Raw genomic sequence first — 72,089 nt, forward strand, 5'->3', positions numbered from 1 at the left:
CGCTGGTTTCCATGCCCACCGACCCCACTCATTTTGGCTTCATATTTTATTGACTTTGATAAGCTATCTCCAGTAGCTTTCTCTTTGTTCTGGAAGATTTTACCATTAAAAAAATTATTTTACTGGCATTTTAGTCAAGTTTTATGTGGGGGGGGGGCAGAAATGGAAATGGATGCACATGTTAATTCTGTCATGTTGAACCAGAAGTAGGACTGATATCCTTTAAAAAAAAAAAAAAAAACTAAAAACAAAACCAAAAAAAACCCCAAGGGGCACCTGGGTGGCTCAGTCAGTTAAGTGGCCTGTGGGGAGCCATGCAGCAGAAACAAGGAGTCACGTACTAAGCGAGGCCTGAGGAGTGAGGGATGTAACCGATTGACCCTAGGAATGCAAGGAGTCCGGTACCAAGCGGAGCCTAGGAGTAAAGACTATAGATTAACTTAAGGAATGTGAGTGCTTTCACGGGTGACGTTTGATGGATACCAGGAGTCCTGGGAGAGGCACATGATCTGGGGAGCCATGGAAACCTATGGAGTCACATAGGTGCTCACGAGCGCGCCGCATGCACACAGATAATGTCATAGGTAGCCCTTCTGATTGGTAGTTATGTTAGCCGTGGTGTACTCTTATTGGATATAGTTTGTATTCGGTGGGTATATACTGGGGGTCTTAGACTGACCCAGGGTCCCGGCGGTGATTATCAATAAAGAAGCTTGCCACTCACCTCGTCTGCGGGTCGTTCTTGCGGGTCGAGAGCGACAGTGGCCGACTCTTGGTTTTGGCTCAGGTTGTGGTCTCAGGGTCCTGGGATAAAGCTGTATGTGGGACTCCACGCTTGGTGCTGAGTCTGCTTGAGATTCTCTCTCTATCCCTCCCGCTTGCTGCTCGCACGTACTCTCTAAGTGAATAAATAAAATCCTTAAAAAAATACATTATAAATTTTTTTGTTTTTATTTGGGTTTTTTTGGGGGGGATTTGTTTACTTTACAAATACTTTTTTCAATTTCTTTCTCTGACATTCTGTGTCCTTGTCACTAGAAGTACACTGCTGACCACCACAGACACTGTTTTTTTTTTTCCTCACAGTGCTTACAGTCTAGTGGGAGAGATAGACAGCCAAGCAGGAAGTTTATAAGTGAGTGGAGTGCTGTGAAAGGATGACTATATTCAAGGTTTTGTGGCAGCAGTAATATCTAATCTGCCACGGTTTAGATGCATACGAGATAGCCAGGTAAAGAGGTGGAGAAGATGTTACAGCTAGAAGAACAGTAAGCATTATGGTTTTGCATAAGAGAAAAGAGACACATGTGAAGAATAAAAATAAAATCAAAAAGGTTTCAGAAAATGTTGAAGAGAGTGAGATATGAAGTATTGGAGCCAGAGAGGTAAGAGGGACAGCATTCACAAGTCCTGATATGGGACTTTATCCTTAAGACAGCAGGAAGCCATTGAATGCTGTTAAGGACAAATGTGACTACACCATTTATACTTATTTTGGTTGGTGGGGGGAGAGGGGGTTGCCTTGTTTCTCTTTCAGTTTTATCATTGTTACTTTATATATATAGAATCTATATTGCGAGATTCATATATCCCAATGATGGTTATGTTGTTTGTGCTTTCTTGTTCTTGTTATTCTTTTTTTGCCTTCAATTCCTTTGTCAGATATTAAAATTGATACTCTGACCTTCTTTGATTCAACTTTTTTCATCCTTTAACTTTGTATTTTCTTTTAATTTCTTTCATAGATCATATATTGTTGATACATAAGAGAAAACCATTTTTAGCTAATCTAAGAGTCTCTGTCTCTCTTATACTTTTATTTATTTATCCCTTTAGCTATCTGAGATCTACCTGCATTCCATCTATCATCTTTCTATTATTTATCATTTATCATCCATCTATAACCTCCTCCTGAACAAGTTGGACCTGTTAGCATGTTCTCATTTCTCTTTGCTCCATCCCTTTCTGCCAACCCCTTACTGATATTATCTAAAGCTTTTGTGGGGCACCCGGGTGGCTCAGTGGTTTAAGCCTCTGCCCTCGGCTCAGGTCATGATCTCAGGGTCCTGGGATTGAGCCCCACATCGGGCTCTCTGCTCAGCAGGGAGACTGCTTCCCCCTCCCGGCCCTGCCACCTGCCTCTCTGCCTACTTGTGATCTCTCTCTCTCTCTGTCAGATAAATAAATAAAATCTTTTTTAAAGAATAAAGCTTTTGTTCAGGGTTATTATGGATAAGCTTATTTTTTTCTTTGTTTCTTAAATTTTAGTTAACAGTTAATTCTACTACATTATTTGAATTCTTTTATTTCCCATACTTCTTCTACCAGTCTTGGATTTGCTTTTTACTTGAATTTTCTAAATAGTTCTTTGTGTGGCAAACCTGCTAAAGCCTTGTATGCTCAAGAATATATCCATTGAGTATCCAGATTTAAGTCATAGTTTTGCTGACTATAGCATTCTATATTAAATTTTTTCTTCCTTTAAGGGTAACATTTACCATGTCTGGTAATCTCCATTGATGGAGGGTTTCAAACTCAACTTCTGGAAGAGGGACAGAGGTGAACTCTGAGTTCAAGATTCCACAGAATAGTAACCAACCTCCCCAATTTTTATCTCTCCATCAGGCCACAACTTTGGTCAGAAACTTCCGTTAGATACTCTGAAAAAGTAACCTGGGAAGGAAATTATCTCTATGGTGGCAACTTCTTAATGGTTCATGAACTCAATGTAGTGAGTCAATCAGTATGGGGGTGAGGGAGGAAAAGGGGGAGAGAAAGAAAAGGAAGGAAGAAGAGGAGAAAGAGGGGAAGGGAGGGAGAAGAAACAAATGGATTGGAATGGAACAGAATAGAGACGGGGTGGAACGGAATGGAATAGGTTGAAAAATATAGAGGACATCTCAGCAATAGGCATGTCGTTTTGTGAAACCTTTCATTTGTGCAGGGCTGTATGCATACTGAGTCACCACGTTAAATGTGTTTTCTCATTGTGAGTGGAAGTCAAAATCAGTTTGAAGAACACAGCTTTTGATGTGATCTACCAATTCTGAGGGGAGGGGACATTGAGGAGGTAGAGGACTGAGTGCTCGAGGCCAGCTGGCCGGACCACATATTTTCATGAGTTCTTCACTCTGCAGGTTGTTTGCACTGCCCTTGTTTGACCTGCCTCCCACCTGGCTGATGCTGCTGGCTTCTCTTCCACCCCAGAGCAGGTGCTCATCCTCCAAAGATAATGTGGTCAAGAGGGAAATTTGGGAGCTTTTCCTCAACCCATTCTTCATCATTTCACCGGTACCCTCTGCCCCAAGTTAGTCCTCACTTACATACTCAGTCACCAAGGGTTTTTATGTTAGTTTCCTTAGTTATGTTAGTTTCCACAGTTTTTATGTTAGTTTCACAAATCTAGTTTTGCTTCTTATTTCTGTGGTTCTTCCTAGAAGAGAAGTGGTTGTGTGAGAAGGAACCAGGTTTTTTTTCATTGTGTTGGGAAGCTGAAACCTTATTGACAGTTTAACTGAGAGCTGGGATAGTCCTGGGCCCTGCTCTTCAGCAGCTCTGCCTCTGGCAGCCTTCACCCTCTTTCCACGCCACCCCAGGCCCTCCCATTTCAGTAAATCCTCGTGCTGGGTTCTCTCCCTTCCCCCATGCACTATCTATTTTGACTTTTGCCTTTGCCTGTGATTATTGGAAACCTCAGGCCCTAGCCAGCAGGGAAATTTATAGCTCAACAATTACAATGTTGAAACCCTGACAATTCCACCCTGGTTAATGGCTCTGAAAATATGGGAGAGGTGTGAACAACTAAATCTATGATTCCATATTGTGGGTCTGCAATGATAGACTTGTAGGACCTATTACTTTAACGGGAATTTTTCGTTTTCTTTTCCTCTTATGTTACTGTTCCAAATGCTAGTCTCACTCAATATGGATTCACTACCTGGAGAATGGAGGATGGCTCAGATGTTTGGATAAGCGTCTTCTCAATAGTTTCTTTTTTCCTTTTCTGATTATGATTTTTGGAAATTGGCCAACAACAATGCAACAGGCAAGCAACAGCCTGAGAAAAAAAGCAAAGAGTGCTGGGTTGCATTAGAAAATGATCATATATTACATGCAGGTGGGATTCCTCAACTTCCCAGCCTGGCAGAAAGCTTTTAATAAAACAGCATGAGAAGGGAAGAACTGCTTTTGAAAAATGAGATGTCATGGAATTTGGGGAGGCAAGGAAAAGGTAGGATGGCTCAATGGTGAAAAATAAAACTGTGCTTCTGGAAGGGCAGGTATCTAGTGAGTGATAGTGGGCGAGCCATCATGGACAATCTGCCTCACCAGGGCAGGTCAAATTATACGCTTACCTTCCAGTTCCTTGGAGCAGTGTTATACCTGCACATCTTTACATGGCCTCATGATGGGTGCAGGGTACTTTTCCACCCCTTGTCTAGAGGGTTGACCAAGTGACTTGCTTTGGCCAATGGGAGGTTTGTGGATGTTATGCGAGCATAGGCTTGAAATACACTCACGAGACTGGGCTTGCCCTCTTGTACTCCTACTCTTTCACTGTAGAAGGAACATCTCTCAGATAAATGCTGGTCCAGGGAAGGTGAGAGACAAGCAGAGGAGCTCTAAACCCAAGCCACAGGTTGGAACCAAGCCCAGTTGAGCTCAGACCACATCAGTAGCCAAAGCTCTCTCAACTCATTGATGTGTGACAACAAACAGACAAAAACACACACACAAATAAGACACCCAGCTGTTTGTTGATTTCCACTGAAATTTTGTGTTTTGGTTGGTTGTTATATAACAAACCTGACTGAAAACATTCACTTAATAGGGTTGCCCTTGGATAAACGGAGAAGACACACCCAGCTTTTTTTTTTTTCTTTTTGAGTTGATATCTGAGTTTATGAAGTGGAAGTGGCTTTAGAGTCCAGGAAAACTCTAAGCCATTGCTTTCTGTGGCAAGATGCCCAATGCAAATGGCAGTGCCATCCTCTCCAAAAGTATGGGACCGTCTGGAGGAGAGAGAAGAGATGAAACAGTCTCCAGTGTTTTCTGAGGAACAGCAAAAATTGAGGGATCAGTTCTAGCAAAAAGCAGGGAAACAGCATTTCCAAATATTGCTTACAGTGGGAGGTTGAAGCGAAAGGCCTTTGGGTGATCTGTATGTAACTAGGCTAAAATAAAGAAAAAAAGTGTCCTGAGAACTTTTATTATCATGGCTTAGTTAGACCTGGAGTGATGTGGCTTCTCATTCAGTGCTGGAAGTTTCAGTGATTCCGTTGGACTGATACCAGGTCCCAATCTTCAATATTTGGCACAGTACTAAACAAATAGGAGATGCTCAGTAAATTGACTAGCAAAGGATAGATTATCAGAAAACTTAAACCTAATCACAGCACTGTCATTAATTAATTGCAGGACTTCAGACTAAAAGCTTACCTTCTTAGTTCTCTCATGTGGACACGAGAATGAAACTATTTGATATCTGTAATTGTGTGTGGGGGGGTGGGGGATAAAAGGAGATGAAGAGGGAGAAAATCTACAGTATTCCTGAAGTGATGGATATTATTTCCCCATAGGTACTACTCTGTTGGGTGCTTGGTACTTGTAGAACAAAAAGAATGCTGAAACCAGATGCAGCCCTGAAAGAGTAATAGGGAGATGTTTCCCCTATTATCTCTATATGAAAGCAGACAAAGGGAGTAACAGCAATATTGCTCTGTCCTTTTACCACTGTAATTTGTGAGGCCAAGTCAGGCCTGTGGACTAAGAAATCAAGCTTTTTATTGCCCCTTAAATTACATACTGGGAGTCCTGATTTGACCCAAAATTGTTTTGTAAAAGTATGTCCTCAGTCGGATGCATTGCAGGATTAAACCAGGAAACCTCTGATCATCTGGCCTCTTTTTTAAGATCCCCAGGGTCATGGTATTATGGCTTGAACTATGCCACTCCAGATTCATATGCTGAAGTCCTAACCTGCAATATCTCACAGTATTATCTTATTTGGAGATAGGGTCTTTACAGAGATAATCAAGTTAAAATGAGGTCATTAGTGTGGGCCTTAATCCAATATGACTGGAGTCCTTGTAAAAAGGGAAAACATGGAGATAGACACATTCTCATGGGGAGACTTCTATGTGAAGATGAAGGCAGAGATCAGTGTGAAGATTCTATAAGCCAAAGGACACCAAAGATTTCTAGCAAACCAGATGCTAGGAGAGGCATGGAGCAGGTCTTCCTCAGAGCCCTCAGAAGGAATCACCCCTGCTAGCACCTTGATTTATGACTTCTAGCCTCCAGAACTGTGAGACAATGAATATCTCTTGTTCAAGCCAGCCAGTTTGTGGTATTTTGCTATAATTGCCTTAGCCAACCAATACACATTGTATCTCTGTTCATGAAAAAAGCTGGCTCTTTGTGTTAATAGCAAAGACGTACATAGTGCTTATGATTTGCCAGGTATAGTGTTAGGCACTTTACTTATAATGCATGTCTTCCTCCTGAGATTCCTATGCCATAAGACTCTTATACTCCTGTTTCCAGATGAGGAAACTGAGGCACAGAGGGTTTCATCAACCCGCTGAAGGTTGCAGTCAGTATGAGGCAGATATAAATCCAGGCATTTAAACCCAGGCACACTGGCTCTAGGGTGTCTCCTCCTGCTTCCCTTGCATGTGATACAGGGCAGTTAATTTTGTCCCCTTGTTCTTACAGATGACTCTGGTCTACTGCCTTTGTTCTCTGGATAACAGAGATTGACTCTATTTCTAACTCCATAGCATGGCCTCTCTCTTATATTTACAACATAGTTACCCGAGCCTTCACTGTCTCAGGCACCCGCCTCTAAACGTGCCTTACTTTGTCAGCATCACCATTAACTTCCCACAGTTATCCAGAATCCCCGACTTGGTCTGATCCAATTAGAAAATCATGAAGTTATCACTTTCCATGATCTAAATATTATATTGATTTTTAAAGAAGTTACATTACACTAATGATCACATATTAAACTTGTGGTCAACTCACAGACCCGGTCAAAACTCATAGCTATTAAGCAGGTAACCCTCTGTTGCTGCCGTTGATTCTTTCAGTGGAAATAATGGACTTTGCATTCACCCCTAATCTTTGCTGGGTCTTTTTTCCTCAGCATTTTAGACTATCAAGATTGCTTGAATCTTGTTCTATAATACACAGCCATTTATCATTGTGAAGGGGACTTCTTCACTGGAGTATGTTGTGGATAGTAATCTCCTGGGAATTTCTATCATTTCCACCTAATTCAAGATGATTTCAGCCTGGCAGGTACTTTGGTCTTAATGATAAGAAACTTTCAGGCACGCACGCGCGCCTGTGTGTGTGTGTGTGTGTATGGTGTTTATGTTGGTACATAGTATATTCCAGTCTTAAGAATTTGGTTTGCCTATGGTTTTCTTTGATTTTTTTAAGCTCCTTAATTGCTTCCTATCTCCTTTTCTCTAGCTCCAAAATAGAATACTGAAGCACGTGCAGGTGAAAAGGCCATGACTTGTTGATCTACCCAAGGTCAGGCTTGGTCTACCTAAGAGGAACGCTACTAGGTCTCCTTCTTTTTTAACTTCCTATGGTGGTGCAGCAAGTTAGGAAATCTAATCTGTTCACCTTCTGGGAGTTCTCAGAAGATCTTCCTTTATGGGAAACATTGTTCCCCACCTGAGCAAGAAAGCAGGGCTCAACAAGTGTTCTGAGCTGTTATCTTCACATCTTTGGCTAGGGACTCTATCTAATAGAAATACTGACTCCCAAAGCCACCCCAGTATCCTTCTTTCCTCTAGCAGGGGTGACTTTGTCTTCTTGAAAACATTTGAGCTTTTTTGCTATGATTTTGCTACATTCTCCATTTGACCTCTTGGTGTTCTGAATCAGTAGCTACTGCATCTGCTTTGGCAGGTACGAGTAATGTCTTTGTTTCTATAGATTTTACAGCTCTTATAATAAGCTCTGATAAAGTTCCCTTAGGCTACTTAAACTTACTTGCAACCCTCTCTCTTAAGGAAATTAGAATCTGTTTTCCTGGCACCAGGTGGAAGCATACCCAGTTATAAATAGAAACATCCTTTCCTACTAATGGTGGACCACCATCCCACATAAATTCGAGATACACCATAAGTGGCAAAATTCTTCTTACCACTTTTCCTAGTAAGCGCTTTGGGTTCTAAGATGGACATTTTTAATCACTTTCTAGGATTCATTTTCCCTTCCTTCTTAAAAAATACCTGATTTTCTTCAGTTGTTCAATCTCCACATATAATGAGGCCCAATAAATCAAGGGAGGTTCATTCAGTCCTTGGTTTCAGGGATGAGTCTCAGTCCACGCCAGAGATAACAACCCCATCTCCTTTGCTGGTCAGTACTTTGGAACCAGGGCTTATGAAAACTCACATTTGATGGTCCCCTGGCAACTCTTGATCCAGTGTTGGCCATGGGACTTAAGGTGGCCAAATAAGACTGGAGGGAATTATTTTTATTTCACAGTTAAGAGAGAGCTTTTGTCTCTTGCTTGGTGATCATGAATGAGGGAAATATAGCCTTAATGCTGTAGACAGCCAAGCTGCAATCATGAAGAAAACCAGCTTGAAGACCAAGCCAACACAGGCAGAGGGCCAAATGAGAGAATATCAGAGCAACAGAACCTGGGTCAGGATGGGCCTAGCCTTTCCATTTTCTCCATTGTTTATATCTCTGATGGTCAAACATTCTAACTGATACAGACCCTTAAGAAAATAGGAATCTGTGTTCTTGTCGGTGCAGTGGAGTTCCCGAGGTGAGCTTGCACGGGGGACAATTGGGGTTTTAAGTGGTGAATTGTCAGCTATGTTTGCATAATACAACTGAAATATTGGCTTTTTACTGATTAGTTTTTTTAAGTGGAAGACAGAGTTGCTCACTGGGCCTCAAATGACTTCTCCACTGATCTACTATTTTATCCCGATAGTTCCATCCATCTTAATTACAGAATAGTGGTAATCATGGTGAGCTGGTCACATCTTAACAGTGATACATAACTATAAGAATCTTTAAAAAAAATCCCTCAAAAATCTGATGTTGTTGGATCACTGCCTAAATTATGTTGGAAAAAAGGGGACATTTAGTTCATATATGACTGAAAAAAAAGGAAAAAATATATTACGGCCTTTCTTTTCTAGACTGCTGCTCGTAGGAAAGTTATTTGGTGTCTTCCTCACAGAAGTGTAAATATTCCTCACAGTATGTCATATCTCTGGAAGCTTGGACAACTTGGAGGATGAAGGGTTTAATGTTGTAAAATGATAATTTCCAGCTTTTCTAATCAAACAGCTTATAAGAAAGTGAATTATATGTGGTCCAAACTAGTTCGATGCAAAATAAATTCACACCCATCTTCATGCTTAGTACGATGCCTTTGTAAGCTCTAGACATTCAGGCTTTTTGCTTCTATGACAGCCTTGGCTGTAATGCCAAAGGACTGGTAAACCTCTGGTGGTCTGAATCCCAAGTTCTCTTTAGCCAATGTAAACTTTCTTTTGTGTTTCTGACCTGGACGTGGGGTAATTTGCTTTTTTTTAGGGCAAAGAGGTGTAAATTCTTGAAAAGAATAAGCTTTCAAAGTTTCATTTCAAATAACCATTGTATAACTCTAGTTTTTCTTCTAGTTGAGCTTACAAGTCTGTGTGGGGTATGTGTGTGGGGTGTGTGTGTGTGTGTGTGTGTGTGTGTGTGAGTGTGCTGATGTACACACATGCATGGGCTTTTTATAAGCCAGTAGCAAACAGCTTAAGAGATGTGGTCACATAGAATGGACTATGCATCCTTTTCTTGAGTGAGAGATAATAAATCATTCTTCTCAGGCGGAATCTTTTATTTATGCTCTGGGATTCCATTTTATCAAGAAAGCTTTGGTTTTCCTTTCTGGCTTTGTCTAAGCTGTGCTTTAGCAAGTAATTCAAATCAAGCTGACATTTATTAGTGAGGACATGGTCCACTCCAATCTCATACTCAACAGCCAGCTGTTGCCATACCGACTTTGCTATGGGCTTTCCCATTTGTAAGTAGGCATGTGTGGTGGCCACGTTGTGTGGTTGCAGATTTACTCTTTGTAAGTCAGTGGAATAAAGTCACTATCCACATCCATGCCATGGGCATTGGTTATTAAGAGTTTTTATTTTGCTGTTAAAAGAGTGGTAGCCATTAGATAGGGTTACCATAATCAGAAATGAAAGATTTTAGTAATTGTTTCTATGCCGAAGATATTCCGGTCTTCTTTTTAGAAACAGGTTTTACTTATTATTTATTTATTTTATTATTTATTTATTTGAGAGAGAGAGAGAAAATCTTAAGCAGACTCTGCACTGAGCCTGAAAAGAGACTCGATCTCATGACCCTGAGATCATGACCTGAGCTGAAATCAAGAGTCGGTCCCTCCACTGACTGAGCCACCCAGGCACCCCAAAATATTTGTATTTTCTAAGACATTTTCACGTTCTTATCATTTTATCCTCACAATAATCCTAGTGGTTGGGGGGGGTACATGTCATTATTCCTGTTTTATAGCTGAAGAAAGGCAACTGAAGGAAGTAAAGTGATTTTTCCCAAGGTCATTCCCAGTTACAAAGCAAGTTACAAAGCCACCAGTTCAGGTGCTTATACTTGGACCTTCCAAGTTCTGCAGTAGGAAGAAACAAAGTTTGAAACAGTATTCTAAGGTAATCCCAAAATATTGTCTGTGTTGTTATTGACATTGATGTTTTAATGGTATTTTGTGGAGTTATTAAATAAATCTCTTTGTTAAAATGGAACTTTATTTGGGTGCTATGACTGGCATGCCTGTTAAATTGATTCTATGGTGTCAAGTATTTCTTAGGGTGAGTGTGGGAGCAGTTCTAGAAAGACACAGCTTCACATTCCTTTCTTTATTTGAGATCCAGAAATTCATATTCTGTAAACAAGGAGGCTTCAGGTGTTGGAAGGATCTTTGGTGCTCTTAACTCCTCCACGGAAGAGTTAAAACGTTTCAATGCTATTTCTGCATCTAAGAGATTATTTTGTCCTGATAACCCTATCTCTTGGAATTCTCTCTGTGATTTTGAAAACTCTTTTGGTTAACAAAATTTTGAGCATCTGTAAATGCTAGCAGTGCTCAGCCCCTCCCTTTAGTGATCTCCCCATTTTGTGTGTGTGTACAAAGACTGTATTCGAGAGCAGTAGATTTTGCTGACGTTATTGATAGACTAAAGAGACCCAAACATTGTTTTTCTCCTTGAGTGAATCTGTTTGTACAGGATATTCCACTGAGTGAATTTTGGACATAGATAGTTCCTTTTAACCCTGAATCAATTTATTCCAGAAGTTGTGCTATTAATGTTTGAAATCTGTAAAGTAAGATACTTAAAGTAAGGGCTGTTGATTTAAATTAGGAAAAGAGTATCTTGTAGTCCAGGGTGCCATTTTTATTTGACTCTGAGGAGCATGGGAGGTGGTCTACCAGCCACCCAGCCTGGACTGGGAGTGGCCCCATGGAGTTGGAGGGTGGTGACGGGCAGGGGGAGGCAGGAGGTGGCTTCCGTGTTTTCTTATTCTCTTTATCTACACTTCCGCCCTAAGTAATCTAGTCCCATTCCTACGTCTCGCTGCATTTTTCAGAGCTTGGTCAGGGAGATAGTGGCAATTCTAGGTATTATAAGCAGTAATTGTGTTAATACAGAGAACTAGAGGATTATAAAACTCTTGGAAGGTCAGGGAAACTACCCGTGCAGATCTGGGCTCCCTGCAGTCATGAGGTGGGTAATTCTTAAACGCTTGTACTGAAGTCACTATTTCAAGTCCAGAAATTCCACTGGCTTACAGCTCTGGAGCAGGTGATATTCTAGAGCTTTCCCAGAAACCCCCACATCTCCTGACTGACCAGGCGTCTGCCTGGAACTCACGAGGGAGTGCTCTGGCTTCCAGACTTTAGGCAATGCCTCTGAGGGGCAGATTCTAACGTCCAGACATACAGGGGAAGGTTTCTGAGAAATGTGTGTCCAGGCTTCTCCGCTGTGATGCAGAGGACAATGTAGCAGAAGTGGCGCTGATGCTGAGTTATCAGCTGACCACCAGGGACATTGTCTGTATCCATGTAAGACACTTTTTTGGTCTTCACTATGTGTGAAACACGGTGCAAGAATGAGTGAGACCAAGGCTCCATGATGATCTCAAATGTGAGTGGGAGCACTGCTTGCAACTCGGTGGTGTTTATCTTCTTTAAAAATGACTCTCTTAGGAAAAAGGAGGGAAATAAGAAATGAAGAGAGGAGGAAGCCAATGATGATTCCACTTTAACCTACCTTTTGTTCCCCTAAGCAAGAACTTCCCTCACCAGTGAAGGTAATTAAAAAAAAAAAAATTCATACTGTTTTTCCAGTTACTGACTGAGCCTTTACCAAGTGTAAATGAATTTCAAACATTGGCTAGGAGTTGTATATCCCAACATAAGGAGAGAGACTCCTAATCCAACATAAGGAGAGAGACTCCTAATTCAACAGTTCTCAAAATGTCTGATGCAGCGAAGCACTTCTCAGATATTAATTCAATGAAGAAAAATATCTTTCCTTTTAAAAGTAAGAGGGATGATCAGGAAAATAGAAAAACTAATTCTCATGAGGTAGAGAATTGTCTCCTGGTTCTTCCCTCTGGCGATTACTTTTTTTAATCCCCATTTCATCATTTACCTGCTCTCTAAACCCTCTTTTTTCTCCTCCAGCAGTAGTGTCATTTGTCCTTCTCCTTTGTTTTTCTAAGGAGATTTGGCCACAGTGAGTGCTGGTCACCCTTCCCCCCTCCCCCAGCCCGGGGAATACTGACTGTATTCGAATAAATCATCTGCGGGTAACATATGACTGGCCGACTGCTGGGGCCAGTAGGTCTTGGAATGCGTCCTCCACCCAAAAGCCCTCCTCTCTCCCACATACATCTTTATCACTGGATTTCAAAGACCGATCATGCACAGGAAGAAGGGAAAGCTTTCTTTCTTTCTTTCTTTCTTTCTTTCTTTCTTTCTTTCTTTCTTTCTTTCTTTCTTTCTTTCTTTTTTTTTCCCCTAGCATCCCCTCCTCCTACTGAAACTCACCATGGTACCCAGTGGGAAAGAAATGAGATAATTAGGATTTTTTTTCCTTAGAAAATTTGCAAGATGAAACCCAAGAGACAGAGCATGCCAGATGTTGTGGAGAGCATGACTGCCCAGTCCCTTCGGCCACACATGCTGAAGTCATGAAGTTGGGAAATCTGACTCAGGAGTCACTGTCCAGTGTGGGAGCTGACGAAGCGCCAAATGTTCTGGGACAACTGGTAACCCAGCCAGTCCCTGGAGCGCGGGCCTGGTTTGAGGGTTTTTTTGAGCAGAGATCAGTCGGAGGAAGACTGGAGGGCTGGGATTACTTCTGGAATGTCATGTTCTGGGAAGGCCTGAAAGGTCGGATCACTTCTGGGGTCAGGATCAGCTCTGGGCTTGGTATCCCTGTCGTTTGCAAGGGAAGTCCTGAGCACCTGGGGTCTCTCTCTTGGGTGAATGGTACAGCACGTTGGATGTGTACGCCTAAGCCAAACGAGATAGGACATTCAATAGTTCAAATGGGAGAAAGTGAGAAAGCACCTATTTCCGTGCTTTTTCTAATACAGCTTCATCTTTATTAGAATTACAGTGTGATTCAGTCATCACTGGGTATGCAAATGAACAAACACAGAGTAAACAGGGTTTTCACTACAGGCTCGAAGTTCAACTTGTCACTCGCCTAGTCTGTTTACAATTAGTTCTCTTCTGTCTCATGCTGTTTTTCCAGGTTGAGGTGACATACTTGCAACGGTCTTGTATGGAATCAGGAGCCTTGAACTCTGTGCTCAGTCTTGACACAACCCCACCAGGATCTTCTTCTGCAGCCTTGCTGTCAGCTCTGGAAGCCGCCTTGGCTGACTCTGCTTCCTTGGAGACAAGGGCACCTTTCTGGGCTCCCATGAAACACATTTCACAGACATGGAGTCCTCTCATCAGCCGTGCCTCCGTACCCTGGTTCTCAAAGAAGTTTGTATAACGGTCCCCTGGGACACTCGTGATAAATGCAGATCACTGGCTGTCCTCCACAGAGGTCTGAGTGGGCCCCTGCAGACCGCTGCATCCTTAGTCCGTTCCCAGGTGAGTCTGACAGAGTGGCTGAGAGCTGCTGGCATGCCCGGGACAGCTGCCTCAGGGACTTGTCTTTCTGAGGAGGCCTCAGCATGCCTCCTTCTGTCCCCGCCGACCTGGCAGGTGCAGACATTTGCTAACAGAAGTTCTTTGCTGTATTGCTGTCTGTCAGAGCATTTTACAACTAGCTTTCTGCAGAACAGTAAAAAACAAAAGAGTTCAGCTTAAACATAGCCAAACAACTTTTAACAGAGCAGTAAAGTGATTTCCTCACCGGGCTCTGCTCTGTAGATCTGCGAAGCTCTGCTCACTCTGGACCTTCTCACACATTTACCCTGGGCCCACCTCCGATGCACCCTCACGCAGACCTGGACCGCCGAGTGGAAGGTAGTCTCCAGGCACCATCACACTGGCTTATTTCAGACCTGTGTCCCCCGGGGGGAAGCTGGGAGCTGGCCGAGGCCTCAGGGCAGCTGGGCAGCGGAGCCTCATGCCCAGTGCTGCCTGGTGGCCTTCTGAGCTCCGCCACCTGGGTGGTCTGCGTGCTGGCAGAGCACAAGGCTGCGGGAGTTCACAGCCCCCTCTGGGGGACATGACGAATGGCCTTGCTGACAAACCGTGGTCTGCTTTCCATCTCTGAGCCATGAACGGTTTCATTTTCAAAGCCAGAAAACAAACCACGGGAACCAGACACAACACACGCAGGCCACAAATGATGCAGCCATATTCTCGTCTCAAGGAAGGGACCTGCAAAGGTAAAAGAAAAACAGTTTTGTTAGAACTCTTCGATGAAAAGCTAATACAGCAAACTCAACCAGAGCTTGTAATGGGACACTCTGCACCCTCCCTGACTGGGCCTTCTGACCTGGTTGACAGTCAGTCCTCTCTGGTGGGCAAACCTATCCGATGCTGGTCTTCTCCAGGGGTTTTCCAACTGCGCTCCATCCCGGGGGGCTTCCCAGGCCACCGTGGTGGGGGATTTGGACAGGCCAGGAGAGGCTCTGGGGCTCTGCCCTCACCAGCTGTGTTTCTATCTGACTTATTCATAGGGTGCTGCCAAAATCCCGTTTGAGGAAAACATTCTGTAGGTAAACAACAGTGGAACTATTCCAGTCTACTCTGGGCTCTCATCCTTTCCAGTGGGTGGTTCCAGTAAAGAAAGGAGGAAGACAGGATAGCAATTTTATAATTTCTTGGTGCCTCCTGTCTGATGTTGCCCACCAGTTCCCCGTGTCCCCCCGTCCCTTCCTTTGGGCACATGCATAATGATTTAAGGTTGCATTACCAAAAGCCAGAAAGAATGAGCAAAGGATCACGTCTCTGTAGATTGTGGCTGACAAGGAAAGCATGTTAGCTAACCAATATGAAAAGTGAGTCCTCACGTCAGCCTCTCCTACTTGGCAGACAGGTCCCTGGTATGCCTGGGTCCCGTGTGGCACACGAGCTCATGGACATAGGCCTGTCCTCTCCATGGTCCTACAGCAACATAGGAAGTATCACAGATAACTTGGGCCTGGTGAAGAATGGGTCACACTTTTATGCCTACCTCCCACACATGAGTGCTCCCTACTGGCCATGTGTATGGTTAGTTGATTTTGCTCCCCTAGCCACGGCTGACTGAGCCAGGCTTCCTCATGTCGTGGTGAAGAGCAGGATAAACGCTAACGCGGGAGGCGGCATGTGATGCAGGGTGATGAGTGTTGCTGGGAGAAAGCACACTGTAGGCAAAGGCAGGGAGGCATGAATGAATAAAGTATGCACAGCAGGCTGGAGGGAGCACCTGGAAAGGAAGCTAGGGCTCCCGTCGTATTGGGTTAACATCTTTGGAGTATTCTCATAAACAGCTGGCAGACTTTAAGAAGTACCTTAAGCAAGGGTAATGATCAAGTCTAAATATTTCGAAGTTAACTCTAGTGGCTCAGTGGAACATGGGTAGGGAGTGGAGAGGTGGTCAAGAGAAGCTTTCTAAAATGGTCATTTGTTCGGTCTTTCTAGAAACCTTCACAGAGTGTGTGTCAGAGGAGAGAGGATTAGGGCTTAAATGATGGTGATCATTGGAGAAAGGAGGAACACATCTATAGCACATGGCCAAGACGACCTGATGGCTGATTCGCTGTGGGTCTGAGGGAGGGGCGTGAGTCAGGGGTTCCTGAGACCCCAGAGGGACCAATAGATAGGACCATTGTTTCAAAGGGAGGAGGAGAAGTCTGGGGTGTGGGTCTGGGATCAGTGGGAATGTGTACAGGAATGAGCTTTCTCTCTCAGCAAGGAGACTATCCTAACATTCAGAGGACTTGCAGGAGATTTAGCATCAATCCACACCTTCTGGAAAATGAATGTTAAAGCAAAGAAGTATATTATCGGATGATGTGAAACAATCAGAAAGTGCTAACAGGGAGGTCATCAGGGGAACAATTTATTAGAAAGGAGTGTGACCCCAGTACTAATGTGAAAGTCCTTTCAAGAGCATTTGTGTCTCCTAATGATTCATAGCAAGGCCAGGATGCAGCCGTCTTCAGCAAGGGTGGGCTTCTTTGGAGAATGTAGTGAAACATTTGGGCTAATGGGAAAATGCTACTTGAACTTCTTCTGGGGAAGCAAGCTCAAGGGAACGAGGTGAGCTCGGATCTTACTTTCTGCCAGTTTTCTCCTCTCCCTCATTCACATCCATTCAGAACAGTCCTCGGAGGTGGTTTCCGAAGCCTCTGAAATCCACACTTGGTTCTTTCTCTCTTGTGCGTGCACGCGCGCGCACACACACACACACACACACACACACACAGAGAGAGAGAGAGAGAGACATGCACGCAGTGAGATATGGAGAACTCTGAGTTAGGGATATTTTTCCATGTCACCTACTTCCCCACAGAAGTGTGAGAAAGATGAAAGGGACAGAGAATAGCAGAAAGAGCAGGGCTTTGGTGCCAGGGAAAGCCCCATGTCGAATTCTGCCCGCCATGACCCAATGTGAGACACTGACTGGACCTCGGGTCCTTTAAAACTTCTTAGGGCTATCTCAGTACTGGAAGCAAAATATCTTTTTTTTTTTTTTTTTCCAAAATATCTTAGAAGGCATTTGGTAACTCTTAGGATGAAATAAGGACTTTGTGACTCTGTGCTGTAAAGTTTTCCTTGTTTCATTTTTCGTCATAGAGAATCACGGTCCCAGCATATCCTCCAACAGGTAAAACTCTCTAGAAACAAAACTTTAGCAAATATCAGCATGGAATTTATTAATGTTTTATTTAATTACTCAGGGCATTTAATGAAAGAATGAATTATTAAGTGAGGACATTGATTGTTCCCTGTGTATGGCAAGAAGATCTCCTGTGTATGCTTAAAATAGCTCCATAAAATGGAGAGCAGGCCATAGTAAATTAAAGAAAGGAAGGAAAATGGAGTGAGGATTGAAAACACAATTTAGCCTGTAAGTCTGCATAAAATGACAGTCACACCCGTTATCCCACACTTGCCATACTCGGGACTTGGAGGACTTCTAGAATGGTGGTGAGTCCAGACCCAGAAGAAAATTAAAATGCTGCTACAAGAAGTTAAAGTTGCTTGGCCGTTGGGCTCATGGGCCAGACAAGGCGAGCTCTCTGGTGTCTGTGCGCTTCTAGACCCCTCACCACTCTTCACCCTGCTCTGCGCCCTGGAAGCCTTGTTTTTTGTTTTTGTTTTTTTTGTTTGTTTCTTGTTAGATTTGTCTAATAGGAAACTCTCACAGGATATAGAAGGGAGGGAAGAAGAGAAGGTTTGAAGTATTTATACCCCGGTTCTTTCAGCTGAGGTTTTTGCCCCTCCCTAGTGGGTCTCTCTCTGTGACATTCTCCTTCAAGGCTCTAGAAGTTAAGTTCTGTCTTCCCTCTCCTTACCACTTTGGGCTTAGAGGTGGTAAACCACCCAAGCTGGTTCCCTCAGCTGGGCTGGAGTGCTTAGTACAAGGGTAAACTTAGTGCAAGAGTCTTACTTAATCAGTAAGCTCTAAGTCTTTCCCTGTATTGAGACACAATCTACGAGTTAATGGTCATGGTTTATATAACCTGTCATTTTGGAGATAAAGTCAACTTATAGTCCATATATTTCCCCAAAGAAAGCAATATTTGTTGAGGACCTACTCCTTGCCAAAATAGGTAAATTTTAATCCTCGTAGGAGCAGAAAGTAGACTGGCACTATCCCCATTTTATATACAAGGAAGTATGTTTAGTAGAATTAAGTAAATTGCCTGAAGCTACACAGCTAGTGTGTTTCAGATGTGAGAGGAGAACGCAACTTTTCTGATTTTACTGAGCAACCACACTATTTCAAAAAAGAATGAATCCTTATCTAGAGTGATCCATGAACATTTCCAGCAGTTGAGGCATGACTATACATTTCTATGTTCTGCTGGGTTTTTTTCACAGCCAACTTTGGTAAGACTGTGTTGTATAAAAGCTGCATCATTTACAAGGCGGCTCATTGAAGTAAATAAATGGGTCTCTCTTGGAGGCCCTCATCTATGCTATCAGCAAGAAGCCAGAGGAAGGACAGCACTGAGCCTCAAATGGAGTTATTAAGAGAGAAAGAGAGGGAGAGACAGAGACAGAGACAGAGAGAAGCTTACATTTCCCCCTCCTTTGCAGCTTGTGCATAGTGTTCTAGATGGTCAGCTCTGTGTTGGAACTAGTCAATTTCACACAAGAAATATTATATGGGGCTAGCAGGTGGAAATGCCTGGTGCAAGAAATAAGGAGAAAGTAAGTCTGAGCTGTAAAGAGAGAAAGACGTGAAAACAGCTAGCCTAGGCTTTCTAACCAAATATGCTGTACAGGGAAATCTAATAGTTGCTAAGGACAGGCAGGGCACAGTCCAAATCAGAGGCTGGCTATTTTTTTTTTTTCTTTTTTAGATGTGTGACTTTTGACTAGGTAATCAACATCTCTGAGCCCTTTTCCCCTAATTAATAAAACAGAGTTAATCTTATCACCCTAACTTCCAGGGACACTTTGGAGATTAAATTGCATCCAATCATAATCTGGTACTTGAAAGGTAGTGTGTCAAAATAAATGGTCCCCATTGTCCTCCTCCTCATCATTGTTATTATCATCGTCATCAGTGACTCCAAAGCCTGCTCGGAAGGATATGCAAGTACGAGCTGCTATTTAGGTGACAAAACGTGTTCATGCTGAATGGCATTTCTCAAAAGGAGAATGAGAAATCTGGCTTTGGTCTATTCCTTTGAGTGTTGGGGCAAGCCTCCACATTTCACGGACCCTCAACTTGGGCATAGGTAAAATGGGGCTAATAATGTGTCAGCTTCCCGGGATACCGTGTTAATGACATAGAAGAAATGAAGCCTGTTACCTCAGCAGTTGGAATTACAAGTCAGGAAGAGTGGCCCTACTTATATCATTGCTAGTCCAGATTTTGTTGCCTTTGACTGCTACCTCAATGCTACCTCAACATTTTCAGGATCTCCCTCAGTTTCTAAAAGCAATTTCTTGACTCATTTTCCTTTGCAATGTCCCCCCCCCTTGGAAGAAATCAACTTGCATGTGTTGGCCAGGGGAGGTGTGTGAATTGGGATTGGGGGAGCAATAATGGTACGACATGCCGTGTTCGCGTGTAGGCATGTTATGTTTCTAGTAAAATTAAGGTTGCTCGGAGGATTTCCAGCTCCAAACCTTGCCTGGAGAATGGAAGGCCCCTTCTGTAGCTCTCACATGGGACCTGTCACTAACGATACTGCGATAATTTCTTACTCGGGAACGTTTACTTCGACGGGGGGGGGGGTAGTTTGAAATTTTATTTTAATAATGTCTCTTAAAAAAGAAAACAAATTGGTATCCAATCCAGTTGACTCAACAGCTATTTAGTGAGTGGCTGTTATGTTTTGTAAGGTCCTGGCTTTGAAAGCCCCATCACTTTAAGACTTAATTTAACATCCAGTTTCTGCTAGATTGAATAAAGCAAGGCACCACCAGGCTTGTGGCCACCGTTCAGAAGGGTTACCATCTGAATTCCTGGTAGGAGCAGCTGCATGTGCTGGTGGGAATGCACGCTGTTCCCCTGAGTTTATCCTTCTAAGTTTCGTGCTCAGCACAAAGAGGAAAGGGGGACAAAAAAGTCATGGCATGGAACTCTGGAAGACAGGTGAGCAGGGGGGTGCAGAGGCAAGAAGTTGGAGTAGGTGAAAGAGATGAAGTGAGTCTGAGTGGACTGAAGAGACATCAGCAATTCTGAGTTCCTCCTGTGGGCTGATGTCTAAACATTTCTGATGTTGTCCCTTCTGTAAGAAAAATACCTTTAGCTTCCCGGGTGACTTTTTTTTTTTTAGATTTTATTTTTTATTTGACAGACAGAGATCACAAGTAGGCAGAGAGGCAGGCAGAGAGAGAAGGGGAGGCAGGCTCCCTGCTGAGCAAAGAGCCCGATGCAGGGCTCGATCCCAGGACCCTGAGATCATGACCTGAGCCAAAGGCAGAGGCTTTAACCCACTGAACCACCCAGGCACCCCTCCCGGGTGACTTCTGCAACAAACTTCTGAAAAGCAGGCAGTGGACGTTTGCATGAGGTACATGAAGCCATTTAAAGAGGGTATCGGAGCCCTCATGAGTATGCCCCCCAATGCCCGTGTTGGTGGGATTCCCGTGGGAGGCTACAGCCCGCGCTGGTTGGCAAAAGGATAGCATTGACCAGACAGATTGCGCGGCCTGGATGTTTGAACAAGATGAAGGAAGAGACTGGACTAGATCCTCCTCTGCAGGCAGATGGGAAGTTCACAACAGACACGGGACAAGTTAGTGTATGTGTTGGCCAAATATGAAGATGGAAAGAAAGAATGATTATAAAAACACCCAACCCACCCCTTTGGTGGCCGTTACTTGGCTGTGGAAAAGGCAGCTTGTGACAAGCTCGAGACTCTGAGAAACCAGCACTGTATGGAGATGGCTTTCAGGTCAGAAAAAAAAGAACAGAAATCTTACTAATCCCTGCTTTGCAAAACATCAGCGAGTATATGTAATACTAGCAAGACCTGAGCTTTCAATAAATCAGAAAACAGTGGAGGCATTGTTTGACCTCGCCAAATGGTCCTTTGCTCCACGACGCAGAACCCTCTCATCTGTAGCAGCCAAAACTCAGCCCAATCTTATCAAACTCAATTGATTTATGAGAGGAAAAACCTAAAAAGGGAAGCAGCAAAATAATGATATTAATTCTAATAATGCATTCACTAGTGCTCCTATAAATCACTCTCCCCACTCAGATTGATTTCATGAGGCTCCAAACTCCATGCAAAAGCCCATCTCCAGCCGCCCAGGGCCTCCTCGTGCAGATAGAGCTCCGGAGAAAGGGTGGGGGGTCTACTGGCAGTTCACAGGAATTTTGCCTGTGAAAGGCCTGTGGGATCAACCCCAGAGGTACCGATGTAATTGGCCACACACACAAATGCTGCCGCATCCGAACATTTTTGGCAACACATGAAAGCCTCGTTCCTAGAGGCCACTTGAGTGTCCAAATAAAAGGGGATTTTAGTTAGTGAAAACTGGAAAGAATAACCCATCCTAGGATCAGGCTAATAGGGCCTGGCCTGTTAAAATGTAACACTGGGCTGGCCAGAGTTTGAAGTGTTGCTGGCAAGGATTCGGAGCAGCCTCGGGGAGCCAAGCGTGGCTCACAAGGAGAACTCTGCCGGCGAGGGGAGCTTTCCACGGCCCCAAGAGCCCGCACGGCCCGCCTCGAGGGCAAGAGCTTCTTCTGGGGCAAGAAGCTTCCACACAGGGCAGAGGGCCCATAGCCTGTGTTGGGTTCTGCCTCCCCCACGCCCCCTGCTCCGCTCCTGAATCCCCAGCCCACCCCACGTACCCCACCCACCAGCAGGCTGTGAGTCTAGGCGAGGGAGACTCCGTGGCTGACCTTGGGGGCCCACTTATGCACATGGCCTGGGAACAGCAGTTGCTCTCTGTGAGTGGGAAGGGTGTTGACAGCCGTGGGCTGGGGGCCTGGGGGAGGGAAGTGGGGAAAGTGATGCTGTAGAAATAAGGCCACAGAGGCCTGTTCTTATCACCAAAGGGCCTCCAGCTGAAGAAAGTTCTACTGCTGCTTGCTTCACAAAAGAAACGCCTTCTTTTACTGAGGGCCAGTCTTGGCCCTGAGGCTCTACATCTAGGGTTGCCAGAAAAAATAGAGAACGCCCAATTAAATTTGAATTTTAGATACACAACCAGTGTTGTGTAAGTATATACGTCCCAGATGTTGTATGATACATAACTATCCTACAAAAAGTATTTGTTGTTTATGTAAAATTCAAATATAACTGGGTGGCCTGTATTTTTAGCTATTGTGTTAGGCAGAATGCTTAAATGTGCTGTAATGACCCTTATTTTTGTATAATCTCTTCCCCTAGAGTGTGGGGGAAAACCAGAGGCCATGAGGGACGTTGTTCCTGGGACTAAGTTATTGGAAATGGCAAAAATGGATTTTTTGCAACTGTAATTAAGGTTGCTAATCAGTTGACTTGGAGTTAATGAAAATGAAGGCTATCTGGGTGGGCTCTGTCTAACCACATGAGCTCTTTAAATTGTGATCTAGAGGCAGGGGACATAAAAGTACAATATTCGAGGGGGCACCTGGGTGGCTCAGGTTAAGTGTCCAGTTCTTGATCTCAGCCCAGATCTTGATCTCAAGGTCGTGAATTCAAAGCCCTACTTTAAGAGAAAAAGAAAAAGAAAAAGAAGTCCAAGACCCAAAGCAGTCAAGAATTCTGTTGGCCTTGAAGGAGAAAACTGTGTGCAAAGATCACACAGTTTTTTGGCCTCCAGGAGCCAAGAACTTCTGCTAGTTAACGGTGAGCAAGAGAACAGAGACCTCAGTCCTAGGCCACCATGAACTGAATTCTGCCAATTCAGAACTTGGAGGAGGACCCCAAGCCTCAGGAGAGATAGCAGCCTGGCCACCCTGATTTTGACGAAGTGAGACCCTGAGCAGAGAACCCACCCATACCATGCCAGACTCCCAGCCCCGGAAACTGTGAGAGTAAAATTGGTGTTGTTTTGAGCTGCCAAATTTGTGGTAATGTGTTAGGTAGCAATAGTAAACAAATACATTTGCTAAATCTGGCAGCTCCATCTGTAGCCTATGGTCTCCCAAACACGTCGTATAGGCTCCTGGTGGAGGCAGCCAGGACAGCAGATGGAGGGACAACAGAGACCAGCGTATGTTGGATGTCTCATTAGCACCCACAACAGAGAGCAAGGGCAAGAAGGCAGACCAGAGTATTGTCTGCGTGGGTGCCTGTGTCCTAGAGGGCCTTCTGGACCCCAGAGAACCAAAATCTCAGTTTGGAACTGGAGACACGCACACACACACACTCCAGTGTAACTTCCTTTCCACGGAGGAGTTTGGGGACAAGCTTGTCACTTGTTTCAGAGACAGATACAGATGGTAGTTCTATAAGTAAATCTATAGTGACAGCCAGAGAGCATTACTGACCCGAAGTTACAGAAATACATGCATGCCATGTAAGGATAAGTGTGTGTGTATGTGTGTGTGTGTGTGAGAGAGAGAGGGGGGAGGGAGAGAGAGAGAGAGAGAGAAGAGAGGAGGTAAGGCTGTACCAGTCTAGAATGTCCCTGGGCATTAATTCAGCTTTCATTCAGATCATGTAAATAAGCCCTCATGGTCTAGAAGAAACTTGGATGTCTTTTATAAAGGGTCAGAAGACTTGGCTTTGTGTTTCAGTTCTCCAAATGTTCTTTTGCTTATGGATTCTCCTAAATTCTCTTTCCAACAGTTTCTTCTGTCCGTCTGGCCTCATGTTGCCCTTGAAAGTGGCCAGAGGAAACTCTTAGGTGTCAGCCAGTCAGCGTGGAGAGATTCTCTTTCATCCCCTGAGTGTCTGGAGATGCGAGTTTAATGAGAGGCATCGACCTTTGAATTATACAAATGGACCTCTTTAGCAATCACTTCCCTCCCCTGTCCATACCCACCCTCAGCTTTTAATCTTCTCAATTATATTTCCTTTTCATTGATTACTACTTCGCTAACTTTCAGATTGAGCAAGCTGTAAAACCTCAGCCACACAGGTAATGCAATTGCTCTTCAAGACTGACGCCTGCATCCCACCTCCTGAGGGGCCATCCGGCCTCCCGCCCCCCCCAGTGGCTCTTGGCAAGTCCACAGGCCTTCAGTTAACTTTGCAAGATGGCCCCTTCCATCTGAAGATCTGTGTGACCCTGATTATGAAGACGGGGTTTCTGTTCTGAGCTTTAAGTAGCAAAGATGGGGTGGGGGTGGGGGAGGTCTTGCATGCTGCCAGAGTGTGGGAAGGGCACCCACAGATGCTGGCTCTTTCCCACTGGGCCTGGGGGTGGGCAGGTGATAGGCCTGGGAGCAGGGAGCTCTGGGTCCTGTTCCCACCTCTGCTTTGACTTTTTTGAGTGACCTTCGTTGAACCACTTAACTTTTCGCGCTTTCCTTTTGGTGCCATCTGTAAGGGGGAGACAATGACACTTGTTTGTGAAAGAGCTTTGAGGGACGTTGGCATAAAAGATGCAATGTAAAAGCAAGTGATGGGCAATGTTTCCCATAAAGAGCCCCTTGTTTGCATCTGCAAGAGGCCCCGTTTGAGGGCTAGGAAGAAAAATGGAGAAATTTCCTTGATATAGAGGCCAGGCAGAGGACATGGCTCCGGACCAGTTAGCAATCCTTTCTGTGGCTGGGGGCTCCTGAGCAGCTGCCGGATGGGCGCTCGGCGAGGTGCATGCTGGGAACTGGCCACAGAACAAACAGATCTGAGGTCTCCGTCCCAGAAGGACCCAGTGCCATATCAGGATTAGCCAAGGGACCCGGAGAACAGGAAGGGGGGCTGCCTCCCCATGATTTACGGACATTGATGCAGGGACCTGGCGGGGGAGGAGGGAGTCAGAGAACGGTGGGGACATTTTCAAAACTGGAGGTCGTTCAGAGGAAATTACTCAATAAAAACCAGGTTTCTCTAACTGAATAGATCAATTTACAGCTCATAAGGTGGAAAAAGTCTGAGACTTCAAGATTCTGGCTGGGCGGGTCTCCTAAGGTTTCCTCCCTTGGCAGAGCAGCTGTGGCTTTGGCTCTCTCACCCTGGGCACCCCTTCCCTACCTTGAAGGGCCAGCATTTGTCTCTGGTCTTGTTTCGCTTTTTCCCTGCTCCTTAAATCTTTCTGGTTGAGATTCTCCTGCTCTTCTCTCTTCCTCTGGAAAGCCTCCCACCTTCAACCTTTGCCTTCCTATGGTCCTATCAGAGAAGACCCTACCGTTTTGTTTTCCTGATAATATAAATCCTTTTTTCCATGATTCCCCCCTCAGCTGCCTCCCCCTCCCCACGGTTAGTCTCGATGTCCCTCTTCCCTGTTTTACCTTCGGGTCCCCGAAGCTGCTGCCTTTCTCTTCTAGCTGCCTACGGTCTGTTTGCTGGCACCCTTCTCAACCTATTTCTTCCTCTCTGCCTTTTATCATCCCAGCCCTTCTCCTTGGTTGCTCTCTTGGCTTTTCTCAGTCGCTATGGCAGTAATTCATCATGAACACCCAGTAGCGCCATCACCACCTATTGGCCGTCTTCTCTAAGCTGCTCCAAAACAACAGAATTCTCAGGGAGGCGGGATCCTAGGCACTTGGGCGGGGTCCAGATAGAGTTGTATTGGAATTCCGTCATCCACTCATCATTGTTCATCTAGGTACCCATCATCCATCTATCATCCACCCCACTCATGCACCCATCCAAGCCCTCATTTAACCATTCATTTATTTATTCAACAAACTGCTTGAGCATGTGCTGTATGCTGGGCAGAGGCCTCACCCTTGATGGAGAATGGAGCTGGATCAAATCCAGACCTGGGTCTTGTCTTCAGTGAGGGTGAAGGAGTTGGGACCAAGACACCATCTCATTGGAACTTGACTTAGGAATGGAGAATTGAGCCGACGTCTGGAGGTTGAGAGGAAAGAACGGGCAGGGGGTTGGGACAGCTTTGAGAAATCCTGCCCTTAGCCCTACCAAATCCCCTCCTATTCGCTGGCTAAGGACACTAGTTCTAGCAGAAGCACAGGCTGTTAGGCCACAGAGTTCAAGTGCAATACATCAAGTGACCTGGTAAGGGTGACGTCTGACTAAGTGGTAAAGAATAGACATCGGTACTCCCCTGGGAACGAGTTTCGCTAGAAGTAGAAGGGCCTTTAACATCTGAAGGTGGGGGACTGTAGGGAAGTGGGTTCTCCTTACTATGTGGCCATGGCCTTAGGATGACGTGCTCACTCTGTGTGGTGCCAGGGGCAGACTCAGGCTGGCTTGGGGGAACAGCACGCATTTCCTCCCCAGCCTGCTCTCCCAGGTGTCAGCTGGCTGGCCTGACAAGCTGCTCTTTCCTCCTTTGGGGCCTCAGCGCTTCCACAAGCTTTGGAGACCTGGCTGTTCTGGAAACCCAGAACGAACCCCCCACCCCACCCCCACCTCTCACTGGCACTGGTCACAAATTCAAAGCGGCCATTGGGTTTCATGGCTTGATGGCCTTGTAATTGTTATTGGAACCGGCCGTGGATGGATTTACGGTAATGAACTCACCTAAGAGCAAACCCGTCGTGGGCTTTTTTGCAGACAGGATCTTTCCTGAGTGAAGATATTAGAAAACCATTCTGCAAAGGAAAAGTAATACTAACTGGTGACTTCAGGTTTAGGAAAAACACCACTGTTCGGGTTTTTCTGTTGGCCTCTAACTTTAAACACTTCATTGGCCAGTTGCTAACCAACACAGTTTTTGGCCCAGGCCCTGTTTATGTTGGCACCAAATGTATGTATCACAAGCAGTTTGTGTGTTTCTGGGCATGTGTATATGTGTGTATGAGTCTGTATATGTTACAAACTCCAAAGCTTTTGAACACAAGGTTTTGTACTCTTTCTGCAGATTCTTCTGGCCAAGAACACAGGCAGCTGGCGGGCAGGGCACCCATGTGCATTAATGACTTGCTTTCAGGCCACCCCACCCCATCACAGCCACCCTCTGGTTTGGCCTGGCCTGGCCCTGAGCTCCCTGGCCTCCCCGGACCCGTGTCCTATTGAGTTATGAATGAGGGAGGTGGCCCCCGCCCAGCAAAAGGGGCGCCAGGGACAGTGAGCGCTTTCTTGTGTCACCTCGATCTGCAGCACCAGGGGGCAAATCATCAGGAATGCTTGGGACCAGGAATGTGCTCCTAGCTGGGGCCGGGAAGGCTCCATGTTTTTGTGGCTTGGCATTAAGCAAACAACTGCTTTTTTGTTCTCTCCTCAAATTATTTGTTCAAACAAAAGGCAACTGTCATGGGGAGAAAAGTACAATTTTTCCAGCATTTTCCCCTTCCCGCACCCCTTCTCACAGCACGCTTTCTGACTCCGTGCATTTCCACGGCCCAGTGTCGGATTTCCAGCCCACAGAAAGGCAGAGTTTGCTGTTCCTGAATGTGACAGCCACCTTCAGCCTCGCTCAGACCGGCTGACCCAACACGGCCCTGGAGCTCAAGGCAAATTTCACAGGTGGCCCTTCCGGCTTCCAAATCCCAAAGGGTTCCCCAAGCCTGTAAATCATGAATCCAGAGCCATTCCCTTGGAGACTGAAAGTTTAGATAAACAGGGAATCGTAGAAGAAAGAAGGCTGTTTGCCCTCAAACTCGCATTTCTTCAGAAAGTTTGAGTTAGATCTTCTGCCTCACAAAGGATTGCTATTTAATTACAAGTCATCTTTTAGAAAAGACATGGCTTATCACTGTGTATCTCATTAGAATATGGTAAAATATGCTAAACAATGTAACTAAATGATATAGAATTTAATCTTCCAAGGCTTGTTGGGATTAGGCCGTGTCCTTATCTACCCAGCACACTCCTGACTCTCCTTCAAGACTTGGGGCAAGTGTCATCTTCCTGGTGGGCACTTCCCGTGCCCCCTGACCCAGAGCTGCCCTCACCCACCCCTGCAGAATTAGGGCCACCTCATCTGTGCTCCCCTAACTTTCTCAACACTGACACGTCACAATGTTTATACTTTTTGTTCCAAAATAATTCTAGATTTCTAGAAAAGTGGCAATAAGAGCATAAAGAATTCCTCTCTACCAGCGTTTCTTAATCTTTTTCTCATCACTCCCCAAGAGCCTTTTAGGTATTTTTCCCCCCTAATTGCTTTCTGCCATGAAATTTTAATACCACAGATAATAAATATCTGTTTATGGTCTCTATGTATATCTCAACTTTACATGGAAAAAAAGTAAGATTTTTTGGCCTTCAAGAACAATTTTTATTTCTTTGAGTGCAGTATTGCTTCATGGAGAAGGCAGGCGCTATAACCTTTAACCAGATTCCTCAAATGCTAATATTTTCTCATAATTGCTTTATTTCTCTCTCTCTAAAAGTGTGTGTGTGTGCCTGTCACACATGTATACACATTTGTTTAGACAGGTACCCATGTCTATATATATATATACATGCAGATACATGCATGTATATATAATTTTTTGGGGAACTGTTTGAGAGTAAGTTGTGGACATGATGCCTAAATATTTTACCCCTAAATATTTTAGAAAGCATTTCTTATAAATAAAGATTTTTTATTTTTTACATTTTTAAAGAGGTTTTTTTTTTTTTTTTTATCTATTTGTCAGAGAGAGGGAGCACAAGCAGGGGGAGCGGTAGGCAGAGGGAGAAGCGGTCTCCTTGCTGAGCAAAGAACCTGATGCAGGACTTGACAAGCACTTATTAGAGGCTCCTGACTTCTATCTTTTATTTTCTATGTGCTAGAAAAAAATTACTGAAGCCATATTTGCATTTATTTCCTTAATTGCAGAAATGACTGTTAACACATTGCATCCTGGGCATTGGTTAATATGTCATTGGTTAATATGGTACTCAAAGAAAGTGTTCCCAATGCATGCATCTGTCAAATGTTTTGTTTCCAGAAAGCACAGAGAGTTCTTACAGCTCAAAAATAAGAAAAAGAACCTAGTTAAAAAGGGCAAAAATTTTAACTGGCACTTCACAAGTTTTAAAAATAGCTAACAAGCCCATTAAAAGATCTTCAGCATGATTAGATATCAGAGACTGAAAATATAAACCACAGTGAAGACTACTATACACCTGTTAGAAGAGCTAAAATTAAAGACATTGATAGTACCAAGTATTGTTGAGGATATGCAGCTACTGGAACTCTCATCTGTTCTTGATGAGAATGTAAGAGAGCACAACCACTTGGAAAAACCCTTCATTCGTTTCTTATAAAGTTAAATATACACTAGCCATATGCCCAAGAAATTGCACTCCTAGGTGTTTACCCATGAGAAATAAAAATATTTGTCCACACAAAGACTTTACAAGAATGTTTATAGTCCTTTTACTCCTGAGAACCCAAACCTGGAAGCAATCTAGATGTTTATTAATGGATAAAGGAATTGGAGTATGTCCGTACAATGGAATGCTGGTCATTAACAAGAAAGGAACATATTGCTAATACTACTGGTACATGTGACAGAATGGAAGACCCTCAAAAACATTACGCTGAATAAAAAAAATCCGGACACAAAAAAGTTCGCACTGCCTGGTTCTGCTTATGTAAGACCTGAGAACCTATTAATCAAATCAAGAACGACAGAATCAGTGGCTACCTTGGGCTAGGTTCTGGGGAAGGGATATAGGATTGGTGCAGAGGGGCACAAGGAAGCATTCTGGTTTGGTGGAAATGTTCCGTATCTTGACCCAGTTGTGTGTTTTCAGGTGCATGCAAAAGTGGGTACATGTTATTGTATGTTAGTTGCACCTCAGTGAAATTGATTTTTAACAAAATATATCCTCTTGATATTGAGGGCAAACCTGTACCTTCAAACTCTAGAACTCTCCTTTGTGACTCTTCCATCAGGGCTTGGCACGGGCACCATAGACCAACCTGAACAGACACTAACACTTCAAGCACCATTGGATTCACCAGTCTGAAGACCTAGTGCCAGAATTGTTTGTGTTGTGGCCTGAATCAGCTTCTCTCGCTTGGGACTCCCTTGAGGATAGTAACCTTATGCATTACTCAGCAACAGGGTCGGAGGCGTACACCCATACCTCGTATGCGATGCCTTCAAACTCCTGTGAGGTCCAAGCCAAACTTGTTGTTAGTGGTGAGTTGTGCATGGTATAATGAGTTTTATTTCACTTTGGAAGACATATTTTGATATTATACAGACATATCAACTTCTGGAAATGTCTGTCAGATTCCTTAGTTTCCAGTGGATGTATTTCCCAAACTTTGATACACATAGGTTTTATAGGGTGTCTAGGATATCTGTTTCTGCTTGCTCACTTGGTCTTTTAGCATTATGGCATCTCAGCTGTGGTCCAGCATAATGTTCTATGGGTTAGCAAAAAGATAAAAAATTCCTCTGATCTACAATGAATTCGTGGCTGCTAGAGGTGGGAGACTGGGATAGGTCAAATGGATGAAGGCAGTCAAATGATACAAACTTCCAGTGATAAAATAAATCCTAGGGATGTGATGTACACTGTGGCAACTATAATTTATAATACTCTATTGTATATTTGAAAATTGCTGGGTACCTGGGTGGCTCAGTCATCAAGTGTTGACTTTGGCTCAGGTCATGATCCCAGGGTCCTGGGACTAAGCCTCACATTGGTCTCCCTGCTCAGTGGAAAATCTGCTTTTCCCTCATTCTCCCCACTGGGTTGTGTTCCCTCTCTAGCTGTCTCTCTTTTCTTTCAAATGAAATAAAATCTTAAAAAAAAAAGAAGAAAGAAAATTGCCAAGACAGTAGATCTTTTTTTTTTTTTTAAAGATTTTACTTATTTATTTGACAGAGAGAGATCACAAGTAGGCAGAGAGGCAGGCAGAGAGAGAGGAAGGGAAGCAGGCTCCCTGCTGAGCAGAGAGCCCGATGCGGGACTCAATCCCAGCACCCTGAGATCATGACCTGAGCCGAAGGCAGCGGCTTAACCCACTGAGCCACCCAGGTGCTCCAAGACAGTAGATCTTAAGAAAAAGTTCTGATCACAAGAAAAAAAAAATGTAATTATGTATGGTGACACATGCTACCTAAATTTATTGTGGTGCTCTTTTTGCAATATATACAGATGTCAAATTATTATGTTATATACCTGAAGTGGTTATATTGTCATACATCAATTATACCTCAATTTAATAAGTTGCATTAAAAAAATCCCTCTGATCTAAGTTATGGCATAAAGCAAAAGAATTAATGTAGTTCTGAGTCTAGGATGGTGAATATGTACTGTTATTCCTGTCAGGTAAAAACAAATTTCTAATAGAGAAAATATATTTACCGGATCCATAGTCACACAGCAGACCCACAGGATGAAAAGACAACCTTTAGAAGAGCAGCTTTAATTGTAGTCATCACTTAATAACACTTAAAATAATGCACCCTAATTTTCTGTCTTTTGCAGAGCCAAATAGGCCAGTTAAAGAGATGTAGGAGGGATCACCATGTGATGGCAAAAAGACTTTTTGCCAAAGTCTTTGTTGGTGGACTACCTGTGCTCGTGCCCCAAGGATTCATTATTTTGGTATAGAAGGGAGTGTTACAGGTACTTTTGTCTTGTCTGATTCCGAAAGCCCTCCCACTACAAGTCAAGGAACCACCGTGGCTGTTCTACTGATTGCCGAGTATATTCACTCAAACTACATTTTCAGGAACTATGAAAATAACAAAAGAATGTGTTCAAGGATGTAGTGGGCCCACCGAGAGATTCCACTATTCCTAAATTCCATTTTTCAATGGACTCTCTTAAATATCCATTTTTACCTATAGGTCATGGTGGTTTTCTGGAATACTAAGGATTATCTTGAGTTCAGAAGCAACATCCAGTTATACTTGAAAGGTCCAGATATTTCACTTTTTCTAGTATTAAATTATCTTAGCCTTCTTTCCTGTTTGTCACAATGCTTACCACTCCTAATTATTTCTTAGATTTGTTAGGTTCCCTTTGCCTATACCCTGTTGGCTCTTAAGTCCATGATCCCCTGCTTTAAACCCTTGATCAACTCTTGACAGGGCCAAAGCCCAAGAGAAAGTAGGACTGACCTATATCAGGAGAACAAATGCCTTTCAAAGCAGAAGATTTTGCCTCCATTTCCCAAACCAGTCAAACCTTCCAGGAGTGGTTCTTTAAGCTCCCTGTCAATATGGAGAGTAAGCCATTCAACAAGAGAGAGACCAAGACTAACTGTTCTGGGATGAAAACCTTTGGTCAGCCTTTAAGCAAGACCAAGGCAACGGTTCTCCAAGGGTATGCCCTATGGTCATGAATATCTCTCCCTAAGGTACTTTATGGCCTGGTATCCCAGAGTCTTTCATCTCTGTGCCTGATTTGGGACCTCTCCTAGCCTGGAATCTTCTTTGCCTCTTAATACCCCCACCTGCTCGGCCCAGCTGAGCACTAGCAGAAGAGGTCCCCCAAGATAATAGGTGAATTTTCATGGCGGAGATAATGATTTTAAAATATATCCAAAAATTCTTCGACAAGTCTTATCTTAAAAGGTGGAGCCTAATTCTTTTCCTCTTGAATATAGGCCTGAAAGATCAATTACTTTCCAAAAAAATCAAATGTGGTGGAAGTCACAGTCTGTGACTTCAAGGCTTAGGTCATAAGAAGCATGGTGGCTTCCTCCTTGTTCCTGCATTTGGACTGCTCACTTGAGACAAGCCAGACACCATGCTGTGAGTTCATTCAAGCAGTTTGTAGAGAAGGTCATAGGAAGGAGAACTGGGGTCTCCTATCCACAGCTGTGTAAGTGAACTATCTTGGATGTGAATCCTTCAGGGTTAATAAAGTCTTCAGATAACTGCAACCCCAGCCCAAATCTTAACTACACACATCACTGGAAACCTTGAACAAAGCTGTTCCAAATTCCCGACCTATACAAATTACAGAAGATGCTGTGTTCATTGTTGATTTAAGCCACTTAGGTTTTGGGCTAATTGGTTATTGTTGTTGTTGTTTGTTTATTTGTTGGAGGTTGTTTTGCTGCAAAAAGCTTTCTTGTTTCCATTTGGTTCTTGGCTTGGGAGAGGGCTCCAGGGTGGTTAAAAAGCTTCCAAGTAGCTTCAAGGAGAGTCTCAGGCCCAAGCCCTGGCACCAGGAGGATACCAGAGGGGCCCCTCAAAGGATGCTGGGCTTCAGAGTCCTGCTTGAAGGTGAGCCCTTCAAAGAGATACTCACCCAACCCAGTCTGGGAGGCAGCCAGCCTGCAGAGGTGAGTCAGGTAGTTTCTATCTTCTTGATGAATTTCACCTCCTTATCTAGGACACGGCTCTCCAGGAAGTCCCAGAGATGGCTGTCTCCATGGATGGATCTCAGGGCATGCAGAACTGAAAGGGCCTGGTTCAGGTTTATCTCCAGAACTAGGGCAGTTGGCATGGTGTCCAGGGTTTTATCCCACTCGTCTTGGGATGGCTTCTGCACATCCTGGAAGGGGACATGGCCACTGCTCTGGTCTTGCATCTTCAAGATACACTTAGTGCCCTTGTGCTTCTCCTCAGCCAACTAGCAGAAGAGGGGCTCACACCCTCCAGAGCCACAATGTCACAATCAAAATAGAAGCCTAGAGAGATAGGTGTAGGAAGCCAGCAGATAAATATTGACCAGGCGACAGTGGCGTCCACTTCCGTGGAATAATTCTGATGAATCGGGGAGCTCATGGTGGATTGGTAATAAGGAGCTAAGCTCGAAATAGGGTGTTGAGGGGTTCCAGAGGCAGAAGGTGGCTGAGAAGATCGCCCCAAAAGTTGTGACTGGAAAAAATGTTGGAGGATGGTTGGAGGCTGATAAAAGGGGTGTTCCTGGGTCTGTTCTGCCCAAACACTGTTGCAGATCTGTGGACTGCCAAGTGCTCCTGGTTTGGGGCTAATTTGTTACATGGTGACTGATAACTAATACAGGGACTTGGCAACAACCTTTTTTGCTATCCATGCTATTACTCATGCTGGTTGTGGGAATTATGAGCCAGATGAGACAGAATAATTTATGATAGGTCATTGGAAAGACATTTTGGAAAGTCTGACCCCTCCTCATACCATACCTCCCCATAAACTGTGACAGTCCCAATGTGTAATCGGGCTGTTGGTACTGCTAGATTTGTAGGGACATTTCAATTTTTTAAAAATGTTCAAACTTACAAAGAAATATCTCACAAATATTTCTTTGTAATTTCTTCCTGACAGCTCTAATGGAGCAGGCAGGGTAACTTTTATTTACTCCAATTTAGAAAAGAGAAAACTCAGGCCCAGAGTTTCAAGTGATCAATGAGTGACAAAGTCAAGATTTGAATGGAAGTCTCTCTGATTCCAAAACCGGGTTACTACCATGCCCCTTAAATTAGTGTCATTCCTGCTCTGCGGGTCACTTAAATTCAGTTAAGCATATTTTAATGGCAAGAGATGATATTTACAAAGTGCTAGGTGCAAGGTATAGTACTCACTAAGTGGTAGCTAATACTATCATTATGTTTATGGGATGCCAAGGGCTGGGAATTCACAGAGGTAAACCAGGCCAGGCCCTTCTCCTTAGGGAACTTAGGCTGGGGGGAGAAGTAGACCTTGCTGAAGAAGATGCTTCCAGGATTGACTTGAAAAAAAGAATATGTATAGGCCAGGCAAACTAAGGCTAGGGATGGAATGTTCGGGGCCCTTTATAGCTCAATGTTCTGCCCCTCTCAAATGCAGGGGTGGAGCCTTCCCACCCCAGCTGACCAGTTGAAATGCCCTGAAGCAAGCACCCGAAGAGCAGGTTGCCCAAGGGCAAAGAAAACAGCGATCATCAGAAACACCCCATTCCTCAATTTCTGCAATAACTATTACTTAGTTTTCTTGGGTTGAATGTGACTTACTGAGATGCAAGAATCAGCCAGGACAGCTTAAGAGAAAATACCATGGAATGGGCTTCTTACCTCTGTGGGGTTCTTCAGGAAATGACAACATTGAAATCACTTCCCAGAATTCACGGGCCCCGGGAATGGGATTGGTGGGGGTGGAGCCGAAGGCAGCCCATGGGACAGGTGGAAAGAAATTGCTCCTGTGGCCCATGGAGAGAAGAGGAGGCTCTGGGCATTACAGAATGGCTTCTTTTGCACCAAATGTACCCTGAGGTCCTTGGTGCCGCCAAAGGCTTTCCTGAGGGAGGAGAACTGTTCTGAGTGGCTTGTTAGGGATCTGGGAAGAACTGAGGATGGACTGTTTTTGCTCGATTTCTCCTGTTTTTCGTTTTTTTTTTTTTTTTTTTGAAGTGATCACTAAATTCCCATCATTCTTTGTATGCAACACCCATTAAATCTAAGCGATTCTCCAAGACAAAGAAAACACCAAGTCTGGGGCCATGTGCCAACAAGAAGTACATGACCTTCTCTTGCTGGGGCACTGGTATTTTTAAAGCAACAAATGCATGATATTGAATATCCCAGCAAGACTCCCTTCTGAGCAGATCCAACAGTTGTCCCGGAGAAGAAACAAACTGGTAAATGCCCCCAAGCCCTTCTGGGGCGCCCACAAAAACAGATCATCAAATTCCTCTTCCTCATCAGGAAAGCGGGGGTGGGGTAGGCTGTGCTTGTGTGTGTGAGTGTCAGGAGGCAGCTTGTCATGGCTCTGGGGACCCGCTGTCGTCCTCTCATCAGTACAAGTGAGGACATTGGACCTTTTGCTCCCCTCTGGAAAAACATAAGACACAAGCCAGCTTCTCTCCAGGGACATTTTTTCACCCAGAGGTCTTTGCCTCAAGGCTCAAACATCGACTCTCCTGGCCCCTGCACAGGTTTCTGGAAACCCAGCCCTTGTTTGGCTGTGTGCATAATGAAGTTCTGGGTTAGGGGGGAGGGGGGTTTGCTAAGCCTGTGCCACCCAGTGCTGTCCCACCGGCCCCTCTGTGTCCCCCAGCTCCTGACCTCCAGGGTAGCCTTTCTGAGCCTTGGTTTTTCAGCAGCAAGTGGAGTCAAAGTGTGAGGAGAGGGAAATATGATCCCCAGTGAATTGCAATATTTTGCCTTCTGTAATCCTCTTCGGGTGGTGACTGTAGCCAAAAGGAAAAACAGGCCAACGTGCAAGATGGATAAAAACCCTCATTATTACCCCGACTAACGTGCATTGGCTGAACCAAATTCTAGTCCCAGTGATTCATTACCAATGGACTTCAAGTCTGACCTAGGATTTGAGATGCGGCTTCTGTGAAGGTCAAGGGTGGGGGCGGCTGTGGGAGGGTCTCTGCCTTGGAGGAGAGCTGAGTGGAAGCAGGCAACCTCTGAGCCTGGCCCAGACCACAGCTGGCCTGGGGCCGGGTGCTTGCTCCGGGACTGCCTACCATGCACCTGCCACGGGTTCTCTTGTCTCAGGGCTGGGCTGCGGCAATGTGTCCCCTCCTCCCTACATCTCTGAGGTTGGGCTTGGGTCAGGAGTGTGCAGAGAGGGTGGAGGGACAGTGCTCCATCTTCTCCACCCCCCAGAGAGGGTCTCCCCAGTGAGAGTGAAAAACTGTCTTGCATGAATAATATACCTTCTTCACTCTTTTGAAGAGTTCAGAGCTCCTAGCCAACAGAATGTTCTTCACCCTCAACAGCTCCCTGAGGCTAAATCAGGTTTTGATTCCTCCCTGCTCTTACCTTTTTTTTTTTTTTTTTTTTAATAGATGAGACAATGACAGCCTATAGGGGAAGGTCTTTGGGAATGAGCTGTGCTGGACCCACCGGAAGCAGACAGGAAAGAGCTGAATGGCTGAGTCCTTTATGGAGGCAGGAAATCTCTCGGCTAATCCTATGCTCTGTTTCTATAGGCACTTGAAAGAAATCACACCCTAAAAAGTCTTGAAATATATAATAACTTGTTCCAGAAGCTGGTCAAGTAATAATAGGCCTTTAGTCGGTTCTCTTTTAAGAGGATGTTAATAGGTCATAAGGAAATACCATTGCAACAACACCCAGGTCGCTGCAAGGCCAAGAAGAGAGATCCAGATTTTTTTGTGTGGTAGCCTCACCACTGGGTGGTGGTGACTGGTCTCTGATCCGCTTTGGATTTTATTATTGTGCAGACTCTTGCTGACCTGTTGTGCTGCTTCTAGTCTTTTTTAGCCCGTACTCCAGTGAGCATGGTCTTCAGTAAAACCAAAATGTGATTGTGCCATCCTTGCATTCAGATATCCTGCAGCTTCCCATAGTCTTCAAGATGGGATTCTTACTCCTTCACACAGCATAAAGGACCCTGGTCTTCCAACTAGAAATTCACGACTGCCAGCTAATTTTCAGACTCCACGCTCATTAATTCACTCAGTTGTACAGATATCCAGCTGGCATTCCCTGAAGGGTTAATATTTTCCAGCCAGTTCACCAGACACTGGGAATGTAGCAATATGGCAGTGCCTACCTAGCACATGACTTGGTCAAGACTCAAATTCTGCCTCTCATCTTAGAACTTGCTTCTCTCATTGCCTCTGAGCCCCCTCCTCTTCTGCCAGCTACTTTTACCATTCCATGAGTTTTCTTCTTCATTCTTCCACTCCCCATTCCCACCTAATACCACTCTTCAAAAAAGTTTGTTTGTTTGTTTATTTATTTATTTATTTATTTATTTATTTATTTATTTGAGAGAGTGTGAGCAGGGGGAGGGGCAGAGGGAAAGAATCTTCAAGCAGACTTCCTTTGGAGTGTGGAGCCCAACTTGGGACTCAATCTCACAACCCATGAGATCGTGACCTGAGTGGAAATTGAGAGTTCGATGCCTAACCAACTGATCCACAAAGGTGCTCTATACTCTTGAGTGTTCTGAGAGCTCATGGTGCTGTAGCTGGCTATTATATTCCTGTTTCCTCATGTCTTGAATGAGAGACTTTGTCTTGAGTATAACGTCTAGCACCCCGTCCAGCTCCCAGCTGGCCATAGCTCCAGGGTTACATTGACTTTGGCCCATGTGGCAGGAACAAAAGTCTGCTGGGGGTCTTCTGGGAGAGAAACCTCTAAACACAACTGTCCCTTGTTCCTTTTTGGTGTCACATCTGGAGGAGAGGCTTAGAACTGCTGCAGCCACCTGGAACTAGCTTTGGGAAAGAGTCACTAACGAGGACAGCAGGGCAGAGAGCTGGAAGTAATGTCTGCTTGGGATCGTCTTCCTCTGGACTTGAAGTTATGTGAATGGCATATTTCTCATGGTTTAAGCCATTCTGATTCAAGGTCTTCCCTTCCCTCCCCTCCTTTCTCCTCCCCTCCTCCCCTCCCCTTCCCTTCTCTTCTTCTTCTCCTTTTTCTTTTCCCTCCTTTCCTTCCTCCTCCTTGTTCCTCTCTCTTTTTTTCTTTCTTCCTCTGCCTCCTCCTCCTCCTTCTTCATTGCCAAAATCTTCTTAAGTGATTTGGAACTCATTATCCATCTTTGTTTGGATGGAGTGAGTGGGTCCAGACATACTAAGTCCAACTGATACCATCTGGTATTAGTTGTATTTACTTATATATATTTTGCCTGCCTTACTAAACTATTGGTGCTTTGAAGGAAAGAAATCTATTTTGTCCAAAATTGTCCTATTAGTCTCATCTCCCAAGTGTCTGCCTAACACCTGCTATATAGTAAGGAGTTCCACAGATATGTGCAGAATTGAATTGAATGGAAGCCTTCAACTACTTTTTGTACTTTTTCTTAACCTTCAATTTATCCCTTCTCTTTGTACTTCATGTTTCAGTATCTTACTCAATACCATTGTTCTCACATCGTTTCCCACTGAAACTCTTGCACTCTCCAAGAAGATGCTAAGGTCCTGGAGAGCAACATCTAAGTTTCATCTCATATTTCTTTGGTGTCCCACAGGGTTCTCTGCCTTTGCAGGGCTCATAAGAGGCACCTAAAAATTTCCTGATGAACGAATCCCCTGAAATCTTACCCAGTGTGAATCCTACTTAATTTTGTGGTTGTGTACTCTTGCATGTTGTCTCAGTTCCTTGATGGTGGAAGTTCTCACCTTCTTCTTTTCTACCCTGTATCCTAACAGGCACAAAGTTGGTATCAGTAAAGGCTTATGATGAATGGATGAGAATATTTAAGTATTGTTTCCCCACAGATCACAAACCCACAGAGGGATTTTGGTGAACTTACACCTTTCAAGAACTAGTATGGCAGGTGGAACTAACATTTAAAAATATCTTTTGGGGTGGGAGGACTGGTTCCGGAGGTGATGATATGCCCTAATATCCTTGTCTAGCCACTGAGACCACGTTGCTATTATTGCTGGGTAGTTTTGGAGCCTGGTTTTCTTTCCCAAACTGCCAGACATTTCTATTTCTATTTTCGAAGCTCTGCTTCTGGTATGTCCCTAGGTCTCCAAAGAATCCCGCAGTCACAGCTACTGTCTGTTGAAAGGACACTTGGCACCCTGTTTCCTATTTTTAAGAAGGTCCATTGACAAGAGAGTCCCGCTGACTGTGTTTCACACCTTACCACAGTGACTGATATTCAAGAATATAACCCAACAGTTTAAATTATTTACACTGACCACAATAAGCAAACAAGCAGGAAGAGGTAAGTACAGAAGCCTATACATTCCCATCCCTTCACTGACACTTTAAACAGTTTCTTTTATCTTGGTGATAGATTTCGACCCTGGTTATAATACAGTATCTCCCAGAGACATTTTAAAACCTTAGAGCCATGAGAAAACAGGGATTGGGTAAGAGTCAACAAATTTGTCCTCATTTATTCTCCCTTATTTGAGATCTCTGAGTGGTCCAGCTTCTCTCTCCAAATCTGATGAACGGGTTTTCCCTTTGAAGAACAGTTATGCATTCTTTGCCTTGTTTAGTTTCTACTCGTGAGTGTGAAGGTGGTGGTGGTGAATTATGTGTGTGTTTATGTGTCAGGACCATCCACAATATATACGAGGAAATGCCAGGAAGCAGGGTTCTTAAATTTAATCTTCTATGTCAGTGCTTTATACCCAATGAAAATATCCCAATTTAAGACAACTTTTGACATGCGAGGCAGTGTGCTGCATGCCCTGGAGGACCACAGATGTGTAAGACATATCCAGACCCTCCAGGCATACTATGGGCTCTAAGCAATTCAAAAGAGAAATTTTTTTTTTTCCAAAATGGGGAAGTTTGGTATTATAAAGGTAATTCACTGCCCTAAAAATGAATATAATTTAGGAACGTATTTAGTAAAAAGAGTATAGTTTTCTACTTTTCCATCGCTAATCTCAGAGATAGGCACTATTAAGAATTTTGTTATAGCCTTTCAGAATCTTTATGCATATAGAAACTTTTTTTAAAGATTTTATTTATTATTTGAAATAGAAAAAAAGTGAGAGAGAGAAATCATGAGCAGGGGGAGTGACAGAGAGAGGGAGAAGCAGTCTCCTTGCTGAAAAAGGAGCGTAATGCGAGATTTGATCCCAGGATACTAGAATCATGATCTGAGCCAAGGCAGACACTTAACTGAATGAACCACCCAGGTGCCTCCATGTAGAAACATTTCTATGTAGTGGGACCATATTATACATATTGTTCTCTAACACTTATCAGTACATGTAGATATATCTTATCCTTGTTTTATTTTCACTGGCTGTATAATATTCCATCGTGCATGTACACACTAATGTCTCTTACTAATCAACAGCTGGATCCAATCTGAGATTTTTCACTCCATTAGAAACAGCATTGTAGTGAACAACCTTGTTCTTTTATTTTTCTGCACATGCTGAAGCACCTTCTTCTTGGGAAGATCAGGGAGGATTTCAGAGAAAAGGTGGAATTTTAGTCGAGCCTGAGGGAGGGAAAAGCATGAGCAAGGGTAGAAAGTACAAGGCACTTTCAGGAGTTTGTAAATAGACCTTTTTCAGTAAAATGGAGGATGTATGGTTCAGTCTTGGGCAATAGAGTTACAAGAAAAAAGTTCAGATAAATAGGGAGTTTGCAAGGGAACACAAGTTTTGTTGACACAAGTTTTGTTGATTGCGGTGAGGCCATGATACCAGAGAATACCCCACACATATCTGAGAATGGGGGGCAATGTTCCCAGACAAGAACATCTGGGAAGAAGTGAATAGAAGACACCAGGCTTTCCAGGAAGCGCTGGGAAAACTAAGATCCATGGAAGTGACAGTGTGATTCAGCAGGGCATGGTAATTGATTGGATGGGAAGGAAGTGGAGCATCCAGGCCTGGTTTCTTCATCCAGAAAATGGGGACAGAGGTCCTCATGCCTCAGGGATATTTAAAAAAAAATTTTTATTTTTAATTTTTTAAAATTAACATATAATGTCGTCTTATTAGCCCCAGGGGTAAAGGTCTGTGAATCACCAGGTTTACACACTCCACAGCACTAATCAATGCCTCAGGGATATTACAAGCATGAAACTAAATACAGGCAAACTTTCTGTAAATAATAGTTATTACTATAATATTATTTCGTTTGGTTACGAATCTTCTCTGTAGTCCCCCAAGTAATGGTCATCCCAACAGGGCTTTCAGAGATGCTAGCTTATGGAATGAAGAGGGTGGATTACAATGACCTTTTCAGAGAGCCACTGTGAAGTCACCAAAGGGGGTTGGCTGTGTTTTCTCAGTGATTCAGTGGAAACTTAAGAGTTACCTCCAATGATGTGAATCTGGTCTAAATACTTGAGGGCACTTTCCCATCTGCGGTTACTGAGTTCGATTTTCCCTTTTATCTAATTCAGTCCCCCTCACCAAATTACAAAGACTTGTTTTTGCTTTCAGAGCAGAAAGGAAGGATGGGAAGACACACTCCAAATATTTAGTTAGTTTCAAAAGTATGTGTTATTCCAAGCACCTTCAAGTACTAGGTTTCTTGAAATAAGAAAGTATCATCTTGCTCTGCTGTGTTCCCTTTGGCAGGAACAATAACCATCCACTTCATGTGCGTAACACTCAGCTCTTTGCAGGAGAAGAAAAACAGCCTGATTGCTGGAAGAGCTAAATTCCAGGCTCAGCTGTCTCCGTGTAGCTAGGATGACTTCTCTGGGCCTCCTGTGCCTTACCAGTAAAGTGAGAGACTTGAACATGGCCTTCTTACATTCTTTACTTGTAAGATAACACAACCTGTGTTCACAAAGCCCTTGTAAGGTTCATGGCATGGTGTCACAAAGCCTGTATCACAGATTTGGGAATAGGAACCAAGAGGTGAGCAACTTGGCTAAACTGAGCATGATTCCCCTCATCAGAGACGCTATCAGAACTAGAAACTGCGATTTGATTTCTAGCATGTAACACTGTCTCCTGAAAGTTTCTTGAGTTTGGCTGGGGAAGAAGCTTCTAGAAGGTCACATGCCTGCCTTCTGTTCATGTGGACAACCACGTTCCAACGCTGAGCCCCAACCCTGAGGCAGACCACGCCTTTTCTTCCCTTCCCACGCCCTCTTCGCACTCTCGTTCCAGCCACACGGACTACTTGGAGTTCTTCCTATGTCCCCACTCCTTTCAGGTCCTGGTCTTTGTAAAAACTGGATTACATGTGGGGACTTGGGAAGCTCCTTTCCCTATTAATCTGTTTCACTTCTTTACTTTTCCTCCTTTAGGATTTTATTCTGCCATTGTTTCTTTCTTTCAGAGAGCTTTCCCCGACCCTCCGTCCAACTTGTGTTAGAGGTAGTTTCTCTGGATTCCTTAGTAATCTGTTCTTCCCTCATTGTTGTGATAATAGTATTTACCACCTTGCATGGTAAGTGCCTATTAACTTATGACACAGATGAAAAATATACTTTATGATGGTCCCAAGTTGTAGTGGCAAACGAGATAAAACTTTAATTTTCTTTCCCTATAAGGAAAAATTTGGAGCTAGGCTCTCCTGAGCTGGTGTAGTAGCTTTATGGTTGACAGAGACCTGGGTCCTTCAAGTTTTTGCTAAGTGTTGCCTCATGGTTGCAAGGTGGCTGCTGGAATGCAAGCGTTGCATCCATGAAAAGGGCAGGAACTGGAAAGAATGTCACCCAGATGAGTCACTTCCCTTTATAAACTCTCCTGGAAGCTCTACCAGAAGCTGTCAACTTGCCTCTCCTTAGCTGAGGTATGTAGTCTTGTAGCCCCCTGAGCAACACTGGCTGCCTTTGGTGAAGTAAAAAACAAGAGGAGCTATTTGGTAGACAGTCATCATCTTTGTCAATCAAGCTGCTCAGGATGTCGTAGGCAGTCCACGTCAGTCTGTGAACAGGCAAATACAGAAATGTGTGTTAAGAGACTTTTATAGCTACTTGACATGTATGTGACATGGTATCAGTCCACAAAGAAATTGGCAACTGGTCCTTCACCACAGAGTCTAAGAAGCCTTGTCTGCCCTCAAGTGCTCTGTCTTTTCTATAAGACTACAAGCATCATGAGAGCAGGAAAGTCCTGCTCTCTGCTGTATTGCCTGATCCTGCACAGTGCCTAATGAAAATGTGAGTATCGAGTCTTTGAGGCACTGAATCCACTTGTCACTGCCTCCTTCTTGCTCAGCTCGCTTTCTGATGTGTCTGGATCTCTCCTCTCCTGTCTCCGTCTATGAACTCCTTCTCTTGCTTTTCTCTTGCTCTCCTATCAGGGTCTTCGAGATCCCTCTTTCTCTCTCAGCCCTCAAATGTGACAGCTTCTGAACTTCAGCACTAAGCCCTCTGCCTCTTTCTCTCCACATCTTCTCTGCTGGACTTGTCTGCTCCGGTAGCTCTATACTCCTTCCAGGGCAAGGACCCTCCGGCCCCAGACCCAGGCTGGGCTCTCTTGGCCCCTGGTATTTTCCAGGACTTGTTGGAATGGGTCCAAGCCTGAACTGCTCTTTTCCCCTACCGTAGACTGACTTCCAGACATCCCCCCAGAAGGGATCCATAGCCCTTAGTTTGGACAAGGAGAGTCCTTTCATTGTTTCTGTGGCCCTTCTCCTTGTCTTCTTTGTCTTCTAACATCATTTATTAGTTTCCTAGGGATGTTTTAACGAAGTACCACACACTGAGTGACACAAAGCAACAGAAATACATTCTCTCACAGTCTGGGAAGTTGGAAGTCACCGGGGAACATGTCGGCAGAAGCAGGCTCCCCCTAAAGCCTCAGATGGAAGATCCATCTCTTCCTCTTCTGATATCTGGCACCTTCGGGCATGCCTTGATCTGTGGCCACTTGACTCAGTCCCTGCCTCCGTCTTCTTTCTCATGTTTCAGTGACTTCACATGATGTTATCACTGCCGCACAACTCTCTCTTCCTGAAAGGAGGCCTGTCCTATCGGATTGGCCTGCCCTACTCCTATTTGACCTCATCTGACTTCACTAGTTATACCTACAAAGCCTCTATTTCCAAACAAGGCCACATTCTGAAGTGCTCGGGGGTTAGGATTTCAGTTCATCTTCTTGGGGGGGCGGGGTGTCACGATTTCATGCATCACATTTCTGTCTTTCCTTCCATAATTATGACTTCATGGAAATTTCAATAGAGGTCTTCAGGATGCAGCCTTGAGGCAGAGATTGGGATGTTTGTTAGGGAGGGAAGCTTGGGATTCAGCCTGTGGCAGTGGAGGACTGGGAGACTAGACTAGTTGTGCTGAGGAAGCAGCTGGGCTGTGAAGGGAGCCCAAGGAGAGCCTCACTGGGGCTAAGATGGCTTCAGATGGTGCTCAGTGGGGCCTTGGTGGGCGCTTGATGATCGTGCCTACTGTGACCAACTGAACCGGAGTGTCCAGAGATAAGGGGTTTCCCAGGACACAGGATTTACCATATTTTCAGGCTGACTGGGATGATTGGTCAGCTTTATGCTTCTGCATCCGTTGTAGGATACGGGTGAGGTCTCTACTGTCTACTATCACATCTAAGATTGATAACATCAGATGTAACCGAAAGACCTCCTGTGCTAACAATGAAGAGACAAAACTCTGAAAAATGAGTCAATAACTTTTCATTGCTTTCCACTGAAAAATTTTCAGCAGGAGAGTGACAGGATCTTCATCATCATGTTCTTGTTCGCAGACTTCTTTTGCGTTAAGGTGACGTCTCCCCCATGGAGCTCAGTACACCCAGCCCACCGGTCTGACCCAGCTCTGGGGAATGAGCCAGTGAAAAGGATTCCTGCATTTCCATCTCTCCGCCGTCACTCCCAGGAGCACCATATGGAAGCTTGTCCTATGCTCCCCAACTCTTCAGATTTGCCCATACTCAAGGCTCAGACTCTGTCTTTCAGGTTGATGTTGAATCCCACTGGTTTCTGGGGATCAATCTCCCTGAAGATGTGCCAGGCCCCCTGCCCTCAGACCAGACCCAGGGAGGTCCCACTCTAAAGCTCTGGGATGGTGGACATGGTCCTGTTTGCCAAAATACAGTAAATTTTTTGTAGGGGGGAGAGGGGGACTATTGGAGTTACATTCTCCCACAATGATGCACCTTAGGTCACTGTGGGCAATTGGTCTTCCCTAATTAAGTGCAAGGGCCACCCACTGTGAGCTCACCACCCCCCCCCCCAGGTCTACTCAGGACTGACCTGGCCTTCTCAGCTTGCTTCACAATCAATAGCCCCAGAAAAGGCAGTTTTATTCACTGAAGTCACAGATCAATGAGACAAGATTTGCATAGGAGCTTAGTATATAAATCCTGGGGTGAGGTAATCATTTCTTTTCCCTGTGCTGTCCTGATTTTCCCCTCCCTTTCTAGTTTCCTCTGTTCATTTCCCCTTCTGTTCTTTTGTTCTTCTCCTCACTGAGAATGTCCTTTCTTTAGAGCCCCAGCTAAGGGATGCAGCCCTCTTCTGGGCTCCCCCATGTCCTACAATCTGTCTCCCGCCAGGCAACCCCCATTCTGTGACCCTCTGAGTCTCCTGTGTGTGCTGGGGGAAGCCCAGAGAACCTGACCATGATAGGTTGCTCAAGGAGATGCTGCCCATAGGCTTCTTCTGTTTTTATTTCTTATTTTGTCCAAAAATTTGTAAAGCTTGCACTGTTTCAAAGCAGGTACAACTTTTGGGTTGATTTCTGGCAGCTCTATTGTGTTTCCAGCTGTTACCAGTTTCTTTTACTTCTCTGGGGTTTTGAGGTATCCTTTCCTCAATGCTAGATTTTTCTCTTAAAGATAGGGGAGATTTTCAAGACTGGCATGGATAACGGCAAAGACAACATCCTATGTCATTACAGATCAGAAAGGAACCTGTAGTCCCATCTCATATGCTGGCTGATTGCCACCGGCGGTCCTGGGGTGTTGTCCTTGTTACCTGTAACAGTGGTTGCTGCTGACATTCCTGTCGCATGTGCCTCCATATGCCATCTCACTTGAGTCTTTACATGAGGTCAGTGCTAATCATGTCCACTGTAGATGAGGGAATGGAGGGTCTGGATGTTATGTAACTCACCCACATTTCCAGAGCCAGGAAGCACCTTCTAATGCCCAAACCCAAACTTTCCATTGTTCAAGTCCTTGTTCTTCTCTTTGTGCCTCATTGTTCAGCTATGAGCAGCACTCCCAAGTGATTGGCTCATTGAAAGGGGCCTGGCCCATGGTTAGGACCACCTTGAACTGTCCAAGTCTTTCCTTTTTCTGTGTACCTGTTCTCTTCCACTGAGCCTCTTAGCACCTGCCTCCCCTCGCTCTCTCTCCTGCTCTCCGACCCTACCTAAGCCCATTAATATCTGTTGTCTTGGTCAAAAATATCGTGCAGTTACTCTCCTGTCCCAACCTCTGCTGAAAAAGAATCTGGTTAATTAACATTGATTACAATCCACCAACTGCAAGTAAAAATCGATTGCTGGGGTCCCTAATTTGAATGCACTTCTTTCTCCTTATCTCTTGTGAGAAAGAAAGAGACACAGAATGTGAGAAGGAGAAGAGGTGAGCAGAGAGAGGGTATTTTATTTTTAAAGCAGTCCAATTTCCAGGGTCCCCAGTGAGGGACGTTAGTGACGTGCTGGTCCTTAGATCTTACCCACTCTCCTTCAGTGCGGTCATTTCTCAGTGTGACGTCTAATTGCTGCAAATAGCCATTGTGCACATTTGGGCCTTGTTCATAGCTCCCTACTTTATTGAGAGAGGAGTGATAGTATTGATTCTGGATGGCCAGGGAGAATGCCAGAGAATATTAGTAAGGAACGGAGAGAACACAGTACATAAACTTTTATGACACAATGTCAAGCTGGATTGTGAAGACATAAATGAAAAGGACAACACGGTCTGTAATTACCACAAGCACACATCTTCCATCTGCCGGGGAAGGCCGCCTGGGCTGGCCAGGGCAAAGTGCAGGAGGGAAGGAATTTTCTGGCTCACAGAAACAGTGGCCCATAGCTGTTGCTTCCTTGTTGTGGAGAAGGAATATATGGGACATAGGAAAGCACTTCTTGTTGCAGAAAGTGTGGGAATTCAATATTAGGTCTGTACCTACTGCTCGCCATGTGACACTGAGCCGGTCACCTAGTGTCTCTGGGTCCCACTTCCCTTGGGAGATAATAGCAGCTACTTTGCAGGGCTGGTGTAAGGACCGAATGAGATAATGCCCACAAACCTTTTGCATGGCCCCCAGGAAGTAATCAGCTCTCAGTGGGTCATAGATATTACCATAATCATTCCTTCTATTTCTGACGCGGGGAACATTTATGGAGTGTTTGCTATCTAGCATTGTGCGAGAGGAGTACCCCCACACTCATGGATCTCATGACTCTGGGAGTGAGACAGACATTCATCAATTATTGACTCAAATAAATGTGAAAATGTTCCTGTGCCAGGACCTGGGGAGGAAAGACGTGAGGCTATGTGATGGGATTTCTGTTGTTTTCATTTTTTTTCCCCAATAATCACACTTACTGTTTTATTGCCCATCTCTCCTAGTGTGTAACGTTAAGTTCCCTGAGGACAGAGAGTCTTTGCTTTGCTGCTCTCTCTTTGGTGCCTAGAATTGTAAGTGACACATAGTAGGCACTCAGCGAACATGTCCTAAGTGAATGAACAGTGATATACTCAGAGTATAGGGGAAGAATTCATACCTGATTCTGAAGAGCTTGTCGTCAAATGGAGCACAGAAAAGATGCATAACATTTAAGACTTGGAGTTATTAGCAGGTTGAAGGACAAAACCACAGCTTCACTTAAACCATAAGAGCTCTCTTTACCTAGACACTGGCGTCCCCCACCAGCATGGGCCTGGTGTCAGATTATTGGCCCATCATGAGAAGTAGTGAAAGGAAATGGAAAGACAAGGAAACTCGTTGAGCTCCCTGAGTTTGGTGGCTGGTGTTGATGCAAAGTGAATGTGTTAGTCAGAGTAGGCTGACTGATTAACAAACAATGCCCGATCTCAGCCGTGGAGTCAGCAGAGGGGCTCGGCTTGGGCCAGGTGTGTTGGGTCCTCTTCTAGAGCTCCACGGCCCACTGGCAGGCAAGGGAAGAGAGATCCAGAATATAGGGAAGCATTGCCACTCTTTTTCTTTTTTCTTTTTCAAAGATTTTATTTACTTATTTGACAGACAGCAATCATAAGTAAAGACAGACAGGCAGGGAGAGAGGAGGAAGCAGTCTCGCTGCTGAGCGGAGAGCCTGATGCAGGACTCGATACCAGGACTCTGAGATCATGACCTGAGCCGAAGGCAGAGGTTTTAACCCACTGAGCCACCCAGGCACCCAGCATTTCCACTCTTACCACATCAACCTGGAGATGACCAGGTTGCTGTGGCTTGTGCATGTTGGCTTGGCAAGTCACAGGGCCTTAGCTAGATGCTGGGGAATTGAGGACTGTAGATAAGTCATGTGTCCAAGAGGAGGAGTGGGTGGATGCCATATGTCTCTACCACATGAATTCAGCAAATACTTAGGGAGGCATCGCTGAGCACCAAACACCACGATCCAAGATGTAACTAATGACTAATGAAAGGCGGATCTTAAGAGCTACATGAAGAGGGGCAGCAAGTGTGGTGGGTACAGCGGTGGGAGGGATTAATTCCACACGGTTCGTGGGACAGTTTCAGTGGAGACAGAGCAGAAGGGAGGGTACGACTTTAACCCCAGGTGTGGCGGAGATGGCCGACTGTACACCAGAGACTTCTGTCCCCACTCCCAAGGTGCAGACTTGTGGTTGGTAAACAGCTGTCCGTTTCACAGCCTTCCGCGCATGTAAGGGAGGCCTGGGATGAGTTCCCAGCCCTGAGACATGAGTCAAAGGGATGATGGCTACCTCTGGGACAAGCCAATAAAGAAAAAAATTTTTTTTCTCCATCTTCTCATTCTCCATCCACTGGCTAAATTAAACATTGACACAGGGTCACGTTGTAAGCCTTCTTTGGGGATGAACTCCTTGGCATAGAACTACCTTGGACAGGAAGTGAATGAGAAGGAAACATCATTGAGTTTAAGGTATTATACAGTTTGGGACTATTTGTTACAGACATTAGGTGGCTTAATAGAGGTGACTAATGGGGGAAAAGCCAGGCAGCAGCCTGACTTGCCAGGTATAAGAAATTGTGAAAACAAAGACTCAGAGGCAAGAACATAGAGGGTGTTCAGTCTTGTACCTGGTTAGTGGGAGGGTAAAGCGGCACAGCCACCCTGAAAAACAGGCAAACAGCTTCAAACAGGCTTCACAGTGCACCCATCCTATATTCCAGCAACTCCACTCCTGGGTACTTACCTAAGCGAAAGGAAAACAAATGTCCACAATAAGACTTGTGCGGGAGTGATCATAGCAGCTTTATTTGTATTGGTGAAAACTGCCAACTGTCCAAGTATCTGCCAACAGGTGAATGAATAAAAACATCGTGGCAAATTCATACTATGGAATGCTTTTGGCTGTTACTCACAAGTAAGGAATAAATTACCGACACCTGCAATAGCGTGTGTTAATATCAAAACGTTATGTTATACAGAGGAAGCCAGACACAAAAGAGGACAGACTATGTGATTCCTTTATATAAAGTTCAAGGCAAGCAAACTAATCTGTGGAGACAGAAATCAGGAAAGTGGTGGCCTTCGGGGGGAGAATGGACTGTAAGGGGACATGAGGGAAACTTGTGAGTTATGGACATTCTGAGGGGTTGGTAATATGGTTGTGTACATTTATCAATACTCCTATGATGGTACCCTGAGGATCTGTGTACTTCACTGCATTTTACTTTAATGTTTATTTAATTAAAAAATGTGTTCAGGGAAAATGAATGGATAATTTTGATTAGAGCATAGGATTCTGGATGGGGGATACAGGGGTAACATAAAAGATTGGTATAGAGTTTGGGACATTTAAAGTCAAAGTGGTTTGAACGTTATTACCTAAATGATGGGGAGCTACCCACGGCTTTTGACGGGGGGAGAAACACTCATGTGCAAGATTTTGGGTAGAGGGTGGGGCATGGGGAAATGGTGGCGGTGGGAGGAGGGGAGGGAGTAGGATGCCAAGCTGTGTTAGAGGCCAGGGCCCCTGTGAGTTATGCACAGCCTGGTATTTCCCTCTGCACGGACACACAGGCCAGCCCAGGGAGACGGCTGGGGACCCAGGAGCTGGGTTTGCCAAAGGTCGAATCGCGAGACAAACAGTTTCTTTCATACAGAGAGTATTTTAATCCCTATGACTCTATAGTAAGATCTGGCCATGTGTTATGATTGGAAATGATTTCTATTATTAGTTACTATTACTACTCTTGGGCTGTCGAATGCCAAGGCTTGGGAGGAGCTGGGCAGGCCGCAGAGAAAGAAATGGTCTGTGAAGTTTGCATTTTCCAGAGCTCAGCAGACAAGCGCTCAGGCTTGCAGCTGGTCATTTCATGCTTATCCACTCACACCTCGGGCTGTGGTCTTCAGTTTGCGTCAGAAGCACCAAGAGCCTGGAAGTGGTGACGGTGGGACCGCAGGGCAGAGGTTCGGAGAGCGAATGGTTTATTCAGACCCGCTGCTGAGCCGCCCGTGTGTTGCTCAAGTACCTTGGGAAAGACTGTGGCAGAAAGGCCACCACGTCATCCGGAATTAGCACGGAGGTGAACCTTGCAGATTTCTGGAGGGCTCGGGAAGCATGTAAACTCTACCCAGTAGCTCACAAAACTCTCGTTTCTTAAAGCTAAGCACTTCAAGATACTTTCTGGAGTGTTTTCTGTGTGTTGACGCTAGGGCACATCTGGAGAAGGAGGAGGAGGCCCCTTCATGCCTTCTGTGTCATCCACGTCACCCAGCACCATTTCCTGTTGGGCATTTTCCGAGGCAGGCCTGAACTTACATATAGTTATCCTTTGCCGCGAAGGTGATTCATGAAATGTCAAACCAGATGTGACCTTACATTTGCACCCTTGGCAGGTTTTTCTTTCGAACATATCTGGAGATCAGAACAACGAAATCCCTTGTTGGTCTTTGCAACGGTGTGGCAAAAGTCATAGTAACTGTAGTTGTGATGTACACAGCAGGTGCTCAATAAATGCTTCAAATGTGCCTATCTTAAGTCACTTGGGATGGTTAGTAAGGTAAAGCCAGGAAGTTGCTTCCTGGGGTCCTAGTCATTCTGGCTGTGACTCTCAGGGGGCTCCCGCCTGACAGCAGACTACGGGGTTCAGCACTTTCATGGTATGAGCTGCTACTGAATTGTTGCAATGTTTGCAATCCCATGGTGACAGGGGTCTCTCAGTGGCTGCGGGGGGGCCCTCATTTAGTCCGCCAGCTGTCCTGAATGCGCAACACTCATCAGGTTAAGAGTTCTTCGGGGGATCCTTGCTCTGCCCCAAACAGCAGTGGCTTAGACGCGAGGAATCAATCTTCTGGAAGCTGCAGATGGTCAGACTTCCAGACTTCCCTGAAGGCAGGACTGATTACCAAAGATAACTGGCTTTCTCCGGCAGGGAGACCTGCTTCCCACCCTGGGCAAATCTGCGGACCTCGGAACCCACACATGGGCCTTTGTTGTGAAGATTCAGCAAAACATAGCAAAAAGCCTTGGAGGCAGATGGGTCCAGGTTTGAATCCTGGCTCTGCCACCTGCTAGTAATAACACCTGGTCTGCTCACCCCCGAGCCTCAGTTTCCATCTCTATAAAAGAGAAAACAGTGGTGGCTCCTTGTAGTAGTCAGAGTAAGTACTGCTACGTACCATACGCAGAGTCTTAAATATCAACATTCCACCATGAGAAAAGTCAATTTCTCATTCACACGGAGTCTCATGTGGATGTTTTGGACAGACAGCTCTCCTGGCTGGCTCCCCTGTATAGGAACCGACTCGGGAGATCAGGAGTCTTTCCATTACAAGTATCTCCCATCTTCTAGGGACACAGAGTCCTGTTTCCATCGCTGGGGAAAGAGAGTGAGAAAGGGAGAGACAGACAGGCAGGCAGGCAGACAGAAAACAAATATCCTTAAAATGAGTGTGGAACAAAGACATCTGAACCTTTGCTCCCATGTTGTGCAGAAATGCAAGAAACCAGTGGCTCATCTCTCGAGTCAGTGGCTTGAAGCTGATCCTTGTGGGAATATTTACACCATAGAAATCGGCACATGCTACAGAGCAGGGCTATTTCCTCAGAGAGGACTGGTGGTTAAATTTCCAGGCACATCTCGGGGCTTCTCCAGCTCCGAGTCAGGTGGGCATCCCTGGGGCAGGGTGCCCTGCTCCGACACTTTGTGTCAAATAATGTTTAAGAAAGAAGCTATCCTATTCCCAAGTCTGTGCAGAGGTCCTACAGTCGGGCTGTTATAGGACCAAGAGTGGCCGCTGTTGGGCTTCAAGTTCACTGCCATGGTGGCTAGAGTCTGGGGGGGTTTTCTCAGTGACAAGGTCCAGAGCTTTGCCCACGGTGGGAAACACTAAGTCTCACATTCTCAACATGGGAAGTGACTTGGGGAGTGGGGGGGGGAATGCGTTCTCTAATTCTGCCTTGAAGCATCCCCCATTCTTGACCTCCAACCCAGCCACACTCCATGCTACCGGAACTGAGAGGACGCAAGGACGTGGGCAGCTCAGATAAAAGAGGAACTTCTTGACAATATCCCCAGCATCTGAGAGTTGTCTCCGAAAAATGATTTTTAATTCTCTGCCACGTGCACCTACGCACATGCCCTGTTTCCTAATATTAACATTTCCTACTTTTGCCATTTTCTTTTCTGAGACCTTTGGGAACCATTAACAGAGTTTTCCTGCTACCCAGGATTTGCAGGAGAATGCAGATGGGCCCAGAGTGACGTCTGGAAGGACGTGATAGAATTTGCTACTGGAGCCCCAGCTTTTCTTACCTGTGGCGAACATTCGTCATCATTCCCCAAAATAGTGCAGACAGAACAAAGGCTTCTCTGGGTCTCCGCTAGCCTTGGCCTGGGTCTGTTTGCGCTGGGGAAGCGGGCTGGGCAGATCGGGTGGGGGTTCGTCTCACTCATCATTCTGGTGGAGGAAAGGCAAGGTTCAGTGCATTTCTGTTTGTTTTTACAAACTCAACGGGACCACCTCCATCCCCACCACCACCCAATTTGCAATCAGACCTTCCCCAGACTCTGGAACACGGCCTCATACAGCCACACAAGCTCCCAGCAGCAGCGGATGAATGGCGATGTCTGAAATGATGTCAACGGCTTGTGTGCAGGCCAAGGAAAATATGCGGAGGCCCTCCGTGGCCTCATCCCCGTGCTCGCCGCGCCGCAGCTGCGAGCCGTAAGTTTTCTTCTGAGCAGACAGAGCTCAGTACATCTGAATTTGATTCAGAAACGAGCATGGCTTTTCCAGACCCCTTGCACCTTCCCCCGACTCCTCGCCCTCCTTGAAGAATAAAGCTGTCCCAGCCAGGGCTTGAACGTGGGGCGGCTACACCTGGTGGCGATTTGGAATTATTCCTAAAGTCCCCGAGTCCTGGGGAAGAGAGGGTGGGAGGCGGTGAGGAGAAGGAGCAGGCAGGTCACAGGGGCAGCGGGTGTAGGAGATGGAATTCCAGAGCCGTGCGGACACCAGGGGTTAAGACAGCTGCTGGGACGGTGAAGGCCCTTCTGCCTACTTCCTCCTGATGGATGCAAGTTCTTGCCCTCAGTGTTGTGTTTGGAAGGTTCACAGGGTTGTGTTGTCCCCGAGATCATCGTTCCGATCTTCCCACTCGATTTTAGCCACGGAGGCATATGTAGCTCAGAGCGTCTCTGAGACGGGGTTCCTCCTTTTGGCTACTTGATGGTGGAGCCAACTCCATGGTCAGTAATTTCACTTTTGAATCAGAATCACAGGGATGTCGCCCCAAGGGAACAGCTTAAGTACCCAAGCAGTGAATTTTATGGATCAAATGACAAGGTGGTGGAAGCCGGGTTATTTTTCTGAGTCCGGCAAGGCCTTGGAGCCAGAGAGAGGGAGAAGTTGACCTGATTCTCTGGCTGCCTCCTCCTCCCCTGACCCTCTCTCTAGATGGCTCCAGCCAAGTGAGGTTTGAAGAAAGTATGGTCTGGGAGGCCTGACAGCATGATGGGACGCAGGGCCCGTCCTCCTCCACACTGACCGCTGGGGCCGGGCTGGGAGCGGCTGGCCAGCGCCAGGAACGCCGCCTCTCCCCGCTCTTGCTCTGACCCCACCATCGCCGACGCTTGGCTCTTATTTTACGATTGTGTTTATATAGCAAACATACTTTGGAAAAAGAAGAACTCTCCCATGGCAGCTGGCCATACCACCTTGTGGTCGCAGAAGCAGAGCTGGGCTGCGCCTGATCTCTGGGTGCTGAAGAGTCCGCCCAAGGGCACGTAGGTGCTCTGAGACCACAGGGCCATGGACTCATGGCCTGGCCTCCACTCTTCTGAGTCACGCGCCCCTGTGAGAAGAGATGGAGGCTGGCCGTCTCCTGGGGAAGGAGATGCAGCACCAGGCCAGAGACCCAGTCTGTGTTGGTACCTGTAACAACCGTTCTTTTCCACCACGAATAAAAAGCAAGTGACCTCATATCTCTCGGCGCTTGAGAACATAGTAAATTCTCCCCAGATTGTAACTATCATCATTAGTATTAAGGCACCACCAGACACTGTCTTGGTGCTCTGTATATATTTTTTCTAATTCTTACAACACCAGCCCAGCAGGAAAAGTATCATTATCTCCATTTTAGAGATTTGGCTCGGAGAAGTTAAGTAACTTGCCCAAAGTCACAGAGCTGGGCAGTTTTAGAAGCCACTTCCAAAGTCTAAGCTCTTTAAAGGAAAAGCTGCAGCCTCTTAATACTTTTTTTTTGTTTTCGTCCTCTTTTTTTCTCTGTCTTGATGGACCACACAAGAACCAATTGCAAGGAGCACCAGACTCTCAGGGTCCATGGGAGCCTTGGCTTGTCCTTGCAAAGAAGCTGTCTTCTCACTTCTCTTTCCCCTCAGCTTTTTTACTGGTCTTTGGGATTCTCTGAGGAACCCCCGTCATGTGTCTGAGGGGCTAAGCTGGGAAGAGTGGTAGCCTTTGGGCCAAATGTCCTTTGCAGTGCCTCTCATGGAATTGTTGAAAATATCAGTCAGGGGTGGGGTTGACTTGGACCTCAGAGCATTGCCTCCTGGGAGCGGCCTTCCCACCCAGCTGACTGCACCTCCATGTTCTTCCCACCTACACTGGGTGGCGAGTTCCTTATGAGTCTGGGAGACTTGGCAGGCTGAGCTCTAACAGCTGTGGGGGCAAGGGAAGATGGCCAGAGAGGGGGAAAAGGTCCCACCATCAGGACCCGAGGAGGAGGCCTGAGAAGGGAAGAAGAATTGAGAGCTGCTGCCCACCCACAGAGTCCAGTCAGGACCCTAAAACCACAGCTACTGTAGCCACGGCCACTGCAGCCACTGGATTTCCAGGCTTAGTGGCCCACTGGGGAGCAGACAGAGAGCAGGCTGTAACTTCAAGTTCTGTGGGAAGAAGGAGGAATTGTTCACCTGTCAGTCCCATCATTGTCTTTTTCATGGTGTGGGTTTCATTTTGGCCAAGCTCTGTGTGTGTATGTATGTGTGTCTGTGTGTCTGTGTGTGTCTGTGTCTCTCTGTGTGAAGGCCATCATTATACCCAGAGCTAGACAGGGCCTCCCCAGAAATCCACAGTGGAACCAAAGAATGACCCGCATGGGTGAATCAGTGAGGGTATCAATAAACTGATGATCTGGCCTATGTTGGGCTACTCTGGTCTTCCCTCTCTTTTCTCCTTCCATCTACAAATGCCATAGGCCAGCTACAAATCCTGTCTCCTACTTCCTGAATGAACAAAGTTTGAATCAACCTATCAACAATCCTCAGATATGATATCCAGGGCCATTGCCAAGTTGAATACCCCCTCCATGGCCTACTCCAGGTCCTCTGTAGAAAGCACAGGGCTAGAATCAGAAGACCCACATTTGGGCTCCAAACTAATTGTGTGGCTTTATTGAGGATTCTTCTCTGGGCATTAGCTGCCGATTCTCTCACACTAGCATCTGGCCGAGGGGGTCTGCTGAAGCCCATCAGAATATGGTTCTCTGGAGGTGACCTTTGAAGGTGCCCATAGTTGTCACACACTTGTCCTATGGTGGGAGGAACCCCAGTCATGCAGGCCACAGATTCCTTAAAGACTTCAGCTGAATGATCAAGGATCTGCAGCTTGGACCTGTGTCTTCCAGCTCCTGGAAATGAGGTATTGAGAGTGTCCCGCAGAGCAGCTTCCAGTCCCCCAGACTGGCCTGTTCTTAGAGGTGCGAGCAGAAAGGGAAGGGGACAGAGGTTCAAGACGTAGAAGGGCCAGGGCCAGGGGTGAGTTATCGGACAGGCCTCCTCTTCAGACAAGCAAGGAGAGCCCAAGGCTGGCGGGGCAGAGGAAGGGCAGGCAGGGAGGAAGCTGTGGCTCTTCTGGGTTTGGGGACAGAGAATGTCAGGCATTTCAGGCATTTCAGTGATGCAGGGTCCCCTTCCCTCCTACCTGCCCCTTGTAATAGCTGCCCTGGGGAAAGAGCAGGGAGGGGGTGAGCCGGGGGTCTCTCTCCCGTGTCAGTGACTCTATACCGAGCTGATGATTCAGATGATTTAGCAATGATAACAGAGGCAAAGGGGCTCTGGAGGAAAAACACAACTAACCAAAAAGCCTCCCGGGGAGTTTGGGTCAGAAGAGGAAACAAGGTCTGAAAGAAGAAAGGCCAGGAGAAAACATCTGTAGGTCGGGCTACGGGAAGGGACGGAGAGCAAGAAGCCAGCATCCACAGGCACAGCTGCCAAGGAGCCTGAATTGCAAATCATCTCCCTGGTGAGAGCAGAGAATGGGTGGGGGAGGGAGGCCCAGATGGGCCCGGGTGTGGGGAGGCTCAGTCTTCTGTCCTGCAACATAGCAGGTGTCAGGCTGACACCGCTCTCAGAGCTGGTGCTACCGAAACTGCATGTTGCAGGGGTCAATGTACAGCTCTTCTGTTCTCCCTGATCTCTGCCCCACCCCCACCCCACACCCACAGCCTTCCCACAGGCACCTGGAACTCTGTCCTGGGATGTAAAACTTTATCATTTTGGGAAATCAATGATCATAGAAAACTTTTATCGAGCAGGCAATGTGCCAAGAGCTGAGTTCAGGACTTCTTTCCACACTGTATTAGTCAGAATCCTCCAGAGAAACAGAACCAGTACAAGATCTATTTATCCATTCATCGAGAGAGAGAGAGAGAGAGAGAGAGAGAGAGAGAGAAGAGAGTTATTTTAAGGAACTGGCTCATACAACTGTGGGGTTTGGCAGTTAGAAATCTGCAGGACAGGCTGGCAGGTTGGAGACCCAAAGAAGAGTGGATGTTGCAGTCTTCAGCCCAAAGGCAATATGGAGACACAATTCATTCCTCTTTGGGTAACCTTGGTTTTTTCTCTGTAGGCCTTCAACTGATTGGATGAGCCCCACCCACATTGTGGAAGGTAGTCTGCTTTACTCATAAGCTAGTGATTTAAATGTTAGTCACAGCTAGGAAATCCTTTCACAGTAACATCTAGATTGGTGTTTGGCCAAGCACCTGGGCATTATAGACTAGCCAAGCTGACCCACAAAATGAATCATCACCTGTACTTTTCTTCCTTTGAGGATCACAATAACTCTGTGAAGCAAGCTCCAGTGTAATCCCTATTTACAGGCCACGAAACTGAGACTGAAAGCTAACACATTGCCAGAAATAACACCGCTAGTAGAGGACAGAGCCAGGGCTCAGTTTCAGGATTTTTTGATTCTGAGATTTCCCCCTGAACCATGGCAAAGCCCTGCCCTGCTGGTTTCAGTCCCAGAGCCTCTATTTAAAGATTTACTTAACTGAGAGAGAGAGAGAGTGTGTGTGAGTGAGCACCAGGGGAGTGGCAGGGAGAGAGGGTGAGAGAGAAACCCAAGCAGACTTTGAGCCAAGCACAGAGACTGATGCAGGGCTTGACCCCATGACCCCAAGATCATGAGCTGAGCTGAAATCAAGGGTCAGATGCTTAACTGCCTGAACCAACCACGTTCTCCCAGAGACTTTGTTTAAATACATATGCTCTGGAAGGGTACCATGTTAAATAATTATCAGTGAGGGGAACCTGGGTGGCTCAGTTGGTTAATCGACTACCTTCAGCTCAGGTCATCATCTTGGAGTCCTGGGATTGAGTCCCACATCGGGCTCCCTGCTCGGCAGAAAGTCTGCTTTGCTGACCTCTCCTCTCATGCTCTCTCTCTCTCTCTGTGTCATTCTCTCTTGAATAAATAAATAAAATATTAAAAAAAAACAATGTTCAGTGACTCTCTTGCTCATTCCATCGTTCACACATTTGGGGAGTACTTCTGATGAGTATCACATGCCAGTGAATTAGTCTGGTTTCTCATGCTTGCCCCCTGAGTCAACAGGTTTCAACCCTTCCCATCAGAGGCACCAACATCTGACTAACATTAATGAGTATAGCCAGCTTAGGGGCAATGCCCGACACACTTATGGTTTCTCTACTTTTCTATGTTGCACTCAGAAAACACTTTCATTGCCTCTCTGACACCATTCCCAGAAGTTCACTTGCTTATGAATTCCAAAAGTGCATCCAGTTGGATTTGGGACTATACTTTCCCAAACCAATCATGGTGGTCATCTCAGTGGCTGTGTTCCCAGAGATTGGAAGCTAGGGAGCCCACCAATTTCAAGATGACCAGGACATCTATCTCCTACCTTCACTATCAGTCCCCATTTCTGTCCTGCTTGTGCTTGGAAACACAGGCATCCTTCTAACTCACAAAGGTGAAGGATAAAAGGAAGAGAAATTTAGATTCCCACGAAGAGCCTTTAAGAAATGATGAGCTTAAATTAGAAAGTAAAAAAATTTTCCAGCTTCAGACCCTTAGAGAAGGGTGAAGAACTCAAGAAAATGAGGTAAGAAAGCTGTCATCAGCTCTGTGCTCTGTTTGCCAGTGACCCCCTCACTGGCTCCTTCTCCCACTGGTCTCTAGGCTTCTTTCCTGTCTGTCTCCACCTTCTGTGTCAGGCTGGACAAGAAGGGTCAGCAGAATGAATACACTAATTCCTCTTAGCTGATGTCCCTCGGACCGTGCGTAAACATAAGACAAATGGTTCTGGCCACTACAAATCATGATCCTGACACGTTGCTGACCAAAAGTCAAGTGTACACCAATTGTTAAGACTTTTGCACTATTTCTGCTATGGAAGAATTTGCCTAATAAATTTCTTTTCTACTGTGTGCGGGGGAAATGAAAGAGAGAAGCCAGCCAGCTTGGACAAAAAGCCCCACATGCTGAAGGCTCAGTATTTACTGCTTTGCGGGGTCTCTCCTGTTCAACACCAGCCACCAGCTTTATTCAGCATTTACTTCCTGGTAGTGCCATGGACTGGTTGCTGGAAGAGGAGAAAGGCAGACAGATGTTCCTTCTCAGGTTTCAGAGTTTTAGGAGCCACTGGCTCCATGAGGTTCAAATACCACAGGTGTTTCTCAACCTGAGCCAAGATGGTCAGATTACAATGGGAGACAGAACTTCATTATGGGCAGAGACATGAAATCAGAAATGGTGGGTCACGGGCCTCTCGGAGTTGCTACTTAGGACTGAATAAGTCAATGGATTGGTCTTGTGCTCTGCGTAAAAGCCTGGGTTTCATTCTATTCTTTATCAGAGAACTGATTAAGTAGCATTTTGTCTCCATAATGGTATCTCCAAAGGGGACACCATTCTCTGGGGAGCACTAGTTAACAGCAAGACAAAGACAGAAGAAGAGTTGAAGGACTTCTCTTGGTGGCCAGCTATCTCTCATTGCCAGGAGTTGGTTATAGCACGAAGAAGTGTTTTGCCAGGTGAAGACCCACTGCAAACAAACTTAGTTCCATGCATTCACTCTACTTTTTTGCATTTTTTGCATTTACTTTAATAGAAAATGCAAAAGAAAAAAAAGTGACTTTTAAAACAACTATTTTCTAAAACAAATAGGTGAGCAAGAAGGTTGTCACGTGGGCCAGGGCTGCCAAATTTTCCAACCCCACGACACGTGGGCTACATTAGAGGATAGGAGGAAACTCATATTTCCACTGATAATGGGAAAAGGATTTTTTCTATCTAGCATGTATTGATTGCATTCTTCCTAGGTCTCTTCTTTCCTTCCATCTTTCTGCCTTCATTTCCTGGATGAACATTGAACAATATCTACAATATCTTACAATATGTAAGAGTAAGCAAAATCACTCAGAGTAGGTCTTGAAGTTCATGCTTGAATCTCCATGTTATGGGACCAGGTCATCAGTCTTGTGATATGTTAGTTTGGATTCTCTTTGTGTGTGATTCTAAGAATCAGAATTTTGCAGCTAAGTGCACCACATATGAATCATGTAGTCCAATTCCCTTTTCTTCTAATGCAGGACGAAACCAAGACCAGAGAAGGTAGATTCTTGAAAATTATCACTCCCACAAAATGAGTCTGAATTTGGGGAAGTGGTACCAGTTACAATTTCAGATTTAGGGGAAGGCTTTCTTTTTCCTGGAGGATCATGAAAATCTTTCCGAGGCCACTACCGATCCAATGAGCGCACCTTCTTTCATGGGCTACCACCATCTCTGTCTGTCTTTCTGTTTCTGACTGCCGCTCATGCTCTAAAAACAAAAGATATGGAGGTATCCTGTGTAATGAAAAGGCTGGAAGGCACACCTATGTTAGCCACTATCCTGTGAGGTTCTTAGCAGCAGAAGGAAACTTTAACTTGGAGAACCTGTTGAAATATTTTATTCTCCCTCCGAAAAGGTCTTGAACAGCTCAAACTGCTAAGGAGCCAGAATATTAGGGAGGGCTCACTCTTGGGTAATCCTCAAAACTGGAGATGCTATAAATGTGGGGATTATCTGTGTCATCATTTTTCAGAACTGAGAATTATTACATATGGCATTGAAGCTGGATAGCCTAGAAGGATGGTACAAATTCTACTTTTATCCTACCCTCTTCTCTTGGGAGCCCAAGAATCCCCCCCCCCACCCCCATCCTGCCCTTGTCAACTCAAATCCATATGGAGTGATTCTTGGTGTCCTGGCTCTTCGGTTTTATTGCAGTATTCCCATAGTGAGATTCTAAGAGAAAAGGGTGGTCACATGAAGACACGAATCCATTTAAAAAAGCAAACATACAGAAAACTCTGGTGATATCCTGCCTTGAAATAGAAGTCCAATTTTAATCTTAATCATGAAGAGTGAAAGTCAAGATAAGCCGGTATAATTGGTCCTGGTAACCCATAGCCAATTTTTTACACTGCAGCAGCAGAAAATTTTTTCAGAGCTTTAATCAGATCATGAAATTCTCTTGCTCAGAACATTCCAGTGCCTTCCTTTCACACTCAGAACAAAATTCAAAGTTTTCTTATCATGACATAAAAGGCCCTATACATAGGGCCTTTGCCTACTCTGCCTACTCTGCCTACTCTGCCTACTCTGCCTACTCTGCCTATGATCTAGCCCTTGCCTACCTTCATGGCTTCGCCTTAGACCATTTCCTCTCCTTCACTCTGCTCTAGTCACACAGGCATATTTGTTTCTCTAATACACAAAACAGATCCTGCCCCAGGGTTTTTGCACTTGCTGTCTTATCTCCCTAGAATGTTTTCTGCACCAACAGCTACATACCTAGTTCCTGACTGATTCATAGTTCTGCTCAAAGAGGCTTTCTTAGCCACCCTATAACACTCCGTCCATCATTCTCTTGTCTTACTTTTCTTTATAAGACTAATATTTTTTATTGTTTATTTTCTGTCTCCTTCATCCAAATATAGATATCACGAGGCTAGTAACTTTATCTGCATTCCTAGGCCACCGCCAAGTATGTGGCAGGTATTCAATAAATATTTATAGAAGACATGAATACCTTATATTTAGTGTTCACATGTCTTGATATCTTTCTTCACACATATTTTTTCCAAGTACACACGCCTCCAGCCCCCCTCCCCACATCACATCCCTTCACACATGACACACACACTAAGCATAAAACACTTAGGCATGAGGTCATTTCAAACTCATTAAGTATTAATTGAACATCCTCTTAGTGCAAAACCCTTTACCAGCAGCAGGGGCAAGAGGAAAGTCCTAGAAAAAGGAATAAAAATGGTCTTCTCTCTCTAGGAAAAACCCCATTCAGTTATCTCTTAACTAAATCTGTTTTACTTATTGTAATTGTGGCAAAAAATTTACATGGGAAATTTTTTGTTTATGCTCATGTGTGTTCTGAAATAACACTTCATTTTTAAACATGCTGCTTCTTTAGATTTTTCCTTTTTCCTATCATTGTATTTGGGGATCTGATTGTTGTGGGATTATAATTATTCTTTTACACTGAGTTGCAATTTTGGAATTCTTGATGAAAAATAATCCCAGTACTGAGGTCACACAATTAATTCTTCAAAATCAGATTAAGAAACTCTGCATTCTGGATGGAAGACCCTGTCTGGTGATTAGTTGCCTGGAAGAGCTTGTTACAAGCCAAATAGAAGGAGCTGTCATCCAGTTGATGGTTTCCAGGGATGAAGGCTCCAGGACCTGCAGTAATTTCATTTGTCATCATTGCAAAACCAGATAGTCATGTGAGCTGCCAAAGCCTGCAGCAGAGAAGGCTCACTTGCCAACTGTCCTTAAGAACAGGAACACAAGGTAGACAAGGCAACTGCTGGAAATGAATTATTTCTGGCAGTTATATTATCATCATTATGAAAAATAGAGGCAGCATGGTTGGATCTACTTGTAATCATTTCCCAACTCTAGGCAAAAACTTTTAGTGATGAAGATGTCTCTTGAAATCATGAAGATTTCCACCACCCTTGTCATTGTGAGCTTAGGCTCTGAGAAAGCTTTGATCGGACAGGGCAGCAGCCACACTGAACAGGAAGGAGGGAAAGAAGTAGGACCTGGCAGAGCCACATTACCAGCGTCTTAGGTGCAAGCTAGAGGAAATGTACCTCGTTGGAGAGTCAGCAGTCCCAAGGGTATCAAAGTGCATGTGATACTGAATTAGGCAACAGTGCCAGTGAAAAGTGGAGAAAATCATGACTCCAAGATGTGCACTCTTATTCTGGTCCAATTGTCTATTTGTTGATTCATGGAAGTGCCTCTGCTGATAGCCAGGGATAAAAGGAAAGGACTCAGTTCCCCAAGAAGGGGGTTAGCAAGAGCTGCAAACAACACAAAGACCTTCCATAGCCAGGCCAAGCTAAGTGATATTGTGGAGACAAATAATCCCCTAGCTCAGTGGCTTCAACCCACCAAGGTCTGTTTCTTGTTCATGCTATATGTGCATTGCACATCAGCAAGAGGCTCAGCTCATCACGGTCACTCAGGGACCCAGGCTGATGGAGCAGTCACCATCTCAAACGTTGCCTGTCACCTTACCTGAGATAAAAGAGGACCCTGGGGTGTCTTGCACTGGTCATTAAATGCTCCATCCCAGGAGCAACCCATATAAATTCTGCTTACGTTGGCCAGAACTAATTTCACAGCCCCTAGACAAGGGAAACACAATCCTCACAGTCGGCAGTTAGAGGGCAGGGGACTGGAAACACCTGGTGAATGGCATTAGAGACTCGTGCAACCCTGTCCTTGTCCTGTGGGGTGCTGAGAAATAATGAGAGTGTTGTCCAAGTTGGGGCTGATATCCAGCCAGAGGAGGTTGGGAGTGAGGAAGACAATATGGAGGATGGGAAATGGGGGGCCAAGGCAGATCCTGGAGATTTGATACCAAGCTCACAGAATGGAGGTGGGAAGCCTGAGATAGCAGACAGGCATGTTAGCTCAGTGGCCTTGCTGACCACAGGCTCTTTCTGGGATTGGGTCTGGGTGGCGGATAACTCAATTCCAGGCCCCTCCTCTTCCAGTTGGGGGAACTGAAGCCACAAACATTCCTTCCTACATCCTCATGGCTGCGAGTCCTCCAGCCCTTGCAGGAGGAGCCCATCAGAAGATGCACCTGTGATGAGATAGGAATAGGAAGAGGTGGAGAAGGGACGAGGGGCTCACACACCTGGCTCTTGTTGCCCTTCCACTCAGAGAAATGCATTTATTTTATTTTCAAGGACTGTCTGTAAGTACCGAAACGTGAGGGAGAAGATATAAGGAAGAATTTCCTGAAGCTTTTGAAATCCCCAGAAGAGTTCTAAGGAAGGTAGAGGACTTTTGTTTGCTTAAGACTCTAGAGCAGCATTTCAGTGTTGTTCAAGACCACCTGCATCTGAATCACCGGGGAGCTTGTTAAACATGCAGTTCCCTAGGCTTCTCCCCAGACTCACTCATCTGGAGATGAAGCCCAGAAATTTGCATTTCATTCCCCTGAAGAAAATTAAAGTTGGAGAATCATTGCTTTAAAAAGGAATAGGATTCCCATTTGGGGCAGTGCAAGTCAGTGCCCCCTGGAAACAAAAAAGGAAGCCCTTCTAGGTCTATGGTCTTATACTCCAAGGCAGCAGTTCAAAGATTCCAGTGGATTCCACCAATTAGTCCTGTTTTTATTTGCTTCATCCCCGTGTTCTGGCTCCCCCCTCTAAGACAGGACTTCCCCTAGCCTTTGCCCGAGTCTGAGCTACCAATTGTTGCGACGAGAAAGACAGGTGGCTGGGCCAATGGGGTAGGGGGTCTGCTCTCTGCAGGAGACAATTACATGCTCTGAAAAGGACAACCATGGCTTGTCCTAGGCAACAGAGGGGAACTCTTGTCAACATTTTGAAAAGCTGGCGCCATGCTTGAAAGGGGCTGACGGGAGCCACTGATGGGTCTGGCTGAAAAACAGTTGCTTATGAGAAGGATCAGTGTCAACTTTGAAGTGAGCCATGCTCGAATTAACACCATCGTGGTAACAAGCAGAATGAGCAGGGCTGAAATGACATATTTAGTCAGGAAAGAGGCTTGTGTTTCAGGGAAGGACTCCTTCAAAGGAAACAATGTGCAAGACTTGGATGAGAACCTTCTGGCTCCTTGTTTGTCTGGTTTTTAAAAACCTCAGCAAAGTTCAGATTCAGTTGAGTGGCTCATTCGCTGCATTGAGTTAGGTGGGTAGCTTCCGTGTTTCCATGGCAGATGGAATCGGCCCCTTCTGGACTGTTGTATAGGTTCCACCATTCATGGGCTGTGTTTCCTTAGGAGTCATGGAGCCCTGTTTGCTTTAGAGTTTCCAAAGGTGGGATTCCATGTCTACCCCCACTGACTGGGGGGCTCGCTACTTAGCTTGAGGGATAAAATGAACCATGCAGTCACATTGGAGGAACATGGGCTCATTTCCTCCTCCAATGTAGGGGTCATCTCCCCCGAATATATCTCAAGAGAGTAATGGTGGTGTTTCTGGTGGTAACGGTGGTGGGGAAAGAGTTGAATGAACCACGGTTTTGTCCTCTTCCCAACTTCTGCTCGCCTTGCTTCTCCCCATTGCTGTTCACTCTGCCAGGAGCTGCTGTTCACTAACTCCTCATCTCAGCTCTGAACTCCTAATTATTACCTTCTTGTGAAGTTGTTGCTTTCTCTTCACAGAGCCTCTCAGGAAGAGCTTGTCATGGTTAAGCTAGTTTGTTTTTGTTTTTGTTTTAACCCCGTTTGTTTTTTATTTTTTAAGAAAGATTTTATTTATTTATTTGACAGATAGAGATCACAAGTAGGCAGAGAGGCAGGCAGAGAGAGAGAGAGGAGGAAGCAGACTCCCCACTGAGCAGAGAGCCCGATGCGGGGCTCGATCCCAAGAATCATGACCCAAGCCGAAAGTAGAGGCTTTAATGCACTGAGCCACCCAGGCACCCCTAAGCTAGTTTGTTTTTAAAAGATGTATTCTTTTTAGAGAGTTGGGGGGGCGGTGGGCGGAGGGAGAGAGAGTCTTAAACCTTAGCATGGAGCCTGACTCTGGACTCCATTATCTCATGACCCTGATATCATGACCTGAGCCAAAACCAAGAGTGGAATATTTAACCCACTGCACCACCCAAGCTTCCCAGCCAAACTGGGTTCTTGAATGGGTTCTTCTCCTTCTCCCAGTCTCCGGGTGGGGAAGTGAGAAACAGCGCAGGAAGCTAATTATTCTTCCAATTACCCCTTCATAAACCTTTACTTTCTTGACTTCCCTGTGTAAACAATGTGAGAATAATACCTCCTTTTAAGGATAGAATTCAATCTCTACAAAGCCTCGCTCAGTGTCTGGAAAAAAAACAAAACAAACAAACAAAAAAAAAACAAAACAAACAAACAAAAAAAAACCAACACCAAGCAAACAAACATGTGATACGTATTTCTTGAATTTAACAGGACTATTTTGACTAATTTTACAGATGATATTATTATGCTAATGACTTTCTATCTGGGAACAGTACTGATTCGGGCTCTGACATCAGTCACATTACAGATGTCACAAAAGGCAGGATTTTTATTCTGTCTGCTGCATATAAAACAAACAGCTCTACTTATCTTCATTTAGGGGTAAAGCGTTTTTTGCCTCTTCCCTCTTAAAAGCATTCTTTAAAAGAGCCCAAAGTGCACAGTTGGAATACTCCATCCAGTTTGTAATTGAAATCAGGAGCCCATTATTAGCCTTCCAGATGCATGCAGGCTAGTTGCTCAACACTTCTCCACCCAGTTTCTCCTCATCGGTAAGATGGGGGCAGCGTTCATTTTCCTGATGGTTATCTGTCCACCGTGTTGTAAAGATGAATAGAAGATTCCTCAAACCCTTGCAATTCCTCAAAAGAAAATGTTGCTATAGTAATCCAAAGGCTTCGTTGAGGTTTCAGTTCATTGTTGGAAAATCTTTCAAACACTCGTTCCTGTGTGGGGAGAAAAGAGAGACATCACGTTAACATCACCCATTCAGGTCACACCTGGCAACTTATCTACAGATCAGGAATCACTTCTGGAAGGTTATGAAGAGTGTGTGGTGAGAGGAACTCGCCCAGAAAAAGCTTAGCACAGCTCCTCGCAGCTCAGCCATCTGGTGAGCCCTGTCTCCCTGCCACCCTTCTGTCGCTCACCTGGTGGAGTGCCTACCCGGGGACAGCAGGGGGCAGGTCTGCAGACCCAAGGCCAGGCTGGTGCTGCCCCAGGAAGGGCAGCCATCCAGCCAGGAGACAGGAGAGCCCATTAATTGGCTAATTTTGCTTATAATGTCTGGTCACTACTTGGCAGGCCCTGCTGCTCTTGGGTGGTATTTACCTGGGCTCGTTTGGAGAACTAGCCTGGTTTGGAATGATTTTTTTGAATGGTGTGATGTGAGCTTCTAATGGTTCCCAAATGAGGTGAGCTCCTGTCTTTCCCTTTGACCGTTCTCTAGTCTCAATCAGTTCTTCTGGCCCTAATACACTGGCCCAAGCTGATTCTGAGGTGAATCTCAGCAGGTCTCTCAAAATGTTTGCTCCTCCCTAACCTCAGATTCTCGGGTTTAAAGTGAAGGAGGACGGCCCCAAACCCTAGGTAGCCACGCTCTGCCTGGGGAATCCTCTTTCAGCTAGACCCTTTAATCCAATATGGCCCTATCTGAAGGAAGTGTCCAGTTTCTAAAGTCATTCTAGGTCTGGAGCACCAAAGGAAACAAAGTGCCCAGATGTTTACTGCTGTCTGAGCTACAACGTTTTCTTCGGAGTTGTGTGTGTGTGTGTGTGTGTATTTCTAAGACATTTTTGATTCTTTGTGAACATTTACTAGAAATTGCTGAACAAGGATAAGCCCATGACTCTACCTTTATTTGCTGTTTTAGTTCAATGATGTTTTCTATTTCCTTAGTGTTTTGTCTTTCAAACTTTTTAGAGGCCTTGGAAGTGTTCTTTTTGATATGGGTTCCCCCAGAAAACCAACTTACTCCCCAATTCTTCCTCCTTCAGACTGAGAAAGGGGGCAAGTCTCCTGCTGCCAAATTCAGCATCTTTAAGAACTTCGTAACTGTCTACTCCACTTCTTTTCCCCTCAGGAAAAGGGCATTTCCACTTTCCATCTTTCTACCCCTGTTCTGGAAGTGCCTTTTTATTCCTCACAGTTTGCCCAGCTTCCTCTTTTACTTCTCAAAGATTTTCTGAAGTTCCATTTCTTTTGCAACGGTCATGCTGCCCATAAGAGGGATGTTGGTGACTTACCTCAAGACCCAGTGTACACAGTCTTTTCATTCTTCCCATTCCCTCAGCTTTTGCATAATGAGGATTCCTTAATTTTCCTGTTTTTCCAATGCCCGCCCCTTGGGGTGTATGACTTTCCAGCCTCACGGGTTTTCGGTTGCCAAGTGCTCAATGTCAGATGTTGTCTTTACTTAACCTTGTCTGCTTGTTCCTATGGCTCCAGGTACTTGGGGGTAATTTAATTTTCTTTCACAATGATGAGGAGCTCTGGCTTACAAATGGCAAAATGAGGTGCAGATAGATTCCTCAGAACAAATTAGTGGCTTGATTAGACATGGAGTTAATCTTCCAGTGCCTGAGTTATTTGGCCACATTCCCCAGAGTTTCTCATGTTTTTTAGATCCCACTATGAATGTGCAGAAAAGACAAGAGCCATTTATTTTTTATTTTATTTTTTTATTTTTTGCCTATGTTCTGCTCTATTTCCCCTACGACTGGGTGGACATTTTATAAATGCTATACGATGAAAATAAAACCTCACATTATAAAGAACAACAACATTTGAGCTTTTATCTAATTTTTAAACTTCTAATACACTCTCAGAATGTGACTTGTTTTTCTGAGGGAAATAATTTGGTTAATGGTCAGTTACGGTTCTTTTCAAGGGTAAGATAGAGTCATTGAAACCCAATTCCTTTTGAAGCTATCCTTTGTAGTGAAATTGTAGCTCTGGGACTGGGTGTGTGTGTGTGTGTGTGTGTGTGCGTGTGTGTGTGTATGTATGAATGTCTTGGGGTCCCGGTGAGAAGAACAAAACTGTAAGCATCTAGGAGGAAATGTTCATTGCTAAATTTGAAGTGAAGAGCTCTTCCCTGAGCTCAAGTTTCACTGAAAACCCAAAGCATGGGCCAAATTCAGCAGAAGGCTTATTTGCGGTTGTGACCCTTGAGGACTGGGCAAATTTGATAGTTCTTCAGGACTGGTTTCTGGAGGATCCCGGGTCAGCTTGTGGGAGAGAGTCTGGGTCCAATTAGGACTTGATGTGTGAGGAGGGTTCATTTCTGATCTGAAGGATAATTTGGGGGTCCTCTAAAGGAAGCCACACACACATGCACATTATAGACACAGACAGACAGACATCTGAGTTGTATAAGGTTTGTATGCAAGAGGTTTTTCCAACTACATTTCACTTGGATACTCTCTGGTTCAGGGAACTATATGAAAGGAAAAAAAAGGTCATTTTCTGTGATAAGAAATTCAGAAACCTGAAACAAAAGGAGAGAATGTTCTACATCCTCCTTGGGCTATGTTGGCTCCAGTTTTACTTGTCTCACAAGGGCCTTCTGGGTGATAGTCAGAAGGATGAGACTCACTAGTGCTCACTTTGGAACTCCAGCTTGAAAGAAACATTTCTGACATAAATAATTTGCAAGCACTAGATCTAGAAAAACATAACACGGCTTCCCAATTATTAAGCACAGGCTAACACCCATGCATGCTTTGCTCCATGAGATGCGTTTTACATAAAACAATTATATCTGCCTATGTATCTTGTCACCAATCAAATCATCACTTCATGTTAAAGCAAGACAAATACAAGCCTGAATTCCTTGTATGGGAAAAAAATATAAATGAATTACTTTTGAAAATTTGATTGTGAGATATGCCTGCTCCATCTGACAGACAGAGACAGAGAGAAAGAGAGGAGTAGAGTTCACCCTTTGTCCCTATAAACCCCCATGTAGTGGAATAAGCTTCTCGTGTTTGCTGATAAATGATGATAGAAAAGAATTAGGGAATTGATACTTTCCTGAAATACCCCGAAAAGCAACGCAAACATTGCCCCCCTCCCCGCTCCAAAAAACCCCCACAGAAACCCAGTGGGAGAAGAGAATGTAAAATAACTTCCAGATAGCAAGTTTGGTGAGGAATACAGAATGGCCTCTTTCTCCCTCATGCCTCTGAGTGTTTTCCTCTTTGTTTTGACTCTGACCTCAGTTCTCCACATCTGGTATGACAGAAAGCAAGAAGACAGAATTCCACAACATGGCCGACATCTTAACGGAAGTCTCAGTTATGAGATAGAACTTTAGAAGAGCTTTTTCTACCCTAGAGGGAATATAAGAGGGGGGGGGGGGATTAGATGTGTATGAGTGTCTGCTCATGCAAAATTTGTATTTAAAGACACAAATCCTGTGTGTCTGGAAATAATTGAGGCCCCACGTGATCTATAAATCAATGAAGGAAAATGCATAAACAATCCAGAGAGCAACCGAGAAACAGATTAATGTAAAATAATATAATTTGGTGACACGTTGGCTTCTGCCTTCTTTTTAGGTAATGAAAACACATGTTTGTGTAGTCTGATTTCCAGGATAGTCCCTTTCAAGTATTTTCAAAAATATTATCTTATCTCTGGCTCACTCCCCTCTTAACCTTGGTCCGATGTCTGGGATAATGATGGTGAAAGCCCGCAAGATCCAGAGAGCAGTATGTTAACTGTCCAGTGTTCGGCACCGTTCACAGGAACGGAGACACCGGCGTGTGCATATTCTTTGGTACAGCAGCAGAAAGGACGGACGGAGGGCCCTTTATGTTGTCTGATAATGCAGCTCTTTGAAACATTGCTGGCAGACTCTCTTCACATCATGTCACACAAGACAAGAAATGGGACAGGCCCTCTCTGCTTCTCGATTCATCGACCTGCCATACAATACAACAAACCGGCTTTTTCAAGGCCCCTGAATGAAGGCCTGTGCCTGCAAGGGAAATTTAATTGGATTTCTTTATGGGTTGCAACAATCCAATGAAAAATTATGTAAGAATGGCATGATTCAGTTTCAGCATGCACTTGAATAATAATATTTTTTATTTATAACAAGAATTCTTTAAAAAATAATAAGAATTTTTAAATGAAAACACCCTGAAACAGCACTTTTCAGCTCGGCTAGACCGGGCAGCCCAACTTTATGCACAGTAGCTCGTAGCTCGTGTTGTGTGGATGTTTGTGTCGCTGTCCCAGCTTAGAAAATGATTTCAAATGCATAGATTATATTCAGAATCAGAGGCTTTCAAAAGCTCCTGTTTTGGCTTTTTGGAAGAAAAATGTTGTCTGTAACAATGTCCCCTGCTTTGAACCAAAGTGCATTTGTGAATCCAGGAGAGGAAGAAAATGTCCATCACTCCGTCCATTCTTTGGAACATGTTTGTGACATTCAAAGATTAAGCCCTCTGTAATGTTTTGACATCTCCATATTGGTTGAAAGGGCCCTGAGAATTATTTCTTATCCTTCTCCTGGAAGTGGGCAAGTGGCCAGTATCTGCCTGAAACTCCTTCCTTGATATTCCTTTGCTAAGGCCCCCCCTTCCTGTTCCCACAGTTCCAGGTGTCTTTTCTGGCTCTCTGGGCTACAGACAGAGTGGAAAGGAGCTTGCTGCATTCACTTCCACCCACAAATTTCCACACAGTTAAAATACAAGATGGTAGGTCATTTAGGATCTCTTCATTATGACTTTTGTTCATCTTCCT

At 45.0% G+C, this 72,089-nt stretch overlaps 1 pseudogene across 1 annotated transcript; it reads right to left on the minus strand.

The window, feature by feature from the left end:
- Positions 1-33,142: 33,142 nt before the first annotated feature.
- LOC309847215 (ferritin light chain pseudogene) lies at positions 33,143-33,866 on the minus strand (annotated as a pseudogene). Its single transcript has one exon. The product of its transcript is annotated as a ferritin light chain pseudogene (transcript).
- Between the last annotated feature and the right edge of the window lie 38,223 nt (positions 33,867-72,089).

Source organism: Mustela nivalis (genome assembly GCF_964662115.1).
Source record: "Mustela nivalis genome assembly, chromosome: 13".
Taxonomy (NCBI): Eukaryota; Metazoa; Chordata; class Mammalia; order Carnivora; family Mustelidae; genus Mustela; species Mustela nivalis.